Source organism: Schistocerca gregaria, chromosome 1 (assembly GCF_023897955.1).
Source record: "Schistocerca gregaria isolate iqSchGreg1 chromosome 1, iqSchGreg1.2, whole genome shotgun sequence".
In the NCBI taxonomy this organism is placed as follows: domain Eukaryota; kingdom Metazoa; phylum Arthropoda; class Insecta; order Orthoptera; family Acrididae; genus Schistocerca; species Schistocerca gregaria.
The window spans coordinates 670848131-670920219 of NC_064920.1; positions in this window are offsets into that span (position 1 = coordinate 670848131).

A 72089-nucleotide genomic window follows, 5' to 3' on the forward strand; every position below is an offset into this window, starting at 1 on the left:
AGAGTCAAACAGTAGCAATTAATGTTGCTATATCTAGTGACAGAGCAATGCCACCAGAAAAGTACACACTGGTTCGCGGCGCTCGTTCGCCTGAGGTGATGAATCATCAGAGCGCGAAGAGCGTATCAGAGAAGTACACTACTGGCCATTAAAATTGCTACACCAAGAAGAAATGCATATGATAAACGGGTATTTATTGGACAAATATATTATACTAGAACTGACATGTGATTATATTTTCATGCATTTTGCGTGCATTGATCCTGAGAAATCAGTCTCCAGAACAACGACGTATGGCCGCAATAACGGCCTTGATACGCCTGGGCATTGAGTCAAACAGAGCTTGGATGGCGTGTAAAAGTACAACTGCCCTTGCAGCTTCAATATGACACCACAGTTCATCAAGAGTAGTGTCTGGCGTACTGTGACCAGCCAGTTTCTCGTCCACCATTGACCAGACATTTTCAATTGGTGGGAGATCTGGAGAATGTGCTGGCCATGGCAGCAGTCGAACATTTTCTGTATCCAGAAAGGCCCGTACAGAACTTGCAACATGCGGTCGTGCATTATCCTACTGAAGTGTAGGACTTCGCAGGGATAGAATGAAGGGTAGAGCCACGGGTCGTAACACATCTGAAATGTAACGTCCACTGTTCAAAGTGCCGTCAATGTGAACCAGAGGTGACCGAGACGTGTAACCAATGGCACCCCGTACCATCACGCTGGGTGATACGCCAGTATCGGGATGACGAATACACGCTTCCAATGCGCGATGTTGCCTAACACGGATGCGACCATCATGATGCTGTAAACAGAACCAGGATTCATCCAAAAAAATGACGTTTTGCCATTCGTACACCCAAGTTCGTCGTTGAGTACACCATCGCAGGCGGTCCTGTCTGTGATTCAGCGTCAAGGATAACCGCAGCCATGGTCTCCGAGCTGATAGTCCGTGCTGGTGCAAACGCCGTCGGACTGTTCGTGCAGATGGTTGCTGTCATGCAAACGTCCCCATCTGTTGACACAGGAATCGAGACGTGGCTACACGATCCGTTACAGCTATGCGGATAAGATGCCTGTCATCTCGACTGCTAGTGATACGAGGCCGTTGGGATCCAGCACGGCGTTCCCTATTACTCTCCTGAACCCACCGATTCAATATTCTGCTAACAGCCATTGGATCTCTACCAACGCGAGCAGCAATGTCGCGATACGATAAACCGCAATCGGATATGCTACAATCCGACGTTTATCAAAGTCGGAAACGTGATGGCACACTTTTCTCCTCCTTACACGGGGCATCACAACAACATTTCACCAGGCAACGCCGGTCAACTGCTGTTTGTGTATGAGAAATCGGTTGGAAACTTTCCTCATGTCAGCACGTTCTCGGTGTCGCCACCGGCCCCAACCTTGGGTGAATGCTCTGAAAAGCTAATCATTTGCATATCACGGCATCTTCTTCCTGTCGGTTAAATTTCGAGTCTGTAGCACGTCATCTTCGTGGAGTAGCAATGTTTATGGTCAGTAGTGTATTTATCGAGGAATCAGGGCATTGTTGATTGCTAATTGCAGAGAGGTGAAAAACACTTTCAGAATGAAATTATATGAATAAAAAATGAATAAATGAGACAAATTTGCTTTTTAGAGCAACTTCATATTCATCCAAGGGAAACAGTATGTAAACTTGTAACCCATAACATCAGGTCACCTTAGTTCACTCAACGATAGTAGATAATGGTCAGCTGACCGCTCGTCGGCGAGAGACAGACGAAATACTACTGCTAGATGTGAGCCAAGAAGACAGCGATTATCACGACATGCTGAGGGAGCAGCTGACTGTTGGGTACGAGAACTATTGAGCTGTTAATCCAGTTTATGATGGAAAGGATCTGGAGCCCCTCAGAACTTTGAAAAATAATAAGCCACCACGTCCATATCGGATTCCTGCCAGGATGTTATTTACGCACAGCCACTGCTACCACTTCACCTAGTCAGTTCACTGAATGTTTTGCCCAATGAAAATTCCCGAATGTATTGAAATCAGTAGAGGTCATTCCGCTAATATTAATAAAGGGGGAGAATTGAGATCCTACCAAGGAAAACTCTACAGGCCCATTTGCCTATAAAATATTCTTCGTAAAATATTTGAAAAACTGCTAAATAAGAGGCTTTACATTCACAAGAGCGTAAAAGGAATTAATGACTCAATATTCCCTCAGAAAGAGAAAATCTACTGAGACGTTAATACTACTTTGCAGGGCTGGTGCAAGACTAACAGGCCCAGTACGTTGTCGCTGCTATATGTGGTGCTTTAGACAACTATTGGCGACCCTCTTTATTTTCGAGACTGAAGTAACTTACCTGTCCAGATAATTTATACAAATGTCTCCTAAAGTACTGCGCGCGCACACAGCTGTTACTCTACGGGTTCCCAACGAGAATTCGGCAGAAATAGTCACGAAAAGTTGTCCTAAGGGCTCAGCCTTTTGGCCTGCATTTTGCGACATTAATCTCGAACTACTTTTGAATAGCGCAGAAGAAAAAACAGAAACTTTGGGTGTAGTTGCATGTTAGTAACCCAATCTAATATCAGACTACAACTATAAATGACCGTGGAAGTTCTGCTGAACATGATTCAGGAATGGTGCATAGTAAATAAACTTCAAATCGCACTTCAGAAATCGATCTATAGAAAAAAACTGCAATCAGTCTTCTAATCAGAATTAAGGATGCCACACAGACGGAAGTCCAACCTCTAAGTAGCTCGAAGTACACGTGATGAGAAATGAAAGTTTCATACCCACATAAATGCAAAATGTCCGAAAGTTTTGTTAATAATGAACAAACTTGTTAACATTGCACAATGAAGATTCGATCTACCACTAAAATTGTTTTCGATTTGTCATGAGTCGATACCAGCGGCGATAGTGGTTTTAGGCGCGAGTGTGTGGGCGCATAACTGAGGATAGTCACTGAAAAATTGTTTATGCCATAGGTGTAGCGTGCAGTTCTACTGCGTTGCTTGGGTACATTTGGCATGAATCACCTGACGCCTTGTAGACTGTAGCCATCTACTGGGTGAAAGAAAACTTGTAGCATAAAGTAAATGAACTACTTGGGACTCGTGAAGATAATCATATTTCCGTCAAAGAGATTATTATAGGTTTGTGGCAGTACAGACTGGGAGGGGCACATATCTGAATGGATAAACAAAGGTCTTGCATGGTTTTAAAGAGAGTGTTATACTATTCTTCCCGCAGAACAGTGGCAAGTGCAGATAAAAATCAAGGTGGATAGTGATCACGCACTCTTCTCCCCAAACTACTCTACAAACACTCAATAACACTGAGATCTTGCGACTGTCATGGCCAGGGAAGATGTGACGATTGATTCTCGTGCTCAAAGAAAAACAGTCCTGGCTGATGCAGGCAGTCCGAACAGTGGCCACGTCGCCTTTGAACACAAAATCCCTACTCTATAACAAACATTGTACCAAGGGATGGACCTGATCAGCCAAAATGGTTAAATAATCCTTGGCAGTAATACGAGCGTGCACCACGATATGGCAGCCCATATCACGACCAAACCCCCGTCCCGTTCCACTCTTGGGCCGTAAGTCCAGCGAGAAATTGAAAACAATATGAAACAAGACATATCCGTTTACCCATTCCCCGTAGTCCATGTTCAATGTCTTCAGTACCACTCTTTTCTATTACGAGAATCTGCACCAGTAATGAATGGTTTCGAAATTCGAGCTCGCACTGAAATTTCCTGTTTACAGTTCTCCTTGCACATTATCTGGTGCTGTCAGGATTCACGAGTGCCACATTCAATTCGGCACTGACTCTTACAACTGTCGTCCTCTTATTTTTCGTCATAATCATATTCATTGATCGTCTGTCACAATCACAGTGCACACCTTTGTTCGCGTTTTGACGCAGTGGATGTTTCTTTTCGCTTTTCCCGCATGCGGTATAAATCTTTGATACGGTGCCTCTTGAAACACCAAAAAATCGGATGTCTTGGTTCAGAAATCATCCGCCATACGAGCACCAATAATTTGTACTCTGAGCTATACAGAACACTGTTCTGGCGGCGATGGACATTTGCAACGTTTTGAGGACATCGCACAGTTGGCTTATCAAGGTCAAAATGGCTCTGAGAACTATGGGACGTAACATCTGAGGTCATCAGTCCCCTAGCACTTAGAACTACTTAAACCTAACTAACCTAAGGACATCACACTCATCCATGCACGAGGCGGGATTCGAACCTGCGACCGTAGCGGTCGCTCGTTTTCAGACTGAAGCGTCCAGAACCGCTAGGTCACACCGGCCTGCTTATCGTGGTCAAATACAACAGTGAGGCCGCAGGCATCTGTATTTATTTTCAAGCACTCATTTCTCATGTTGTTTCCATATTTTTGTGCAACCCTCTACACAGAATCTAGAGAAAAGAACAACCCACCAGGAGCTGGGGAGGCATATGAACCTCACTACGTCCCACTTGAATGTCTACTTTGTGAATTCTTGATAGCAGAGGAGACAGTAGCTTTAGGACACTCAAATGTATGAAGCATGCATAGTGAGTTAAAATATGAGTGCCATTGTGGAGGGGAATGGCTCGATGCCAGAATGGAGATAAAGTGTTTAGTAGAACGTCGCTTGTTATCGTCACCAAAGCCAAGATGTCTTCGGATCTGAAGCCGAGTGTCAAGGAGAGACTAGCTCTTTCGTACGTCACCTGTGGTGTGATGGTACCATAGCTACTGATTTGCTTGAGATTACTAAAGAAGTCTGTAGTAGAAACTGTCATATCCTCCACATACTATAATAAAAATGACAAAACTCTTTCTTTAACATTTTGTTTTTTAACTTCTTTCTTCCCCCCTCTCTCATTTAGTCACTGATTAGTTGTCTTTCATTATTGTCATTAATTTTTTCGGTAGTGTTATGTGTCGGGTAGTTGTAATGGTAGCTATAAAACTTCACATGCCAAATAATTTTGTTGGCTGACCATTTTCCACAGAATTATGCTATCATAATCTTATCTGCAAGAGAATTACAGAAATTTATAGGAAAAATATTTTACAATCATGATATCATAACTCGATAAATTGTCTCGTAACACAGCCTGTGGAACTGTAAGACACGTTATGATTTAAAATGTTACAACACATTGTCCATAAGCTTTGCAAGCGTTTCATGTAGCGTATACACCTTCAACTCTCATGAATACCACTACAAACTGGCATGTGAAATACAAAATTACAACGTACAAACGTAAACATAACTGTATTACGCCTATTACAAGTGTTCATGTTCAGCACGAGCTGGTGAGTGACAGAGAAGTGGCGTAAACACGACCACCACGGACGTCCACCAGGTGGCGCTGTGACGGTTGACCGGACAGTCATCTTGTGTTCAGCATAAAACATAGATACGTAATTCTATATAAATATTAATACATTATTAAGGACAATTTTGTTTACGTTAAAAAATAGTCCAATTCAGGGAAATATAGAAATTTGGTATGTAATTAAAGCATATATCTTCGATCAATTTTGTAGGATAAAAATATTTATAACATATTTTAGGGAAATAAGAAATGATCAGTGTATGTTAGGGGGCTGTACACAACAAAAAGGAAGTTATCTTCAAGGAAGAATATCAGTATAACAGTGTAGTATTACAGTGCAATCTGTGCCATGTTTGTAATCTGCATCTGAATGCCTAAAGCTATGTTCTCATTTTCTCATCATAATGGTTAGACTAAGTAGTACGTCGAAATACAGAACGAATTTTAAGAGCAATACATGCTTAAAAAAAAGATTACACTGTCGTTTATTACAGACTTTTTATGACTGTTAAATACATTTAATACATACAAATTCACAACCAAAAACTACTATACTATATTTTTGCAAAAAATTTTAGCATCAGTACAAGTGTTACATGTCCAGCGATATAATTTAAATCAAGACAAATATAAGACTCCTATCTTCATTTACTTCTTCTATACACGATAAGTTATCATGTACAGGAATGGTACTAATGATGTATGGAGAATATTTGCGTTTATCAGGTTAAAATAAATTTGTCGTTATATATGCATACGTCGCTCAACGTCTAGGTGAACATATCGGATTACAGCTATTAAAAGCATATCCATGTATCACACGTACAACATCGAGAGAATGTATTAACCACTGCCTGGAGCATTTCATAGGTGTCAGATCTCTGGCATAAGACATACCATCCAGCCAGATATCTTCTGACCCCATACGTCAAAGCAAATCTTATGCAAACAGATACCGACGACGAGGGCCACTTAGTAACAAATTCACCACATTAATGCTAGAAGAACGAATACATACAACATCTCTGCACTGAATGTAGACAATCAGCGGACGAGAACATACGATGTGCAACACTGTACGTCGCCACGAAGAAACCGACTCGTCACCCAACGTATCAGTGAAAAAGACGGCCACCCAGCAACAAATCTCGTAGGTAAAAAATACACAGTATCTCTGCAGTGCAAATAAGAAAACAGCGGATATTACACGCAATAACTTTTTTATTTTCTTATAATTTTGGTTAAACATATCTTCCGAAAAGCAACATTACAATAAAACGAAAAACAATTATGTAACTATTGCAGACAGTGTGAAGGTGGAAATCTAGCAAAAATGGCTCCATCACAATAAAGACATATTAAACAAATATAGCAGTGATCTATATGTTATTACGTAATGCCTCTAAGAAATGTCTTCAACACTATGGCTCCATTGAATCGTAGATTTAAAACGACACTGTCGTGGAACAAATTATAGATTTCTTATACGATATTTAAGATAATAGACATTTAAAAGTGTGAAACACATAAGTTTAGATTTAAGCAATGTATGCCTACTTCTTTCAAACAAGAACTGGCGAAACCATAAGATATCCACGATTCAGGCAACCAAGATATATGTATTTTATCTGCCAGATCCTTGATCTTCAAACGTTAACGTAAATTAAACGCAGTGCAACGGTTCGAATGTGTCCCCGCTGTTTAGTACATATTTCAGCGGACGTCCAAGTTAATCTAATGGATCTACATCTACATATACATCCATACTCTGCTAGCCGCCTGACGGTGTGTGGCGGAGGGTACCCTGAGTACCTCTATCGGTTCTCCCTTCTATTCCAGTCTGGTATTGTTCGTGGAAAGGAGGATTGTCGGTATGCTTCTGTGTGGGCTCTAATCTCTCTGATTTTATCCCTGTGGTCTCTTCGCGAGATATACGTAGGAGGGAGCAATATACTGCTTGACTCCTCGGTGAAGGTATGTTCTCGAAACTTTAACAAAAGCCCGTACCGAGCTACTGAGCGTTTCTCCTGCAGAGTCTTCCACTGGGGTTTATCTATCGTCTCCGAAACGCTTTCACGATTACTAAATGATCCTGTAACGAAGCGCGCTGCTCTCCGTTGTATCTTCTCTATCTCTTGTATCAACCCACACTGCTTAGCAGTATTTAAGCAGTGGGCGAACAAGCGTAATGTAACTTACTTCCTTTGTTTTCGGATTGTATTCCCTTAGGATTCTTCCAATGAATCTCAGTCTGGCATCTGCTTTACCGACGATCAACTTCATATGATCATTCCATTTTAAATCACTCCTTATGTGTACTCCCAGATAATTTATGGAATTAACTGCTTCCAGTTTCTGACCTGCTATTTTGTAGCTAAATGATAAGGGACCTATCTTTCTATGTATTCGCATCACATTACACTTGTCTACATTGAGATTCAATTGCCATTCCATGCACCTTGCGTCAATTCGCTGCAGATCCTCCTGCATTTCAGTACAATTTTCCATTGTTACAACCTCTCGATACACCACAGCATCATCTGCAAAAAGCCTCAGTGAATTTCCGATGTCATCCTCAAGGTCATTTATGTATATTATGAATAGCAACGGTCATATGACACTCCCCTGCGGCACACCCGAAATCACTCTTACTTCGGAAGACTTCTCTCCATTGAAATGACATGCTGCTTACTGTTATCTAGGAACTCTTCAATCCAATCAAACAATTGGTCTGATAGTCCATATGCTCTTAGTTTGTTCATTAAACGACTGTGGGGAACTTTATCGAACGCCTTGCGGAAGTCAAGAAACACGGCATCTACCTGTGAACCCGTGTCTATGGCCCTCTGTCTCGTGGACGAATAGCGCGAGCTGGGTTTCACACGACCGTCTTTTTCGAAACCTATGCTGACTCCTACAGAGTAGATTTCTAGTCTCCAGAAAAGTCATTATACTTGATCATAATACGTGTTCCAAAATCCTACAACTGATCGACGCTAGAGGTCTATGGTTCTGCACATCTGTTCGACGTCCCTTCTTGAAAACGGGGATGACCTGTGCCCTTTTACAAACCTTTGGAACGCTATGCTCTTCTAGAGACCTACGGTACACCGCTGCAAGAAGGGGGCAAGTTCCTTCGCGTACTCTGTGCCAAATCGAACTGGTTTCCCATCAGGGCCAGCGGCCTTTCCTCTTTTGAGCCATTTTAATGGTTTCTCTATCTTTCTGTCGTCTATTTCGATATCTACCATATTGTCATCTGTGCGACAATTTAGAGAAGGAGCTACAGTGCAGTCTTCCTCTGTGAAATAGCTTTGGAAAAAGACATTTAGTATTTCGGCCTTTCATCTGTCATCCTCTGTTTCAGTACCATTTTGGTCACAGAGTGTCTGGACATTTTGTTTTGATCCACCTACCGCTTTGACATAAGAGCAAGATTTCTTAGGTTTTTCTGCCAAGTCAGTACATAGAACTTTACTTTCGAATTCATTGAACGCCTCTCGCATGGCCCTCCTCACACTACATTTCGCTTCGCCTAATTTTTATTTGTCTGCAAGGCTTTAGCTATGTTTATGTTTGCTGTGAAGTTCCCTTTGCTTCCGTAGCAGTTTTATAACTCGGTTGTTGTACCACGATGGCTCTTTTCCATCTCTTACGATCTTGCTTGGCACATACTCATCTAACGCATACTGTACGATGGTTTTGAACTTTGTCCACTGTTCCTCAACACTATCTCTACTTGAACAGAACTTTTATGTTGAGCTGTCAGGTACTCTGTAATTTGCTTTTTGTCACTTTTGCTAAACAGAAAAATCTTCCTACCTTTTTTACTATTTCTGTTTACGGCCGAAATCATCGATGCAATAACCGCTTTATGATCGATGATTCCTGTTCTGCGTTAACTGTTGCAAATAGTTCGGGTGTGTTTGTCACCAGGTGTAATATGTTATCGCCACAAGTCGGTTCTCTGTTTAACTGCTCAAGGTAGTTAGTTTTCAGATAAAGCACTTAAACAAATTTCACTGGATTCTTTGTCCCTGCCACCCGTTATGAACGTTTGAGTCTCCTAGTCTATATCCGGCAAATTAAAATCTCCACCCAGAGCTATAACATGGTGGGGAAATCTACTCGAAATATTTTCTAAATTATTCTTCAGGTGCTCAGCCACAACAGCTGCTGAGCCAGGGGGCCTATAGAGACATCCAATTACCATGTCTGAGCCTGCTTTAACCGTGACCTTCACCCAAGTTATTTCACATTTCGGATCTCCGTCAATTCCTTCGATACTATTGCACTTCTTATCGTTATATGACGCCTCCCCCTTCACTGTCCAGCCTGTCTCTGCGGTATACATTACAATCTGAGTTTAGAATTTCATTACTGTTTACGTTTGGTTTCAGCCAACTTTCTGTCCCTAGTACTATAAGGGCGTTGTGACCGTTTATTAATGAGAGCAGTTCTGGGACCTTTCTATAGACGCTCCTGCAGTTTACTATTAGCACATTAATATTGTAATTCCCTGTTGCATTTTCCCTACTCCTACCTTGCCGCGTCTCAGGAGGTGTCTTGTCGGGCCTAGGGAAGGAATTGTCTAACCTAAAAACCCACATGTGCACTCCACACGAACTCCGCTATCCTTGTAGCCGCTTCCGGCGTGTAGTGCACGCCTGACCTCTTCAGGGGGACCCTACATTTCTCCACCCGATAGCGGAGAAATTTGCGCCCCAGATCTCCGCAGAATCGTCTGAGCCTGGTTTAAGCCTTCCACACGGCTCCAAACCAGAAGACTGCGATCGGTTCTGGGAACGATACTACAAATAGTTAGCTATGATTCCACCCAGCGTTCGAAGCTTTCCGCCCTCATCAATTCCGCCAACCGCCTGTACGAACTGAGGTTGACCTCTGAACCCAGACGGCAGGAGTCATTGGTGCCGACGTGAGCAACAATTTGGAGTCGGGTGCACCCTCTCCATCGCCGCCGGCAGGGCCTCCTCCGCATCTCGGATGAGATCCCCGGCAAGCAGACAGAGTGAACACTGGCTTTCTTCCTCGACCTTTCCTCTATTTCCCTAAGGGGCACCAACACCCGCCTAACGTTGGATCTCCCAATAACTAATTAAACCCCTCCCCCGTCTGCCTGCTCGGACCTTGCTGAAGGAGCGGCCACATATCCACTCACAGACAGAGCGGGCGATGCCACACGGCCAGCCTCCACATTGACCCTCCGCCTCGTGCGCCGCGAACGCCGCTGAACCCGCCACTCCCCTTGGGGAGAGGGTGGCCCAACCGCGCTCGGTACCCGCGAAGATGTCTTGACAGCAGGGACAGTGGGTGAAGCATGTAACACCTGGGGCGTGCCACGCGACGCACCAGACTCCCCACTGCCGGTACCCTCTGAGGCAGCAGCCTGAAGACGGCTGACCGCGGCCATCAACACGTTCAGCTGTTCGCGAACAGTTGCCAGCTCCTCCTGCATCCGTACACAGAAGTCACACGTCCTAGCCATTCTAAGAAATCAATTTACTGTAGAGAGTTAATCAACTGTTAACTAGACTGGTAATTCTCTAAAGGCGGCTGATTATTGACTAAACTGTGGTTGCTAGCTACTTCTTGTAGAAAAGAATGAAAATTGCACTAACTGTCTTTGGACTGTATTGAAAACAAACACTAACGCTGCTGGCACTATGGCTTTCTCTTGTAGGATCTACCGAACTTTTCTAATTTTTACAACTTAGGTTATTGTATCCAGAACGAGATTTTCACCTTGCAGTGGAGTGTGCGCTGATATGAAACTTACTGTCAGATTAAAACTGTGTGCCGGACCGAGACTCGAACTCAGGACCTTTGCCTTTCACGGGCAAGAGGTCTGAAGTTTGGAAGGTAGGAGACGAGGTACTGGCGGAAGTAAAGCTGTGAGGACGGAGTATGAGTCGCGCTTGGGTTGCTCAGTTGCTAGAGCACTTGTCCGCCAAAGGCAAAGGTGCCGAGTTCGAGTCTCTGTCTGGCATACAGTTTTAATTTGCCAAAAAGTTTCAGAGGTTATTGTAGGTTGTATGCTTGCATACCTCCTCGAAATCTATTGCGCATTTCAAAGGAGCCACAAATGTAAAAGAAGCTAACCGAGTAACCCATCGATGATGGAAAAACACAGAAGATGGTTTGGCGAAACAAGATCATCGTTAATTAATGACTGTTTATTTTTGTTAGTGTGTGAAATATAACACGTTATGTTATTGGTACAAGATGGTGAATGTGAACTGACTAATGATGTGTTGTTATAGATTGAGCTTTACCATCAGATGATGGGATATCCGGGTGGTTCTTGTTTCGCTCTACCTTCTGTGGCGTGTTGCTTTCAGTTTTTACCGCAGTCACTTCGGCGTTTGTTGCAAGACCTGTGAGAAGCAGCGCCAGTGCAGCGCAGGACTGCGCGGACAGGCCGGAAACAAGCTGCGACGCGCCCTTATAAAGAGAGACTCTGTTGCCGGCCCGGAAGACTTACGGTCTCGGCGCGCCCGACTGTCCGTGGGCTACTCTGGGGTAAGACTCATGAGGTACGGGCGCCGGCGCCTGCAAGAAGTCTGGAATTCCATTATTACCGTCGTTCCTATTTCCCGAAACCTTTACAGGGGACATTTATCTGGATTTGGCCAATGGAGCGTAACGGTCTCGCTGCGCCGGCTCTATCGACTGGAAGAGGGCGACCTGCGAAGAAGTCGGCGGGCGGGGTAGTACCAGCAGGGGCAAGAGCAAGGTTAGGGGATGAGGGGGGATGGGGCGGAGTGGTGGGGAAGCTGGGTCACCACGTGATGGGGCTACGGGGAACGCCACCTAGCTGCTTGCTGGGGGGGGGGGGGGTAGGGGATGAGGGGGGATGGGGCGGAGTGGTGGGGAAGCTGGGTCACCACGTGATGGGGCTACGGGGAACGGCGAAGCCACCTAGCTGCTGACTGGTGGTGGGGCGGGGGGGGGGGGGGGGGGGACGAGGGAGTTCGCAGCCGCTACCGACTGCTAAACGTTTTCTCTCTGACGTAATTTAACATAGCGCGCGTGGCACAGTGGTAACCTGACAGAAATCTTGTGAAGGTGGATTCCGTATTCTTACATTCCCGCGAAGTATTTGACACGTCGAGGCATAAGTAATAGTCCTCAGATATGTGAGTGGCCCCGAAAACTTTTTAAGTATTAGAACTCAGTTTCTTGTCCTGAACAGATAGAGATAATCGGAGGGAAAGGTATCATCCTCAGTGTCCTAGAGAAAGGTGATAAAACCGTTCTTGTTATCTACATAGGTAAACAATGTGACGGAAGGTGTGGTGTCTGCTGACGTGATATAATTGGAAGTGTCGTCGTTGAATAAATGTAGGAGGAAGCAGGACGACTTGGACAGAATTTTTGTTTTGTGTGCTGAAAGGCGGCTTGCTCTAAATTTGGAAAAAGGAGTGCTAGTTATGCAAGGTTCGCAGGAGAGCTTCTGTAAAGTTTGGAAGGTAGCAGACGATGTACTGGCAGAACTAAGCTGTGAGAACGGGGCGTGAGTCATGCTTGGATAGCTCAGATGATAGAGCCCTTGCCCGCTAAAGGCAAAGCTCCCGAGTTCGTCTCTCGAACGGGCGCACAGTTTTAATCTGCGAGGAAGTTTTATATCAGTGCACACTCCGCTGCAGAGTGAAAATCTCATTCAAGCGGGGAACCTGTGCGCATGTGCAGGTAATGCCGCTGGTTTCGCACATGTTGCTTTGACCTTAATGTCTGGGCCAACGTTTATGCTAGGTTTTCGCAGGGTCACCTGCAAGTGGTGCAGAGTTCTAGTTATGTTTGGAGTTTAAACTGAGAACTGACATGAAAGTGTTATGCATGCTGGCCCAGCTACCTCTACGTCGAGATTGCAAGACGTGTATTCGCCGTTGAATGTGCTGTTTTATGTAAAGGTCAACAGGCGCAATAAGGGCGAATTGTGACATTTGGTGATTTGGCTCCATTTCGCCGTATTACTTGTTGACTTTCATCATAGCAAAAGAAGGAGAACGTAAACGAATAATAGTAAGCTTTGTAGTTTAGCACTGAAACATTTTTCTCAATTTTGGCGTTAATGTACGCCACCGATGAATCTTGTATTTAAGAGCACTGTGTTCGAGACTGTGTGGTCAGGCGGTTCTCCGATCTTTTAGTATTTTGGCTAAGTGCCATTAAGTTTCGTGTGCTCAGGTTGATGCATATTGGAGCATTGTTTTTAAAAACTATAGTGGATAGACACTTTTATTCTCGCTAAGTATTTTAATTATTTAAAAGCAAATATGGTTTTACAGCTCCACTCTTGGTTTGGATAAGTTATCGTGGAGGGAGAAATTGTGGTTAATTTTGATTCATGACATGCAAGGTGTTTTTGAAATCATGTTGTGAGAATATTGTTCTAATCTTTTAGTGATCTAGTACTTTGTCCAGCTTTTGGTAAAACCTTGTCCTATAAGCCATAATTAAGAGCAAAATTTTACTTAATGAGGGTCTTAACTTAAGATCTGCTTAAGCTCCGTTACTTGGTTTTTAGAGTGTGGAGAATATAGTCGGTTACTTAATTTTAAAATATGTCTTCTAATTTTGTCTTACGTTTGTTATAGATCACGGAAGAGTCTGAACCTCACGGTGTCATAATTAATTTTGAAAGCAGGACCTGAGAGTTATCTTATAAGCTGTTGTGAAGTGTAGTATTCCGCAAAGCGACTGTATTTAATTTAACGTTTAAACTGTACGTTTTAAGGAAAAATTCTTGTTTCCGTTCGTGGCTTTAGTATTTTTCCAAATTTTTAAGCTAATCGGCTTATCAGTGTCTGACATAATAAAATTAGGTAAAAACTGTATTTGTCGGTATGTGAATTTTGGTTCATTATGAACGACGTGTTCTATCTTGTAATTTTGAGATGGTTCATTTATAATCAAATACATAATTTGTAGAGTGCTGCTTGTCACAGTGAAGGTGAATATCTAGCCGTAAATCTGTAACACGACGTGGCTCGAGCGTGTAGGACTCGTTATAGGGAAGGTGAATGATGCACTTTAGTTTATTGCAAGAATTCTAGAACAGTGTATTAATCTACAAAGGAGTCCACGCGTGTGTCACGCATTCTTGAGCTTTGCTATGGTGTTTGGAATCCCCATCAGATCGGATTAAAGGTAGACATCTAAGCAATTCAAAGGATGTTGCTATATTAGCTACAGATAGTTACGATCAGAACTCGAGTACTGTGGAAATTCTATGTGTATCTATTCAGACTAAAATCGCTGGAGGGAAAGAAACCTTTTCGCGAAACTCTATTGAGAAACTTCAGAGAACCGGCATTTCCGAGGTAGTACAGGGCGATTCTGATGCCATTAAAGTGCGTATTGCGTGAGACGTTGTTGTTGTTGTGGTCTTCAGTCCTGAGACTGGTTTGATGCAGCTCTCCATGCTACTCTATCCCAGTACCTACTGCAACCTACATTCTTCTGAATCTGCTTAGTGTATTCATCTCTTGGTCTCCCTCTATGATTTTTACCCTCTACGCTGCCCTCCAATACTAAATTGGTGATCCCTTGATGCCTCAGAACATGTCCTACCAACCGATCCCTTCTTCTGGTCAAGTTGTGCCACAAACTTCTCTTCTCCCCAATCCTATTCAACACTACCTCACTAGTTATGTGATCTACCCACCTAATCATCAGCATTATTCTGTAGCACCACATTTCGAAAGCTTCTCTTCTCTTCTTGTCCAAACTATTTATCGTCCATGTTTCACTCCCATACTTGGCTACACTCCATACAAATACTTTCAGAAATGACTTCGAAACACTTAAATCTATACTCGATGTTAACAAATTTCTCTTCTTCAGAAACGCTTTCCTTGCCATTGCCAGTCTACATTTTATATTCTCTCTACTTCGACCGTCATAAGTTATTTTGCTCCCCAAATAGCAAAACTCCTTTACTACTTTAAGTGTCTCATTTTCTAATCTAATTCCCTCAGCATCACCCGACTTAATTCGACCACATTCCATTACCCTCGTTTTACTTTTGTTGATGTTCATCTTATATCCTCCTTTCAAGACACTATCCATTCCGTTCAACTGCTCTTCCAAGTCCTTTGCTGTCTCTGACAGAATAACAATGTCATCGGCGAACCTCAAAGTTTTTATTTCTTCTCAATGGATTTTAATACCTACTCTGAATTTTTCTTTTGATTCCTTTACTGCTTGCTCAATATACAGATTGAATAACATCGGGGAGAGACTACAACCCTGTCTCACTCCTTTCCCAACCGCTGCTTCCCTTTCATGTCCCTCGACTCTTATAACTGTCATCTAGTTTCTGTACAAATTAAAATAGCCTTTCGCTCCCTGTGTTTTACCCCTGACACCTTCAGAATTTGAAAGAGAGTATTCCAGTCAGCATTGTCAAAAGCTTTCTCTAAGTCTACAAATGCTAGAAACGTAGGTTTGCCTTTTCTTAATCTATTTTCTAAAATAAGTCGTAGGGTCAGTATTGCCTCACGTGTTCCAATATTTCTAGGGAATCCCAACTGATCCTCCCCGAGGTCGGCTTCTACTAGTTTTTCCATTCGTCTGTAAAGATTTTGCGTTAGTAATTTGCAACTGTGACTTATTATACTGACAGTTCGGTAATTTTCACATCTGTCAACACCTGCTTTCTATGGGATTGGAATTATACTCTTCTTGAAGTCTGAGGGTATTTCGCCTGTTTCATACATCTTGCTCACCAGATGGTAGAGTTTTGTCAGGACTGGCTCTCCCAAGGCCGTCAGTAGTTCCAATGGAATGTTGTTTACTCCGGGGGCCTTGTTTCGACTCAGGTCTTTCAGTGCTCTGTCAAACTCTTCACGCAGTATCGTATCTCCCATTTAATCTTCATCTACATCCTCTTCCATTTCCATAATATTGTCCTCAAGTGCATCGCCCTTGTATAGACCCTCTATGTACTCCTTCCACCTTTCTGCTTTCCCTTTTTTATTTAGAACTGGGTTTCCATCTGATCTCTTGATGTTTATTCAAGTGGTTCTCTTATGTCCAAAGGTCTCTTTAATTTTCCTGTAGGCAGTATCTATCTTACCCTTAGTGAGATAAGTCTCTACATCCTTACATTTGTCCTCTAGCCATGCCTGCTTAGCCATTTCGCACTTCCTGTCGATCTCATTTTTGAGATGTTTGTGTTCCTGTTTGCCTGCTTCATTTACTGAATTTTTATATTTTCTCCTTTCATCAATTAAATTCAATATTTCTTCTCTTACCCAAGGATTTCTACTAGCCCTCGTCTTTTTACCTACTTGATCCTCTGCTGCCTTCACTACTTCATCCCTCAAAGCTACCCATTCTTCTTTTACTGTATTTCTTTCGCCAATTCCTGTCAATTGTTCCCTTATGCCCTTCCTGAAACTCAGTACAATCTCTGGTTTAGTCAGTTTATGCGTAAGACAAGATGTGGCAAATAGGTGCTCGTGCGGAAGAATTTCCGTCATTCCATTTGTTGCTGGAACATTTCATACCCTCTTTAGTGGCTGGTGGAATATGTTAGTAAATACAGATGTGTATCTTTGTACGGTGGCAGTATATGTTAGACGTTTCAACAATCGGATGTGTAAATGTAATCTTACATAGCACCTAGAGACTGTAGAGGCCATAGTTACGTCCAGAGGGTCAAATTTAAAGTTATTGATTCGTATGTATATGCGAAAGATGCATTATAGCATTATGATATAATATGAACTTAACACTGTTGTTGTATCATAAGACATCTTTGAGGTTTACATTTGTAGAGTAGGGGAAACGTTTGTGTGACATCCTTTCCAAATGGTGGAACGTTAGTTGGCAGCTACGTTATCTATAAAGGCCTCTTTTTTTTTTAACCCAAACAAGTCGCGAAATTGAAACCACAGTCTATCGCGTCTCGTCACTTTTCAGTTATGGGTGAGGGCATACGTAGCCGGGGGTAAGGCGGAGGGGGGAGAACCAACCATAGCCCCCTAGCTCTCAGGGAAAGGGAAAAATATAGTGTAATGAAATGTTTTTCTTTCAAGAAAGTGATTTATAAGTCGGTATTACGCAGGTTTTTATGACTACTTTCAAGCCGTAGTTCTTTCGCCAAAATCTTAAAAATATTTCATAGCCGTAGGTGCACCCTTCACCCTCCACCTCCTCCCCCGCCACCACCACCACCAGAAGTAACTATCTTGTGGCCACCCTTAGTTATCAGCGATCAGTGAGCAATTAAAGATGCCTAGAAAATAGTGTTTCCCGCTAAGTGTTGGGGTTTCGCCTGATTTCACACAGCCCACGTCAGGTATATGTCATGCTTTTTCTTTTTAATTACAGTTCTCTGTCGCATATTGTGGGTGCAACAAAGATGGTCCTTCAGCATTTTAGATAGGAAGTGTTTTATCACCCACCATTTAGCCCAGACTTGTCTCTCTCTTTGATTTTCATCTCTTCGCATCCCAAGAACCCGATGACTATGTAGAGAAATAGCTGGAAGGTGCAGATAAATGTTCGCTGTGGTTTCCATTTCGCAACAGACTGGAGGGTGAAAAGAATGGATCTCGTATTTGATGAAGTTGCACACACGTTATATCATCGATTTCCTCCATTAAAGTTGTTTACGATGCCATAGAAATAAATATACATTTCCATGGGTAAGGAAAAGTCGACGTTATAATTCTGCAGCTACAAATTACTTAAGTACATCAGAAAATTTGTCACATTTTCTGCAGTAATTTAACGTTTTTACTGGTCCTGTATATATTCTGGCTGCACTGCCTTTACTGCCCCGCCCTGTAGACGTAAAAACGAACACGATTTTCTCCCGCAGGTGAAAATATTGTGTTTCTTCCTCTGAATTCTTGCATTATTTTACAAATTAACGAAAATTAAGAGTAACAGTTAACTGAAACTGTGTCCTGAAGTGGTTAAAAATCCTGCGAACCGAACTATGAGTCCAAACGGTTATAATTCTGCCTTAGAATTTTGGACGAATTTTGACACTATAGTTAGTCCTTTCGATCATAGTATTCACAGAGGTAAATGCAGGTGTATGTGACTGATCGAAAAGTAACCACATTTCTCTACACAAGTAAGGACACGGAAGGGGGAAAAATGTTGGTTTCTGTATAAATAATGCGAAATAGTTGCCCTACTCGTCATCTAGTAGCACACTGATGTAGATCTATCGAGTGAAGGAATGTGGCTGTTATTAAGATAGCTTCGGGAATATATACAAAGAAAACTAGACGAATATCATTTACATCACTTTGTTGTTGAACTGTGGAACATTTTATGATTTTTCTTGAGGCCAATTAAAATCTGTGTGAGAATGAACGTATAGTACAAAACCCAGTTTTGCAAAACGTAGCTCGTTCTTTCACGTGACACTCGGAAGGCCATAGACAATAGGGACAAAACTGATACTGTGCTTTTTTAGAAAACAGTTCGACTCAGATGCTTAGGAAACAATGTATATGGTATCAATATTTGAATTAAAAACAGTCTTGATTGCGACTTATTCTTTTATTAACAACGCGTTTCGCCTATGTGGTGCATCTTCAATTCATCTTCAAAATTTCCTTTCATGACCTATTAAAACTAATTAAATGGCTCTGTGCTAGACTGATGCACGTTTCTAATCAAACGTCTTCCACGGTGCCCATTTATAATTTTAGTATGTAGTAAAAGGAAAATTCTAAAATACTTTGAAGACGTCCCGCGAAGGCAAAAGACGATGTTAATAAAAGAATAAGTTATAACCAAGAGTGTTACTAATTCAAATATTCTACATACGGCGGACTGTACCAGACAGCCTAATGACGTGGAAGAAGTATTAATACCGTAGGGTTGCTTTTTTTTTGTACACACCTTGAACTAGTATCAACTCATCATTTCCACATGCTATCATCTTTATTATATAAGAGATTTTTTATGATTCATTCCTTCTTGAGGGGTCCAGATTGCTGTTACAAAATATACGGCCATAAATTCCCCTGCATGCCATTAGAAAATTTCCGTTTATTCATCTCTTACTAACGCTCTGTTATTGATACGGTAATTTTAAGATTGTTCTGACCTTAATGGCAATAATTTTATAATGTCCCCTCTCCCCACCATACACACACAATAAAGACTTTTATTTGCTAAACCACAAGTGTTTAACTATAACTATTGCATTCCTGAGCAGCTTTTTCTGGAAAGGAAAACGAGCAATCGTATTATTTCGAAAATGAGTACTAGCACAGAGCCGGGCTATGTGCTTTAAATATTTTAAAGTTAAAGCCGATTACGTCAAACTCGATGAAAAGGCTGACTATCAAAAATAAATCGCTTAACGGGATGTGTTTGCTGTTTTGTGGCGAGTGCACCATAGCCAGGGTTTGGGGTGTGGGGTGGGAAGGTGTTTGGGAGGTCACTGCTGCGATTGACACTGGTCCATTATTATTTATCGGGCCGACATAATTTGTCATACCGGGGTCGGATAATGCCGGAGCAAGCCCTATTCAGGTTTTAAGCGATTACGGCCGACCGCCGGTGATCGCCCGCCGCCAATAGCCGATAGGCCCGCAGGGCACAATGCACGGCCCGCCACCACAAAGGGCGCCCGCGAACACGGCCTGGCGCCGCGGCCGGGCCGCGTTCTTAGTTATGCGCGTCTGGCAAACGGCGCGCGTGGTTCTGTTCGTGGCACTTAGTCCACAGAGTACACACTATCACTGAGAACCACTATCTTATCAATAAGTCTTGTTTATTGCGATTTACAAATTTTGTTTGAATCCGCACACAGGTAACCAGTCTTCCCAACAGAGGACAGGTTTAGCGCTACACATGGTAGCTGTAGTTTACTAATATAATATATAAGTATACATGTGCCTTACATAATTTAGTATAATACGTAGGGTGTAATGGGCAAGGGTGCCTCCATGAGGGGAGGGCATGTGCTCCCCCGCAAGTGTGCATAAATTGTAATGCACAGCATCCTCCATGCTCACAAGCATGCGCAGTGTATGTGAAAGAACGATGGATTCAAGAGTACAAGACCTCTGATCGACTTAGGTTCACGGAGGCTAGTCGAAAGTATGAGTGGCTCCATCCCATGCCTATAATTCTACTTTAGCTTCAGTTGCATCCATTCACCCTCCTACCCCCTCCTCTTCACAGCCCCACCCCTTCGGTTCCCGCTCCCCCCCCCCCCCCCTCCCCTGCTGGAGAAGCGCTCCTCTTCTTCCGGAGCCACTGGCACTGGAGCTCCCTCCTGGGACCCCTCTTCCTACCACCACCCTAAAAGACGATCTGCAGCTCCATATTGGCCGTGCAATCCGTGGCCGTTGGGCGTCAAGATTGTCAGGTGGAATTCTGTGCCCGACTTTTCTGCAGGCTTCCCTTCTCTTCCTTCATAAGAGAAGAAGTAAAAACACAAGAACGAGGACAAGGCCCCTCCGGTAACCCCTCGGGTGCCGCCTTCCCCTCCTCCCGCCAATGAACCAACAGAGCTCTGACCCACCTATATGGACATTGCCCCATCCTTATCAGTGACGGATGGCAACTCGGTGGAGTGCCGGCTCCAGTACATTCGCTTCCCACTTGAACTCCAACTTGAAAATCCGCCAGTGAAAACGTAATCGACATTTTCATCACCTCCCAGAGTTGCAGCCCCTTCTTTCCTCCTACTGTGCTGCTTGAATTGCTCTCCAGGAGACCCATTTTGTCAATTCTTACCCACCCAGCCTTCATGAGTTCCACGCTTCGTCAGAACCGAATTCGCCCCTTTTGGACTTCTGGTGGTGTTTGCACTTTCGTCCGCAAGGACATTGTTAGTAAATGGGTTCCCCTCCATACCGCTCTGGAAGCAATTGCTGTTAGGGTCCATCGGGCCACTCCGATCACAATCTGTAATATCTAACTCCCGCATGACAGGCCGCCCACATGTCTTGCCAATGGTGACTGAGGACGGTGAGTTGAACAACATTACATCTTAAACGAGGATAATGGAATGTAGTCGAGTTAACTCGGGTGATGCTGAGGGAATTAGATTAGGAAATGAGACACTTAAAGTAGTAAAGGAATTTTGCTATTTGGGGAGCAAAATAACTAATGATCATCGGACTGGATATAAAATATAAACTGGCAATGGCAAGGAAAGCGTTTCTGAAGAAGATATATTTGTTAACATCGATTATAGATTTAAGCGTCAGGAAGTCATTTCTGAAAGTATTTGTATGGAGTGTAGCCATGTATGGAAGTGAAACATGGACGATAAATAGTTTGGACAAGAAGAGAATAGCAGCTTTCGACATGTGGTGCTACAGAAGAATGCTGAAGATTAGGTGGGTAGATCACATAACTAATGAGGAGGCATTGAACAGAATTGGGGAGAAGAGAAATTTGTGGCACAACTTGACTAGAAGAAGGGATCGGTTGGTTGGGCATGTTCTGAGGCATCAAGGGATCACCAATCTAGTATTGGAGGGCAGCGTGGAGGGTAAAAATCGTAGACGGAGACCGAAAGACGAATACACTAAGCAGATTGAGAAGGATGTAGGTTGCAGTAGGTACTGGGAGATGAAGAAGCTTGCACAGGATAGAGTAGCATGGAGAGCTGCATCAAACCAGTCTCTGGATGGAAGACCACAACAACAACAACGGGAATAAGTGCGGACATTTCTTATGGTGACTGAGCACGGTGGATTGAACAACATTACATCGTTATCTGCGTCATTAGCAGACAAGTAATCTTAGTCATTACAAGTCACATGTATTTACGTTGGTTAGTACCTCCAAGTACCTGTGGTACTTACTTTCCCCAGGGCAGTAGGTCAAGTGTTGAAGTGTGGACGCGTGGAAGCGAAACAGTAAGTCTATATTCACAGGAGTAGTCCACTTAGTGGTGCGGTATAATCGGGCAGAAAACTTCAGGTCGTAAAGTTTGTGACGTGTTTGTGGGAAGACTCAGAAAAAAAGAAACCAACACACTTATACCAGTGCATATTAAGGTAACGCTTCAGGAAAACGTCCCCCTACACCCGTTACACCCTGTATAATACAGCACATTACGTCTTCGTAAACGAATTTTGCAGTAAAAGCTGTAGTTCGCTATGCAATTGAAATGTAATGGAACCACTAAGCTGATTTCACAGATGCACACAAAAGTGCTAATGTGCATCACTGCCATGGACGACTCACAATAAATGATTTTCTTGTCACTGTAAAAAGGATTATAAAGTACAGCTCACCAACCGCAGAATTGCCGCGCAATAGTCTCCTGTGCCATCTGTATAAGCTGTACGAACGAATGATTTTAAATCGCATAGCAAATATTGCAGACAAAAAGCTCATTCCTCAGCAAGCTGCGTTCAGACCCGGAAAATCGTGCTCTAGTCAAATCCTGTACTTACAGAATATATGGAAGAAGAGTTTAAACAAACAACAGGTCTCGTAGACTCAAATTCTGGATGTGACACCGTCAACCGTAGAAAGCACAGGCAAAAACTCAACAAGAAAGGATTATCAGTTCAAAAAAGTTATTGGACCTCTGTTACAAAACAGATAGTTTTATGTAACACTGGAAGGTAGGAAAAATTGATGGTGACGACCAGAGAATTATCTCAATTTTCTTTCCTATTGCAGTGTTCTGGCTCCACTTTTATTGATTCCATCCATAAAACATTAACCAACACCAGACCATACTATCCATTTCTTGTGTGCCGATGATGTGGCTATTACCGCTATTACCGCTATTACCGCTTTGACGAACTAGAAGGAAATCTAGAAAATTCGTTAAATATCATGTCTGGGTATTACAAAGACACCCCCTTTGAGCCAAACCCTTGAAGGGAAAAAAAGTTAGCACTTTCTTCCTTCACTCAAAACAGGCAAGCAGAAAGCTGAACGTGATCTGGAATGGCAGCAACCTGGAAGACACAAGGAAACCAACATATCTGGGTGTCGTGCTGGACAGATCACAGGCATTCTAAAATCACTGCGAGAAGACCCGCTAAATGATTGCCGCTGGGAACAACGTTTTATGGAAACTGGTGAATAGTAAATGGGTAGCCAGACCTATTGTATTAAGAACAACTGCCCTAGAACTGTGCTTTTCCACGGTGGAATATGCGTGCCTTGCCTGGTCCAGATCCGCGTAAGCCTAAATGACACAAAGGATAACGACAGAATGCATGAAACTCTCACCACTTGGGAAACTACAAAAAGCCACCGGATTAACAGATCGCGAATCCTGAAGACCTGCACATGAGCAAACATAAAAATTTAAACAGACTTTCGTTGAACACCGCTCCACACGGTGCTTCATGCGGACGTGACAGATTTAAATTCCTTATGGGATTCCTTAGTACTGAGCTAAATGAGTCGTCGAAGAGCTACGCTGACTGGTCGCAATACTTCTAGCTGGAAGGTTTGGAGAAAACCGAATCGCATCAGAATTAATGTAGCTGTCTAAATGGGTCCTTGAAGACGAATCAGGTACTGAAGCCCAGGACGTGAAAATCATATAGAAAGTCACGACTACCCCGCGATAAGTACCCTTGACGACGTACGTCTTTACAAGAGAGAAGTACTGAACATGGCACTATAGTGGGCTGAAAAAGTTCAAAAGATATTTTCTAGTCACAAAACAGCAAAAGCAGTACAGCAAAGACTCATCATACTTAACTGATTACATTCTTATCTAATGTGACAGACACTGGGAGTGCAATGCAAATTTGCTTATTCTCAGCTTATGAGAAAAATGTTCGAGCTGCAATAGCCACAAAAGTTCATAGTAACAAATCAACTGTCCAGTTGAAAGATGAGTCTCAAACCCGATTCTAAAGTTGATAAAAGTTGTTAATGCACAATTTTGTTGATCCAAATGACAAGAAAACAAATAAGGAAGTGCTTTAGAGGCACTAAATAAATGGAAGACACATATAAACAATTGGTCTGTATCGTTGAACAGACATCATAACTAAAATTTCTAGAAACATTTTAAAATTACTGTTAACTATGAAGAGAATTAAAAGAACTTCTCGATCAAAGAATAATTGAATGTTGCGTTTCAGCAATGCTGTAGTACTGAAATAGCGCTAGTTGCTTATTATTCAAATTTACACAGTTTGTTAGTACGGTATATGCAATTGTGCGAATATATTTTAGCAAAAATATGTAAACCTAGGAAATCAAATCCAAATGTCTCACGTATTTGTTTAAATTCGTTCTAGTATCGCGCTGCAACTATTTCAAGTACTTCCACTGCAGTTCTGTCTTCTCCATATGAAACATTATATTAAAGACCTATTTTCCGTATGTGGGTGGAATTAGCTATTTAAAACAACTCTTTATTGTTTTTATAAATTTTAGAACTCTTTCAGAGGTCTGCTCAGTATTGGTAATTGTTTGACAGGTGTCCAAATTACATTTTAGAACAAAGAATCTGCAAATGGTACGCTGTATATATGCTATAAAACTTTCCGAATTACTATTTTCATCTCATTAATAGTTGTGTCTGTGGATATTCTTTTGAATCATTTCATTATCCCTTTTATCCCTTTAAATATCACTACCACTGCACTAAATGATAAATTTACAATATAGCATCTTGTGGTATGAAACAATGCAATGAAGTACATTTAGTTGGTGTACAAGTGTATTTTTCATTACAAATACATTTCATAAATTTGTCTGGCGATATATGTTTTGATCAGGAGAAGAACTCAAATGACTGAGATAAAGATAAACATATATCTTAAAGTAGCAAAGAGTCATTCATGAAGTGGAAGGTATATACAGTTGATGCAACATAAGCACATTCATCGGATGTGGTAAGCACTCACTCTACATTTATTAACAGTTAACACTTTTATTCCTCGTCCGATGCCTTTGTAGACTCCTCATCTGTAGCCATATCAAGTAATCGTGTCTAGATGCAGCAATATACCGAACACCTTAATCTCTATTACATTGTTATTAAATTTTATTATTCTCTGTAATGCACTGATAATGTGCCATATTTTCTTATTCTAGCTTCTATTAGTACCCAGAAGAAAGTATTCGCTTCCTGGTTGCCTCTAACTTACTTTATTTCAAAGTTTTTTCAGTTACTTCTTCTGATTTTGTTTGAGTTCTGCCTCATATTAATATACTCACCTTTTTGTATGTGATGTTATGTCAGTTGTACTTTCGATTTTAGTTCTTCCAAACTCTCGGTAGTGATTTATTTCAGTTGATTTCCGATCGTTACAGAGATCGTTTCAGTATCGTATACTTTCTCCTCTTCTGATTTTGAACCGCGGTTGCTTGTAGCAAGAGGTCGTAATTTGTCACTGAACTTGTAATTTGTCACTGAACTTGCGTTCATTTGCGAAATCAATAGTATCTACATGTTCTTCCTTGTTTTAGTGTCCCAGGTTGTTCAGCAGATGTGATCAATTTCTCAGAGTCTTCGTAAATGTTATTAGTCATCGACCTGTATCTCAGACATGTACATTTCTACAAGTGACCTCCTTCTCTCATACATCTTCTCCGTTTTGGACTTAACATCTTAGGTCATCAGTTCCCTAGAACTTAGAACTACTTAAACCTAACTAACCTAAGAACCAGAAGCTGGATTCGAACCTGCGACCGTAGCAGTCGCGCAGTTCCAAACTGAAGCGCCTAGAACCGGTCGGCTACCGCAGACGGCGACCATTTACAATTTGATTCAATGTTCCTGTAGTTGCTAAGGACAGATGCTTATGTATTTCCTCGCATCAAACAAATAAACAAAGACTGCCAGTACCGTAACTGCAATCAGACTTAGATTGGCAGATGAGGGGACGCACCTCATAATACTTTCAAAATGTGTTAGAGTTTATTTCCAAATGAAATGAAACTAATGACATACTTTCTTATTCCAGAATGAGGTTATCACTCTGATATGAAACTTCCTGGCAGATTAAAACTGTGAGCCGGACCGAGACTTTATTAACAACTAGACACACTAATACTATCACCTTATAACAGGTACCTACAAAACACAACGTACTGAACTCAGAGAATATAGCTTTTACGAGATTCGTACATATTACTTTGTTGTTCCGATAGATTCCAGTATCTTCTATCTTCATGTTTTTAGTAGTTTTTGATATTGGTTCTTAACAGAAGAAAACATTGGGAATATTCTCGTCACACAAATGAATCTCCTTTTTTTTTATTTGCAAAGAGAACAGCAATCAACTGTGAATTCGTTTTGAGATTTCTCAATACAGTTGCTGCCTGTCGATACAATTTAAAATGTTTCAAATGGCTCTGAGCACTATGGGACTTAATATCTGTGGTCATCAGTCCCCTAGAACTTACAACTACTTAAACCTAACTAACCTAAGGACATCACACACATCCGTGCCCGAGGCAGGATTCGAACCTGCGACCGTAGCAGTCGTGCGGTTCCGGACTGAGCGCATAGAACCGCTAGACAACCGCGGCCGGCGACAATTTAAATTTTGTGGCTTTGTTCAAAGTGACACTGAACTGGTGTGTGTGTGTGTGTGCGGCAGACAGGATGCAAGTGCATATTGAGAATATCTATTTTTTTCTGCGGGGTGGGAATGAGGGAATCTCTCTCCTTCTCCTCACTACGTAGCCCCTTGCAACGTTCGGAATTTCATGTTTAGACTTCCAGATTATCTTACAAAATGGAAAAGCTAAATTTTCAGACAACAATTTGTAGAAATGTAGCATTATTAGTTCTCTAACTACATACCTTTAGGTGGAAACCGCCACATTGATAGTCAAATGAAAGAGTAACTTACTTTGGAATTTTCTGTCTGTAGAAATTATCGTGATTTGATATTTTAAGGATGCTTGATTATTCACTTTTTTGCTTTAAGCTAAATCGTTATTATATCCTGCCAAAATCTCATTGTCGCCTTCAACAGGTATTTGACAGAATTAGTTTATTCGTCTTACAACAATTTTTGGAGAAAGACTGTAACTGAATTCTCCACTTATCGTTATATTTACATTCCCTCATCTGCCACATTCAACTGATATGGACATCGAGAACTTGATAGCTTTAGAGCAGCACATGTAGCCAGTCATGGCTTTATGTGTCCTCTGATGAAATGGAGAATGGCCCAAACGTATTATATTAAATATATAAATTCAAAGTTTCTGAGAATGCCTCTGGGCTGCAAGTTCCAGGAACTCACAGTGCGTGGGACTTTTGCTGCACCAATAATATGCATGTCATGGAGTCCCTTATGGATATGACTGCCAAGAATCGAAAGAAATGCAGTGTCCACTATTTATGCATTCTCAGAAGAGTCAACCCAGATATGGAACGGATTCCACCAGATACCACTCAGATACCATCAAGACCACAGTGTGAAGCCATCTTCAGTTGGGGGCTCACGCCGTTTCAAATGAGATGTGTGACATCTGATCAAAAGAGATTCTTTCTGATTTCCGTTGGCTATCTGAGGTGTTAACGGCAGCCATTCCTGCTTCCAAGATGAAAGTGGAGGTCACCATAGCTGACAGGACCGCTTGTGGTCATTTGGCAGATTCGAATTGAGTGGATGTAATAAATCAGAGACTAGGAGGAATGTGTGACATTGTAAGCTGCAGACTCCGTGACTTGCGTCGTAGAGGGGGAAGGTTTCAGGATCTGGTTAGTAGACCATGGGTCTGTAACAAACAGAAGGCGGCTACACACGTGACCCGGGCTGTCGGAAGTGGACTGGGCACTTTATTTAGATTAGAGGGTATCGAAAATGTTCAGATAGTCCTTCATTCTCAAAGGAAGCAGGCCAAACAAAAGATGAGGGTAGACGTAGAAAACGTGTGTGTATGCATTATAGTTGCAAATGGTCGCAGCTGTGTTGGGAAAGGACTAGGGCTTCTAGAACTCAGAGAAAGCACTCAAGCAGTACTTACAGCTGACTGGAGCTGGAGATAAGTTCATCCGAAATTTTTAACAAGGACCTAATGATGTACATAGAGGACAGGAAGAATGCAGTTTGTGGTAGTGTGTTTTTTGCTGTTTGTAGTCTATGTTGTAGTGGCACTGAAGTGATTTCTGAGGTTTGGTTAAGCTGCAGGTTATACTCGATAACCGGAGTAAATTACCAATTGGTTCCTTTTACCGACACCTTTATTGGTATAGCAGCTGAAATGTTCAAGGAAAATTTCAGTCTCATTTGTGTTTGGAAACTGACTCATTAAATTATTGTTGGTTGACAGTTCAATCTGCTCTCGACAATTAGCCAAAATATGTTTTCAGAGTCAGTACCAGACAAAGAACAATTTCTGGAACGACACTAAATGCTTTCTTCGAAAACTGCATTGAGAGGCTAGTTCAGATGCCCACTGTAACCAGGCAAAAATACTGAGCAAATAGCATTATGATGGGGACAGAAATTTGTGACTTCTAGGTAACTATGATGAGATTGGATAACGTTATATGATATTCACCAAAAGCAAATGTAAAGTATATCTATTTAAAAATAGAGATAAAAGTTTTCTTGACTATGTAAGCGTCGACCAAAAGTGATAAAAATTCAGTGAAACAGTGTTGCCGGCAACTCTTTTATAGGAAGTAAATTACTAAGAGTTGGAACAGATCCATCATGGCACACGAAACAAGTCAGGACACTGTCGCAGAAGCGATGAAACAAGCATACTATAGTAAAAAGGAAACAAAGTCTCCGGGATTACGGTGGTTTACAGACGCTCAACACTTGGTATTCAATGCAAGCTGCTGCTAATGCTTTATACAACGAAAGTGTCTCAATCCAAAGAGGTTGTGGTCGTATGCAGAGTACATCACAAGTTGTGAACGATAGTGCCTCTAAAGTAGAGCTACTAGACATAGTTGTCTGCATCAGGTGGGAGGAGAGGAAGGGGGGGGGGGGGGGAGAGTGTCTTCATGACATGAATAGATATTTGCACGACGGAATAACTGAATGATGATTAGATCTCACAATTTAATTAAAAATTGAGCTGCGACGGGGCAAATGTGATAAATATAGACGTGGTTTTATAGTACTACTAGTGACTTGGATTGAGAGGCAGACCGCTAGTAAGACACTCCTAACTTTTATTCATTTTAGGGACGGGCCTTTGATCGCCGTTGGAGCGGAGGCTGTTGGCCGCGGGATGAGGTGGTGAGCTGCAGAAGCTCGGGGAGCTGCCATAGGCAGGGATGCCTGGGCGGTGCCTCACATAGGCAGCATCATCTGATGTTGTCAGCAGGACGGCAGTAGCCGATAGAGACCGGACACCACGGTCGATTAATGGCAGCCACGTCCAGGCAGCCCGCCAATATCTGTTGGTACTCTCAAAACGTAGCCTCCAGCATGATCGACGTCGTCTGTGTCCTGTCCTGAGCAGTGGTCAGAGGCACTACCAGTCGAGACTCAGACATCTGTCCCACCAGAGATGGTTCAAATGGCTCTGAGCACTATGGGACTTAACAGCTGAGGTCATAAGTGCCCTAGAACTTAGAACTTACTTAAACCTAACTAACCTAAGGACAGTACACACACCCATGCCCGAGGCAGGATTCGAACCTGCGACCGTTGCGGTCGCGCGCTGCCAGACTGAAGCGCCTAGAACTGCGCGGTCACTCTGGCCGGCCCCCCCAGAGAGGTCGATACCTCAGGATACCGGCAGATGGCTCGCAGGTATGAAGAAGCCGAGTAAGCCACATACAATCGTCTGCTCAGGCATACGCCTGTAGATTCGTCGGAATAATCTTTCATCAGTTAAGATCGAAAATGATTTATTATCATTGGCATTGATTTTAACTAACCACTTCAGATCCAACAAGGGAACAATGCTATGTCTAATTACCAGACAAGATGGGGTCACATTTCTATCTATAAAATACATACATGTACATGACAATATGGCTCCTACCGGCCTCGTCATTAGACACACCAGTGATTGTCTTATTTGTATGCTTTAACCAAAACTACTTGTCACTCATTATAGAAATCTTTTACGATCTTGACGAATAAAGGATTAGTGATTAGATTCCAAATACTTTTAACATTCATAGACTGTTTATGTCCAACCGAAAAACAACAGAATGGCTGTAGCTTTTGGAGTCTAAGGCCACAGTAGGTCACTGGGTACGTCACCGTGTACTGTGAGCGGTCTTCGTCTTAAAGTTGAAGAATCCCGCTTACAGTGTATCTCAGCATTACGTTATGTCTGTGCAAGAAAAGTGAGTGATAATACGGCGGGCATTCGGTTTCACCATAGTTAAACTAATGGCACTAAGAGCTATGGGACTTAACAGCTGAGGTCATCAGTCCCTTGGACTTAGAACTACTTAAATCTAACTAACCTAAGGACATCACACACATCCATGCCCGTGGCAAGATTCGAACGTGCGACCGTAGCATCAGCTCGGTTCCGGACTGAAGCGCCTAGAGTCACTCGGCCACAGCGGCCGGCAAAAAATGGTTCAAATGGCTCTGAGCACTATGGGACTTAACATCTTAGGTCATCAGTCCCATAGAACTTAGAACTACTTAAACCTAACTAACCTAACGACATCACACAACACCCAGCCATCACGGGGCAGAGAAAATCCCTGACCCTGCCGGGAATCGAACCCGGGAACCCGGGCGTGGGAAGCGAGAACGCTGCCGCACGACCACAAGAGGCCGGCGATTAAACTAAGAACCGACTATGACGGATGCAATCAATGTCCAGTGCAACACACTCCCTGATCATTAATTATTTCTTTTCCTCCTGTGTGCAACCCCAGGTGATGTGTAATGGTTCCCATTTGTACTGGAAATGCCCGACATTTAATGTATGTATGTGTGTTCTCAGCATCAAGGTAAAACTTTGAGATTCTGTAATGAATCGACAATGTGATGTCTCTAATGATGTCCTTGTCCCATCGCAGATATAGCATTCAGATTACGTATCTTTTGTTTCTTTAGGTGGGGCTGTAAGAAGCCAGATTACTAACTGTCAGGTTCCAATTTCAGGATGCTACAGCTTTTTTTTAAAAATAAATCCGTAACACATGGGATACATATAGCTTTAAATTGCTACTAAGACGTTTTTTACGTACATGCGCCTGCAAAGTCACAATATCACAGTGTAAGTAGCCTATTTAGGTTTTTTTTATTGGCAACGCCGCCGCCACGTAGTGCTCTGTATGAAAAATCACTGGCTGTGCCGTGTGCAGTCTGTGGCTGGTTTGCATTGTTGTCTGCCATTGCAGTGTTGGGCAGCGGCAGCTGGATTCTAACAGCGCGTAGCGTTGCGCAGTTGGAGGTGAGCCGCCAGAAGTGGTGATGTGGGGAGAGAGATGGCAGAGTTTTGAAATTTGTAAGAATGGATGTCATGAACTGCTATATATATTATGCCTATTAAGGTAAATACATTGTTTGTTCTCTATTAAAATCTTTCATTTGCTAACTATACCTATCAGTAGTTAGTGACTTCCGTAGTTTGAATCTTTTAGTTAGCTGGCAGTAGTGGCGCTCGCTGTATTGCAGTAGTTCGAGTAACGAAGATTTTTGTGAGGTAAATGATTTGTGAAACATATAGGTTAATGTTAGTCAGCGCCATTCTCTTGTAGGGATTATTGAAAGTCTGATTGCGTTGCGCTAAAAACTATTGTGTGTCAGTTTAACCACAGTCGTGTATAATTTTTCTAAGGGGACGTTTCATATGTCGACCCTTAGCTGAGGATACCTCACTGGAATCTTCTAATTTTTTTCTTGTAGTTTGTGTAATTAATGTAGCTTTTGTTTATTGCTAGCGCGTAATCATAGAGAGAATTTCCTTTGTAGTTGCAGTCTTTCATTGTTGTACAGTAAAACAGTTGTGGCATGCATGTAGATTTGCACCAAGTATTTCGCAGCTGCGCTTGCAATTAACTAGATATTATTTTCAGTGCTACGTTAATGTGTTCTCTTATTTTTGCTCTTCAAATTGTGTTTTTCTGAATTGTCGTGTGAAATATTGTGACAATAATGGCGTGTGAAAAACGTAATACTAGGCTCCAAAGTAAACTGAGAAATGACAGTGAAGACAAAAGCAGTATGTTAGCGCCACCATGTAATGAATTAACTAATGTTCAAAGTAGTAATTTGGTAATAGTGCATAGGGAAATGGAGCGGGCTGCAAATAATGGTGTAGACAGTGAAACAATTAGTGAACAGGGAAGCATTATCGATCGATTGTTCGGCAACAGCTCGCGTTAGGAATCCGAAACGACAGGACACAATCTAGGAAATACTGTACATTCAGGTTTTGCGTCCTCGCCGTTTCGCAAATAAGTCATGACACATTTTCTGCTTGTCAAAATGTGAATGTTTCCGGTGCAAATGCACTACCGAAAAGCATAGCGGAACAGATTCCAGACACTAATACATTATTATTGCAATTAATGCAGCAAATGAAACAAAATCAGAGACAATTACAGCAACACTTAGACACAATGGAACAAAATCTTCAAAAGTTAGACACAATGGAACAAAATCTTCAAAAGTTAGACACAATGGAACAAAATCTTCAAAAGTTCGACACAATGGAATAAAAGCTTCAAAAGTTAGACACCACACATGAACAAACACGTGAAGATTTAACTAATGAGTTACATAACATCGAATTGAAATGTCAAAAAGTCTGTAATGACGTAAAAACACAAATTTGTGAGCATATACAACCTATTTTTTCGCGGCATGAAAAAGCATTACAGAATCACGAAGCAGCCATAAAACAACTGCAAACTATTGTTCATGAAAATCATGAGACCTTGCAAGCTAAAATTGACTCAGTTGCATCTACCGATTCGGTTACGCAACTTGCAAAAACTCAAGTGAACTTGAAGGACACAGTAGATACTCTGAAAATTGGTTCAGAAAGACACACAGAGGAAATAATTTCACTATCGGATAAAGTAGCCGAACTTTCAGATCAGTTCACTAACTTATCTATAAAGGTAGATGATGATCTGAATGACACAAAACCTGTAGCCTTCACTGACACTGAAGAGTATGAACAAATTATAAAATTCAAACAGAATCAAAATCAAATCAACACACAGTACAAAAGAGAAATGCGGGAAGTACAAGATCAGTTGGCTCAAGTAATACAAGAATTACATATATCAGAGGACACTCGCGCCCCAGTACGGGAAGAGGGACATAGCAATACAGAACAACCACAAAATAATAACACAGGGCATTTCGGAAATCATGAAAGAAATTGGCAAGGTACACTGAATTTTGAGATGGAACCGCCGAAACGATGTAACAATGACCGACATACGACTCGCCGACATGATGATTTTGACTATAAGCTGTTCATTACTAAACGTAAATTCAAAACATTTAAGAATTCTGGCAACGACATTCATCCACAAGCGTGGCTTCATCAATTCTCTCATTGTTTTCCTCCCAACTGGTCATTAGAACACAGATTAGAATTTATGTGTGGCTACTTGGAGGATGAACCAGCTGTAAGAATGCGATCGGTCATTCACGATTCCCACAGTGAAGGAGAATTTTATCATGCTTTCCTTTCAGCATATTGGTCTCAAGCTACACAAGACCGAGTAAAACATGGCGTCATTATGATGAAATATTTCGAACAATCTGAATTTTCCAGTCTTGTGAAATATTTTGAAGAAATGTTACATAAGAATCAATATCTTTCAAACCCATACAGCCCCACAGAACTCATCCACATTTGCTTAATGAAATTGCCTGAACATTTACGACATACTATTTTGGCAGGATGTTGCAAAGACAACATTGAAGCTTTTCAGGGACCACTACAAGAATTAAAAATTGACACAGACAGTCTCGGGACGCGAAAACAGGAAAACAATCACTACAGGTCACATCCGTCGCAATTCTGCGATGAAAGAAACAATAACTGGACACGACAAGGCCATTCTCACAACACAAATCGTGACCAAAACAGACACCACCCATATGACAACCACTGGCAGAGTAATAGTTACAGAGAAAGATCGCATTTCCGTAGTAATGAATATCACAGAGACAATCAGAGAAACAGACAATACGGGAACCAAAATAATTATTATCAAGGGAGACGGAATAACTTCAGACGCAACGGTCGAGCGCGCAGTTACGATTCAGGGAGAAATTCTCCACCATGTGACCGACAAGAAATTAATTACAGAAATTACCGACATGACGACAGACGATATGATCGTAACGACAGACCTGAATTGCATCAGAACTGGCGGGATTCAAACAGAGCAGTGCCCTCTCGGCAAGGTGAATTTGTAGAAGTTAGGTCTCCTAATTCCAATAACGACGCGCACCAACAAAGAAACAGACAATGACTCGCACAGCAGGCAGTCGCGTGCGCCGGCTGGCTCAGAGAAAAATAACATAGACGCTAACCTTGAGAAAAATTTTAGCAGTCCTAACCGTTGTATACAACATGATAATTACTTTGAAGTTGAAACTCTGCGCCCTAGAAAGGGTGAATGATTGCACCACATTTCACATGTAAAACCGTTTATTTAGAGATAATCTGTTTTTTTTTTTTTAATTTAGTCCTTGCCATAAAACATTTCACTTCACATTTCTAGTATGCTTTGTCACACTGAGAAACTGTTAACATGCAACAATGTTTTGAAGTTAACTATCCAGTGTAGAACCTAGGGAACATTTTTAAACAGAAATTACGAATGCATTGTTATAGTGAACAGACGACACAGTGTTGTTATTTGTACATTCTTGCTTGTTAGTTGCACGATTACGTAACGACTATAAGTCTTACATGCTTAGAACATATACTGTTAATGAGGTTTTAATGCAACACTTTGGTTTAGTTGAAAAGACATTCTTTATTTGATGTAGTTTCCGTGAGATTAAAGCTGACTTAGCATTTGGTTTCTTTGATAGCTACACAATTATATCACGACGCTACTAATGTGTGACACAATTTACATTGTGCTTTTGCGGTGTATCTTTTTTGTATCTGCACAGTTTTTCTGAATTCTTCTGGAAAGGAAAACATGTTTTAGTAGTAACTTTGTGGTATAGCTACAATGAGACAGCCTTTTCTGTAGCACAACAATACGTTACAGTACAGTACTTACTTCATCACAGCAATAAGCGTAGTAACTACGATATCTATACGCAAACCATTTCACTTTTGTTTATCATGAGGTAGGTACATTGACTTCTACAGAACTTAGCTTTCGGAGGACGATAACTACGACACTTTCACAGAGATTATATTACAACAAGACGCACAGTTTAGCGCTACAGTGCACGTATTTGAGTGACTAATTTTGTACTTAAAACATTTATTTTTAAAGATATTTGAAGTACAATGATACAAAGGTTTTCCGTGATACGTTTCATTCCATTGCTGTAATCTGTAACACCTGAGGATATAATTACATTAATCCTCAGGGGGTTCACGCTTTCTTTGTGTACCATATGTATGGCAAGCACAAGGGGCCCTAGCTAATATGGTATTTGCTTATACAGCTTTAAACATCGGTACCATATTTCTCTAACACATTAATTACACAGCTGATCATTTAACTGGGACAGACAAACATTTATTTTACTACATCAGTGACAGATGTTTACGTAATGACACAGTTGGATAACTTCACACTTACGAAATTGTATTTTGTCTGTTCTTTGTGAATTGTTCATATTTTTTCAGAACCATTGTGATACTATGAGAGCTTTGAATGACATTTGATATGGGATCATGATTTTTAAAGTACGTTTGAGGTAGATGACTCTATTGAAATGAGCAGAGAATATTTTTTTAAGGTTTTGAAATTATTGCAGAAAGCTATGAAGTTTTTGAGATTTGCCTCAGGTGTTATGATGTTATTATTACGACGACGATGTGAATTATGCTGCTGAGGTATGTTTAAGCTGATGCTATATGAGTTATTTGGTTATGCTACACATCTGTTATGATGAAATATTGAAGAAGTGTCGACGAATAAGTATATGTGTAATAAGGTAAGGAATAATGAGTAGTGGTTAGGGACTCTGGTTTGTGAAAAAGGATGTTGGAAACCGAGAATCGTACTTCAAGAGTTACGAAATTTGTGTCTATGCGTGAATGTATCACTATGCTGGCGAAAATTTTTTGGACACTTTTATATTTAAAGGATTTTGTTTCTACAGATTTGTAACGCAAATTCTCGACCTGTGAAATTTTTATATGAGACTGTCACTGTAGCGCAAACTGCTGTCGTAAATATTTCGGTAAGAGAGTTAAGTGACCTTCATGTAATGCGTAGTGGGCACCCAGCTGCGCGACAGCCACCTGGAAACAAGCCATTAGTGTGTACCTTTCAGCGGCACAAGGAAAAAAAAAGAGGTCATTATCCTCGCTATAGACATTCCTTTGTAGAAAGCATCGTAAAAACGACGCGCTCATTACTTGGAAAGATACTTATTTACATCTGCACACCTGATAATGACAAGCGTCTTTCTACTAGAGTTGAGAGAATTTGTACTAACTTATGAATTGTCACATGACTATTGAATGATATTTTTATGCTTTGCCTTTCATAGTTGCTTATTTCATTTGACATCTGGTTTCCAGCTGTGTTGCAGCATTGGTTTTATAAAATAAAATAAAATGCATTTGCTAATGTGAACAGTTTCTGTCAACAGATCTATTAAAAATGATCCACATTCTTCGAGAAAGGAGCTCGTGGAATGGAAAGAGGAATAAGAAGCGACTAATAACAGTAACTGTATATATAATTTTCTTTTCAAGTACTTGATAATTTGTTGTAGCATTAGTTTTTTTGGTGCACCACTTTAATTACATAGACATTAAGATGTGATTATAACTTTCCCTTATCTGCATTGTTGTCTTTAGTATACTACTTTTTCTGCTTGTGGGTTTGTCATGTTTAGATATAAGTTATTACATTTACTGCTCCTTGCTTTGCAAATCTGCATTTTTTGAGTCATTGCTGTTTGTGTTAATTTGTTTTGTGCTGCTGCATTGTGTCGTCCCTTAGTTTAGCATCTGAGCTCAGTAGGTGTAAGTTAGCTTAAGAGAGGGTAGACTATATAAGAAACTAACTATGATGAATTGGAAGAAAAGCATTGAGAAGCTATAAGAAAATGGTTTGGCCAAAAAAAGTAGTGTACAGTGGAGAAAAACTATTTTCGAAAGAGGATGTGAACAGAATACAGAAAGCATGCTTGGATAGGATTTTTTTTGGTGGAAACAAATGTTGAAATAAGATGTAAGATCTACAGAATGAAGTTTTGGGTGGACTGCAGTACCAAATGTTACACTGAAAACAAACCTTGTCCTTTCCTTCTGTTATCCCACTATGTGTTTGTGTACCCTTGTGTATTTATGTTCTACCGATCTTTATGTGTTTATCTGATAAGACTTATGTTGCAGAATTTTTCTAATACTAAGCTACATTCACTATGATGAGGAATACTGTTATTCTCAAATATAATTTGCATTAATAATATGTTATTTACTTCGTAAAGATGTTGACACATTATTTATTCTGTTTTGTTCTAATGCTCATGTGTGAAGTTAATGTTTCAAAAGTTATTCTGATCTTTTATGTATGTACTTATGTCATAATTTTTGTAACACTGATGTATTTGTTATTTCGATTCTTTTGTAAAGCTTGTATTACTGCAAATGTTATCTGTACTGTTATGTTCTTTAATGATATATTTTCTACCATTGGTATTGTATTCTCATGTTATAAAATTGTAATTGACACCAGTTCATCAAATTAAGTAACTTGTAAATTACATTTCACTGCACACGTTTCTGTTGGTCATAGCATATGGACAATATGTGAGAGGTAGGGACTGATAGTGTTTGCACGTGTGTTAATAATTCAACAAGGGACTGGATAACAGCATTGCTGGTTCTAAGGACATTTCAAACAAATTCTTTGTGATCGAACAAGTGATGGTTTATGGACTTGCTATATTCTCCACAAGACTCTTAGAGGGTGATTGTGGACCTGCACATTCGCAACAGATGGCTGTAGGCCATCTCTACAAGGACTGAAGTGGGTCTGCACCTTCGATGGCCCACCAATACCATTATTTGTACATGGACTGCAGTGGGTCTGTATCTCTGGTGGCCCACCAATACCCTAATCTCTACCAGGACTACATGGGTCTGCTCTGTGCTGACCTACCTACCAATAGTCTTCAACTTCGACTGACTCTGCTGTGGGTTTGCTCATTTGTGGCCAATTACCTGTCTGCATGTCAAGAGTAGGCACTGTCTTTCCGTTGGAAGGATAACACTACTTCTTCAAGACTGCTTAGAAATCCACTACTTCCAAGTGCAATTTCATTTACTGCTCAGACTTTGAGAAAAACACTGCAATTTTACTGTGATGAACGATCAGGACTGTATTTATCGACTGTGAGAAAATTTTGGCTTTTGACCAACATTGTATCAATAAGTGTGTGCATTTGATATTTTTGTTATCGTAATGATGAAAAATTTTATCAAATCATTATTGGCCAGTGCCCAAAACAATTACTAAAATTTTTTGTGGGGAGCATGGGGGCTATGTAAGTAGGCTGTTTAGTTTTTTTTTTTTTTATTGGTAACGCCGCCGCCACGTAGCGCTCTGTATGAAAAATCACTGACTGTGACGTGTGCAGTCTGTGGATGGTTTGCATTGTTGTCTGCCATTGTAGTGTTGGGCAGCGGCAGATGGATTCTAACAGCGCGTAGCATTGTGCAGTTGGAGGTGAGCCGCCAGCAGTGGTGGACGTGGCGAGAGAGATGGCGGAGTTTTGAAATTTGTATGAATTGGTGTCATGAACTGATATATATATATATATATATATATATATATATATATATATATATATATATATATATATATTATGACTATAAAGGTAAATACATTGTTCTCTATTAAAATCTTTCATTTGCTAACTGTGCCTATCAGTAGTTAGTGACTTCCGTAGTTTGAATCTTTTAGTTAGCTGGCAGTAGTGGCGCTCGCTGTATTGCAGTAGTTCGAGTAACGAAGATTTTTGTGAGGTAAATGATTTGTGAAACATATAGGTTAATGTTAGTCAGGGCCATTCTCTTGTAGGGATTATTGAAAGTCAGATTGCGTTGCCCTAAAAACTATTGTGTGTCAGTTTAAGCACAGTCGTGTATAATTATTCTAAGGGGACGTTTCAATAGTTCATGTGAGAAACACTAATAACCCTTACACATTCTTGGAGATTTATATTCATAATTATATTGATAAAAACCAGTTACATCCCTACACTGCCCTTTTTCGTATCGCTTGCAATGTCGCGTTTATTTAATATAATTTCATATGGGGCACAACTCAAATCATAATCAGGTGAACCTTAACACGAACTGTACAGTAAAGCCCCTCCTAACAGATTGCAGTAGTCACCCCGAATCACTTCACTGAGTGCGACATTTTTGCTGGAGCTGAAGATCCAATAAGTGCTTGGTATTTGATTTGTCTTGTGCTGATGGAAGCGCAACGAATACACTGCTCAGGTAAACAATCTATGGTAGTTTTTTCAGTATTAAAATTCACGTCTCCTTCATGGAAAGTTAATTTAGATACAAGTAAAATTTCGTTTCGAACTTTAAGTCACAACAAGAAAAACAGATAGTGATTAAACACCGAAGGCCATAATTAACAGATTCAAGTCTAGAGTCACTGATTATACCAGCTGAGTAAATTCAGTGCGTATAATCCCTTGGAATATTCAGGAGTTACTCCAAGATCCGTCCTTAGTTGGCTTAAGGCAAAAGTCTGAGGAATAAAGTCACTGCTCAAAGCTCGGTAGGGATTAGAAGAGAAGCACTGCTCGTCTCAGTAGAGATTAGATTACATTAGATTAGATTAATACTTGTTCCATAGATCATGAATACGACACTTCGTAATGATGTGGAAATTGTCAGGTTAATGAAAGATGTCTGTACACGATGTTACATTACACAAAATATTGCATGACACTAATGTTTATGTTAGTTTTTCTTCCCTCCCTTAATTTATATCTAAAAATTCATCCAATGAGTAGAAGGAGTTGTTATCTAGAAATTGTTTTAATTTATTTTTAAATGTTGGTTGACTATCTGTTAGGCTTTTGATGCTGTTTGGTAGTTGACCAAAGACTTTTGTTGCAGCATAATTTACCCCTTTCTGTGCCAAAGACAGATTTAACCCTGCATAGTGAATATTATCCTTTCTCCTGGTGTTATAGCTATGCACACTGCTATTACTTTTGAACTGGTGTGGATTATTAACAACAAATTTCATAAATGAATATATATACTGTGAGGTTACTGTGAGGATCCCTAGAACCTTAAATAGATATCTGCAGGATGACCATGGGTGGGCTCCAGCAATTATTCTGATTACACGTTTTTCAGCAATGAATACTTTTCTACTCAACAATGAATTACCCCAGAATATGATGCCATACGAAAGCAGTGAATGAAAGTAGGCATAGTAAGCTAATTTACTGAGATTCTTATCACCAAAATTTGCAATAACCCTAATAGCAAACGTAGCTGAACTCAGACGTTTCAGCAGACCATCAATGTGTTGCTTCCAGTTTAACCTCTCATCAATGGACACAATTAAAATTTTGAAAATTCTACCTTACCTATAGACTCCTGTTCAAAGTCTATATTTATTACTGGAGTTGCGCCATTTACTGTACGGAACTGTATATACTGTGTTTTATTAAAATTTAAAGATTGTCCATTTGCTGAGAACCACTTAATAATTTTGTGAAAAACATCATTTACAATTACATCACTTAGTTCTTGGTTTTTGGATGTTATTACTATACTTGTACCATCAGCAAAAAGAACTAACTTTGCATCTTCATCAATATGGAATGGTAAGTCATTAATGTATATCAAGAACATTAAAGGACCTAAGACCGAACCCTGTGGGACCCCGACATGATAGCCCCCAGTTTGAGGAATCAGCTGTTGTTTTAACATTACATGAACCACTTATTTCAACTTTCTGCATTCTTCCAGTTAAGTATGAATTAAACCATTTGTGCACTGCCCCCCTAAAACCATAATGATTTAGCTTATCTAAAAGAATTCCATGATTTCCACAATCAAAGGCCTTTGAGAGAACACAAAAAATACCAATGGGTGATGTCCGGTTACTTAGAGCATTTAATATTTGATCAGTGAAAGCGTATATGGCATTTTCTGTTGAAAAGCCTTTCTGAAAACCAAACTGACATTTTGTTACTACTTCATTTTTACAAATATGGGAGGCTACTCTTGAATACATTACTTTCTCAAAAATGTTTGATAGAGCTGTCAGAAGAGAGATTGGGCGATAGTTGTTGACTTCCGACGTGTCTCCCTTTTTATGCAATGGTTTTACAATGGCATATTTCATTCTATTGGGGAAAACACCCTGCTCCACTGAGCTATTACATACGTGGCTGTGAATCCTACTTATCTGTGGGGAACAAGCTTTAAGTATCTTGCTGGAAATGCCATCAATTCCGTAAGAGCTTTTACTTTTCAGTGAGTTTATTATTTTACTGATTTCAGGGGGAGAGGTTGGTGGAAATAGAGTTGTTTCAGACTGCACAGGTATGGCCTCTTCTATTAGAAGCCTTGCCTCTTATAGTGAAGATCTAGATCCTATTTTCTCCACAACATTTAAAAAATGATTATTGAAAATATTTCCAATTTCTGATTGTTTGTTAGTACACTTGTCATTCAGTTTTATGGCACTAAAGTCTTCCTGTGCTCTTGGTTGCCCTGTTTCCCTTTCAATAATATTCCAAATTCACAGATAAATATTGCACAACGATGCCCGATGTTGATTACTTAATGAGACACTGATTGATTGAGTGCAGGGGCAGCAGGTGTTTCTTCGACGGAATAAATGATTCGGTAGCTGAAGCTGCACTGCCAATCCGCATTGAGCGCCATCCTAAATATTGGCGTGACGCACGGATACTGCGTGAGCGTTGGCACGAACTTGACTTGTCGTCGGAACCGCTGACACAATATTAATGCACTGATTCTGATTATTTGAGTCAAATATTTCAACCATCTCGCTTGGTGTGTCAACAGTGTGACTGACCTTATAATCGAACTGATCAATGTTAGTTTGAACTACAGTTGTTGCATTTATTCTATCTTTACGTTTACTTAGATTTTTAAACCATTCTTTCCTTTCCGCAGGTATTTCTTTGATAATTTTATCAGATTTAAAATTTCATAACTTTTGATGTAATGCCTTAAAGTTATTATTGAGACCACTTTGACCAGTATCTATGTTTGTTACTTTTTGATGAAATTTACTTTGCCCTGCGTTAAGGAGAACGACAGAGTGTCGGTAGAAAGAACTCGAGGTTTTTTTTTTTTTTATAACGGAGTTTGAATGTATATACATTGAACAATTGTTCACCAAAATATTATGCGCGAACTCCAAAAATCAACGATTCTGTGAGCGTTTGTAGCCGAGCGTGCATGGCACGCCTCCGCGTTATAGAACCGGTTCCCCTCTCACGCCCCTTTCTTTGCGTCGTGATATGTTCAGGGATAATTGTAACGGCGCAAATGTTTACCAACGTCTCGAATACATAATAGACTTTCACTTTTGTCATGGGTGACGCTCAGTCAGCTGCTCACGGGTGAGTTAGCGTCAGTTGGCGTCATTCTAAGGCGAGAGTTTTTGTTGTTCGCAGTAAAGTAAAAATCAGTTTTATTTGGTATTTTTTTATATTTAAATCGTCAAAAATGGATCGGAAAGGCTATTGAAGTACAGTGAAATCTAGAAGAAGTGATGGTTTTAAACGAAGAAAAGTAATGAGTCGTTATCGATGCCGTTACCTCTATTTATACTGATTTGAGAAAACACGATTTGCAGGAGCGTTGTTTGGGCGGTTTTACTCAAGATGTGAACTAAAGTTTCTATAGTCTCACTTGGAGATACGTTCCAGATATAAATGATTCAAATGGCTCTGAGCACTACGGGACTTAATATCTGCCTCATCAGTCCCCTAGAACACAGAACTACTTAAACCTAACTAACCTAAGGACATCACACACATCCATGCGCGAGGCAGGATTCGAACCTGCGACCATAGCGGTCGCGCGGTTCCAGACTGAAGCGCCTAGAACCGCTCGGCCACACCGGCTGCCTCCAAATATAACATCCAGCCGAAGTGAAATTGTCAACACCTCTTCAAATTTGGCCGTATGTCTATTCAACGTAGGCCATACTGCGGTAATGCACGTGGAAAATGCCCTTCAAATCAAAATCGGCTTTGAAATACGCCTATTGTGTGAAAACAGAGACGCCAGCGGTGATGCGCTTAGCGACGTAAAGGGCTTTGAGGACGAAAATGAGGGCTTATCAGGTCAAAGTAGCAGAAAGCGGCCATAAAGTAGTCGGGGCGATAGAGAGATTAATAACTTGTACGTTTTAAGCTTTATCCATTATTTATATGATAAATTGTTGTCAAAGTTTAAACTCGTTTTTTTTTAAACTGTGTTTTTCGGCATGATTGTCGTCGCCCACGCTCCAATTTTCATCCGATTTTAATGATTTTTTGGTCTCCCTTGAAGCAAATTGAATTCTCTGCAGTTGGTCGTACATGATTTTTTAATGTTGATATTTAGTATTTTTTCGGTCAAAAAACAGGTGTCCAAAAATGGTAAATTTTTCAAATCATAATTTCACCAATTTTTTTTAAATTCCTACGATGAATTAAAATTACATCTGTAAGGATCAGGTTGTTACGTTAATTTCATATTTCATATAATCACAACCGGAGTTACAGCGACAACCGTCGATCTATCTCCTTTCAGAGCTGCCTCGGGAAAATCCCAATTACACGGTAAAGATGTCAACATTTTGCAATAAATAAATAACAATAAAAACTACACTGTACGATTTATTCATTCCAGCAAACCCCATTTCTCTACTAAATTGCAGTATTGGGAAAAAGATCCTAAACTTGGACAATATTTTCGTCCTTCTTTTTTATTTCAGCTTTAGTTTGTGTCCTGGTTATAACTTTTTATTGTCTTTGTTTAGTGGCTCAGCACTACTGCTGGTGTCAGATCTTGGCTTCGTTCTACCGCAACAGTGTTTTCTTCACTAATATTTTCATTTGTCGAAGTATCAGCTGACGCAGTGCTACTACTTAATCTATACATATCTTCTGTCGGCAGATTTGAAATATTAGCATTAGATTTCCTGTCTCTGGCATCTTCATTCAAAGCTCCCACGTTAATGTGGACAGGGAGGACAAAATCTTTATCCTCAGTGCAATCCTTCAGAAGGAAATCTACATTTTCGTACACATTATCTGTGACTTGTATTCGATCTGAGGTATCTACACCATTATCAATTTTCAATTGTTGTAGCTGAGTGAAAGATCATCGCCGCCACAGTTAACTTAAGAACTTTTCGAACTTCTAGGTGAATACCTTCTCTCCTGCGCACAAGCAATCTTACAATTATAAAAATATAAACATCAAGAATTTCAGAAAAAAATGGAGGATCTCTTCAAGAGAAAGAGTTCCACAAATAGAGTGAGTGACTACCGCGCTGGTCGACCTTTGGCCCCTATGCAAGCAGTTATACAGTTGGCGTTGATTTATAGAGTTTTTGGATGTTCACCTGAAGAAAATCGTGCAACCGTCTGCACAGTTGATGCCTTAGATCATCAAAGACATGAACTGGTTGGAGAACTCCGCCCAATTTGGAAGAGATCCGGTCACCTTGCTGGCTGAGCTAGGCTTGGCAAGCATAAAGCAAGCAGTAGAAACACTCACTGTGTGCCGGCGGGCATTATCGTGCTAAAATGCAAGCCCAGCATGAAAGACAACTAAACGGGGCGTAGAATACCGTCAATATAAAGCTGTTCTGTAAGGTGCTGTAGATAACAATAAAAGGGGTTCTGCTATGAAAAGAAATGGTACACTAGATTATCACTCTTGGTTACTAATCCGTATGATTGGCGACAGTCAGGAGAGTCAACATTCTCTGGGGCGTCCCCTAACACGTCTTCACTGATGCAGATTCGTCTTGAGTGATCAGTCCCGCTTTGAACAGAGTCCTGATGTCCAGTGACACTAGTTTCGGGAAAGCTGATGCAACCTGTTCAATGTCATCAATGATGTGATTCAATCACCGCTCCCAGCCACTTGGCATTGGTCGCATCTCGTGTAGTCCCAGTGTGATGCTTTCTGCACTGCTTATTCTCTGGGCATGGTGAATTCTTCATAGCACCAGCACTCATGCACCTAAGGACAAGGTGCAAAAATATGGTTTTTAACATAGTATTGCATGTTGTGGTACAGACTGAGAAATTAGCCTCTTTTCATAAATTTTCCAGCTTATGGAATAATAAACAGTTCGTAATACAAGTTCCCACAGTTCAAGCGCAGTTCAGATACAATATAGTCACATTTCAGATACGTTATAACAGAGTGCTACACAGTTTTGGAACAGTTATCTTTTTCCCTTATGTTATCCACTGTTATCATCAATAATTTTTTAGCCTTGAGTACTCAAAGAATCTCTCTTCTTAGAAGATAATTTTCAGAGGTATCCCCATCAAGAATGCCATGTATGCCAGTACAAGAAAAGTAAATGATAGTCTAGTGGATATTCAGGCTCCTGCATATCAACCATGTATGGTCAAAAAAACGTGCCAGAGCGGAAGTGAGTTTCAGCAGAGGCAGCTGGCATTCGAGTGACACCACATTTGGCCCCTTTCTTTAGCTATTACTAATTCTGGACGTCCATTGTTTTACATAAGAGACAACTGGACGCCTCCACCAAGCTGCTTTGATGTAATACAGACGAGGGCTGTGTAAAGAAGTTAATTAAAAAGATCTATTGTCGTCCTGACATCTCATTACACTCTCCAAGGGTGACAATCAGTTGGTCATCAAACACTGGTGCCAGTCACTGATGTCACCTTCTAAACCTAAAGCCTACATGATTGTGGGTCCAAAAATTTTGTTTGTATTTTGGTCATGGAGAAAATGTTTGACAATCATGCATTTTATAAAGTAGATTTCATTGTCTAGTTTTAGATATAATAGAAGTAACGATTGGTTAGTACTTGTTACTTGCAGGTGTGCACAGTGTAATCTTAATGGCCACTCAGCGCCATGTACATGATCAGTTCCAATATAATGTTATACATGTAATCGTGGATGCCATATGGCTAGACAATATTGGGAATCGCGATGGCTCAGGATCAGATGGAAGTTAATTTTATTTTGTGTCCTTGTAATGCGTGTGTTATTTCTCAAAGTAAATGTTGTAAAAGACAAAGCTTCGGCAGAACCAGAAACGCGAGAGTGTCAGAGCCGAAAGCAGCATGCGTATTTTTAGAATAATAGTAGCGGATAATACAGAACAGTACAGGCTGGTAGAATCGCGATCGTCACAATGAGGTGTAGAACTGTCAGTCACAAGTTTAATTGCTCCTTTTTCTGGTAAGCCAACCAAGGACATGCGGGCCTTTGTGGAAGACCTTGGAAATCTGGCCACGATGGAGGGTTGGTCCGATAAGGAATTACTGAATGCTTGAATATTAAGACCAGCAGGGGAAGCTAAACCTGATATAGCGTATACAGAAGCTCTTAAAGGAGCCATAACATTCGAAGAATTTAAGAAAAGAGTTAATTGACAGATATATTAATTGAAATAGTGACGAAAACTATAGGGTTCAAAAAGTGGTTCAAATGGCTCTGAGCCCTATGGGACTTAACATCTGTGGTCTTCAGTCCCCTAGAACTTAGAACTACTTAAACCTAACTAACCTAAGTACATCACACACATCCATGCCTGAGGCAGGATTCGAACCTGCGACTGTAGCAGTCGCGCGGTTCCGGACTGAGCGCCTAGAACCGCTAGACCACCACGGCCGGCAACTATAGGGAATGAATAGAAGTGAGAACTATGAAAAATACGGTGTATGTGGAACAATTTGCGGATGAGATAAGAAAAATTTGTGGATGTTCCTATGAATTAGGACAGGATGCTGCAGTCAACGAAATTCTTTTGCAATAAGCTGAGAAGGGGGCGCTCGTTGCTTTTTTAAGCGGGTCGTACGCAGAGGGATCCAACGGATTTGTGCTCAGAAATGCGGTTAGCTATAAAGCATGCGGAGATCGATTTGTTGACTGTAATGCAGGGTAAGCACTGAACGTTTGCAGTTAACATAAAATGTTTCAGGTTTGGCTGCGTGGGGTAAGTATGGAGACAGTGTCGCAAGCTTCAGAATGATGTGAATAAGGTAAAAGGAAGAAACAGTCTCAGAAGTAGAGGATAGGGGTAGAGGTCTTGGATAGGGAAATAGCAGTGTCAAAATTTTTGCAGTCTGTAGAAGATGGTGTTTTGGAAGCATGAGAGAACGTAACAGAACTACAACAGGCTATGCAGCATGCTGTAAGAGGTCTGCTTGGGGAAAACCCATTGTCACCAGAGTAGTGCTTGGAGTTTCTAAGAAAAGTACAGATGTAACTATTACCGGAGTTTGGGTTGGCTTTAGAACCAGAGCAAGGTAGTCACAGTATCATGAGAAGTGTGGAGTAAAAGTTTACGCTTCGCTTTCTATACTCCATCACGTTACATGTGCTACTTAGGCTTTTGCCTTTATACGGTTCAATTTAAACAATCCGTAGAGATTGAGCTAAACGTGAGTAAGGGCTACGGCATAATTCTAGGATTACGCTTCTTATATTAGTATTGTGCCATAATCGATCTTCGGCAACGAAGGGTGGAACTTTACGGAAAAAATGTTTCAGGTAGTTTGAGCCATCGCTAGTATAGCGATGTTGCTATGGAACTGCCGCAAAAGACGAGCTGATTAAACCGCGCACGACCACAGTAAAACTGGATTCCCACGTTCGTGTACCTAAGAGAACAGGGAAACAACTTTGTGTCAGAATTGAGTCCATCCTACTGGTAGGAATATTGTGTGTGTTGGAATCGTTACAAGAGAATGAACTACTAGATGAGGCAGACTGCTTAGTTAAAAGAGGTCATACTATTAACAAATGGGTTGTTAATCGCTAATATGGATTTCCTAGAGGGAGAAGATTGTGACAGGACAGCCACGGACAATCACCGGACGAAACTGAAATTTCATTACAAGGAAAAGTCAAGCTCCGAGGGAAGCAATAGGGGTCCGATGGAAAAATTACTTTTGGAATTTAAGGATTTACTTTTTTCAAAGGGTCATTACCAGCTAGGCATATTATATAGCACCACATGCCAACGGAAAATGAATCACTAGTCTACCACGGAAAATGAATCAGCAGTCTACCACAAACCATACTGAATACATAGGCACTTGCAGCCAATTCTGGATTAATTTGTCAAACAATAGCAGAAAGATGGAACAATTAAAGGAATAATAGTGCAAATGGGGCAGGAATAGTCGTTGTGTCCAAAAAATTAACGGATGGAACACGAAAGTATAGGTTTTGCTGCGACTACAGGCATCTAAATGCGAAAACCACAACGGATGTCTATCCTTCGCCAAACATCATAGAAATCTTGAACCATTTAGGGCAATACAAATGTTTTTAAGCAAAATCTTTTGAAGAGTGGTTATAATGAGATAGAGGTTGCATCGCAGGATCGGCACAAAACTGTATTTTAGGCACCCTGGGGTACAACTAAATTAGAAGAATCCCATTCCGATTAAAAACTGCACCTGCAACTTTTCAGAACTTTTCAGAGATTGTTGGACGGAGTATTCAGAAATTTAAAAATCGGCAATGCTTAGTATATGTCGATAATATGATCGTCTATGGGAGTGATATGGAACAAAATATGAGCAATTAAGGGAGTATTCCAAAACGTTTAAAGCAGCGAAATTAACATTGAGTACAGAAAGTGTAATTTAATGGTGGAAGAGGTAATATACCTGGGTCACATCATGAATAAAGATGTGGTTAAGACAGTCGAAAGATTAATTAGAGCTGTACAGAATTTTTTGTACCAAAATCTGTCAAGGAGTTAATCACTCTTCTGAGCAGTGAACTAACGCCGATTCGTAAAAGGATTTTCTGATGTTGCCAAAACTGTTAAAAAAGAGTACTAAATTTGTGTGGTCAGAAGAGTGCGAGCATGCTTTCCAGGAGCTAAAAGAGGATATAACATTTAGTGTGATATTAATATTTCCGGATTTTAATAAAGAATTTATTTTATTATGTGATGCATCATACCATGCACTTGGCTGTTTATTGTCACAAGAGGTAGAAGGTATAGAACATCCAGTAGCTTACGCATCAAGACAACTAAATTCTGCAGAAAGAAATTATTTCACAGAGGAGAAAGACATGTTAAGCCTTATTTATGGAATCATATATTTCAATTGTTATCCGTACGGTAAAAATTTAGAGTAATAACAGATCATGAGGTATATCGTTAGGGGTAAAAGATGCTTCTAGTAGGTTGACGCGATGGACTATAAGACTAAGTGAATTTGATTTGGAAGTCACGCATAAACCTGTGAAGAAGCACGGAAATGGGAGTGGTTTAAATAAAAAAGTAGCAGTATTACATATTGCGGGTAATGACCATAAGAAATGTCAAACGGCACAGGCGGAACATGACGAATGTAAGCAGTACTTTAAGCAGTCACAGTTTTGTATGCAGGATGGGTTGCTGTGCAGAGCAAGTAAATTGGGAGAGCGGGTAGTGGTGCCAAGGAAGCTAAAGAATGGAATGCTACACGAAGCTCATGATCACATATTAGTGGGTCATGGAGATTGCAGAACTACCAGCGTTACAGTAGCAGAAAGGTATTCGTGGAGGAATAGCCAGACGGACGAAAAATAGTACGTGCGGAATTGCATATAGCGCGCACACACAGCGGATTTGTCCCGAACAAGAGTACCATTGCAAAGGTTACCTGAAGCATTAGCACCATTCAAATTTCTGGGGACTATGGTTTTAGGTCCATTCAATAAAACGCCTGTAGGTAATAACAACGTACTCACAATCATACTCGTGTATAAATTTCTCGATATCTAAAAGTGGTCGCAATGCCAAACCAGCAGGCAGCAACAGTGGCACAAGCGCTTGTGAGTAGCTGGATACTGAAGCTGGGAGTGCCTGAAACAAAGACCAGGGAACAATTGTGTAAGTTAGTGAATGTGAAGACGTTAGGGTCAAGTCCTCTTCATGGACAAGCCAATGCAAGAACTACAAGAGTCCGAAGGACAATCGGGAAGATGCTTGGATACTGTTGATTCACAGCAAGCCAACTGGAATGTCTATGTGAAGCACTTCGTCACAGCCTACAACTCAAAACAATGCGTGAATAAAGGATTATCTAATCAACTGGTTCAAATGGCTCTGAGAACTATGGGACTTAACAGCTGAGGTCATCAGTCCCCTAGAACTTAGAACTACTTAAACCTAACTAACCTAAGGACATCACACACATCCATGCCCGAGTGAGGATTCGAGCATGCAACCGTAGAAAAGGATTATCACCATATGAAATAGTATATCTTTATTTGTCTATCATAAGTGCTCATGTATATTCATATTGTCAGTCAAATGGGAATTAACATTCTCCATTAACAGGAATCTCCTTACAACCGCCTTTCTATATCTGTTATTTTCATCTTCGCCACTACCACTACTACTACTATTATCTTTTTCGTAACCACTACTGCCACTTTCCATCTTTCTTTTCGCTCCCTTCTCCTATACTTCCAGCGTGTTTTTCACCTTTAGTTCACAGACGCTTGAGTCAGTCACGACTTTGGACACCTGTAAACCTGTCTTCCACCGCGAAATCCAGCTTTTGTCCCTCTTCCGGCCAGCAGGTAAACGGAGCGCATTCGGTCCTACAGGCGGCCACAATGGGACGGACCGGTTCCGGCGGCGGGCTCTTTGTGGCCCACGCGAACGCGCAGTCGCTAACGGCTCACTTCGACGAGTTCTGTGACCTGTTCTGCCAATCGCTGTTTCACATTATCCTCGTCTCTGAAACTTGGTTGAAACCAAACATTTCTTCCGACGCTATCCGAATCGCTGGTTACTCTCTCCTAAGGGCAGATCGTGAAACACGACGCGGGGGTGGTGTGGGTGCCTATGTTCGCTCTGATCTGACACCTACTGTACTATGCACATAGGATGCAAAGGGCGAAGGAGAAGCAGAGTTCTTGTTTTTCGAAATAAATACATCAAATCAGAAACTGCTAATTGGAGTAATCTATAAACCTCCAAACGTCGGTGCCATGTCCTCCTTTCAGTCTGCCCTGTCCTCACTCGTGACACAGTATGAACACATAATCATTATGGGCGACACAAACATCGACTTACAGTTAAAATCTCCCTCTGCCGAAAAACTAAGGCGACTGTTCCACTCCAATGATATGAGTTTAACACCGCTGGACCCAACTCATCACACGCCACACAGCCACACACCCATAGATATAATAGCAACAAAGCGACCAGATAAAATAATCCGCGCCAATCAGACATCCGCTCCGGGACTCTCTGCTCATGACGTGATATTCTTAAATTACTCAGTGCATACTACCAAAGAAAAATCTCACCTGGTAAGCTACAGAAATTTAAAAAATGTTAACCATGACGCTCTTCAAAAGGATTGCTCAAACATCCCTTGGCATGATATAAGCAATGAACCGACTTTAGACGGAAAAATTCGGCAATTATGTAGCAAAATTATTGCACTGTATGATAAACATGCTCCTCAACGCACTGTCAAGGTCAAGAGAGCTCCTGCTCCGTGGCTCACCACTGCATTACGCCAGTTAATGAATAAACGTGATGCTGCACACAGGGCCTTCAAGAGTAACCCAACTCCCGAGGCGTACGAAGCTTATAGGAAACTCCGAAACAGAACGAAGCAAAGCGTGAGGAATGCCAAAATCAGACATGCCCGCTCTGTCGTATGCGGCATATCAAAACCTGCTGCACTTTGGAAAAAGCTGCGCAGTTTCGGTATAGGGAAGCGAAGATATGACGCTGTTTATCAAGCGTCTGCAGAAGAATTAAACGATTTCTTCTCAACAGCTGTAATCTGCCACGCAGCGACAAATTACCAGCCCCAAGATATCAATCTCTCGAGAGACAAGTTTTTCCTAAAACATGTCACAACCGGCACAGTACACAAGGCAATTATGAGAATCTCTTCCGAGGCAGTAGGAAATGATGGAGTGAGCATTGGCATGATTAAAAACGTCGTAGACACTGTTATTCCAGTTATCACAGACATCTTCAACCTGTCTCTCGTCAGTAGTATATATCCTACCGAGTGGAAGCAAAGTTTAATCCAGCCTATACCCAAGACTGACAACCCTAAGTCGCCAGGTGACTACAGGCCGATCAGCATACTACCTGCAATATCTAAAGCCCTCGAATACATCGTCCATGAGCAGCTGACGGATTACCTCGAAACTCATAACATCCATGACGAATATCAGTCAGGCTTTCGAAAGCACCATAGTACAGCAACTGCATTAATCAAAGTAACTGATGACATTAAACATGCTATGGACAGACGTGAAGCTACTATCCTAACACTGCTTGACTTTAGCAAGGGTTTTGACACAGTTGACTTCGATATATTACTAATTAAAATGAAACAGCTGAATTTCTCAATCAGCGCAATACACTGGTTCGACAGCTACCTCAAAAACAGAAGTCAACAAGTCGTTTGTGGGTCGGAAAAGTCATCATGGAAAAGCGTGCACTCTGGAATTCCCCAAGGCTCCGTCCTTGGTCCACTACACTTCTCACTCTACATTAATGATATTTCTTCAGTGATTCACTCCTGTAGCTACCATCTATATGCTGACGACATCCAACTGTACATAAGTGCAAGCCCCAAAACATTGCTGGCGCAGTACCGAGTATGAACGAAGATCTTTGCTCTGTTTCTCGATGGGCACAGAACCTAGGTCTGAAACTAAACCCCAAGAAATCCCAAGTCACACTTATATCTCATCCAAAGTTAATCAGCCGGTACTTTCGCGAAATGGTCCTTAAAATACTCCTCAATGGTACCCAACTACCATACCAAAAAACAGTACAAGACCTTGGAATAATCTTGGATGAACACCTAAACTGGGAAGAACAATCAGTCACAGCTTGCCGGAAATCGCTCTCCTCCCTACATGCAACTCAAAAATTTAGAAAAATATTTCCAACCCATGTTAAACCAAAATTAGTCCAAACACTAGTCTTGTCTAATCTTTACTACTGCGATGTAGTTCAACACGGCACAAATAGTGAAAATTCTAGATGCCTCGAGCTAGTGATGAATGCTTGCGTTAGATACGTGTGCAATATTCGGTTGTATGACCATATCAGTCCTTCATACTCCCAGCTAGGTTGGATACGCCCACATAAGGCACGCGATCTCCACACGATGTGCTTACGTCATCGATTTCTTAGCCACTGGTGCCCCCAATACTTATCTTCTCACATTAAACACCTATCATCATTCCACAATCGCAATACCAGATCGGATACGTCTATCATCTTGGCTTTACCTTTACATAACACAAAATCTTTCTCCGTGTCATTCTCCATCTCAGCCATACGACTATGGAACGCACTCCCCTGTGATCTGCGCCTTATCCAGAACTACTCAACATTCAAGAGGGAACTCAAAACTTACATATTAGGGACGGTATAGCCACCATTGTTGTGCCCCTCCCATCTCTTTCTTTCTCCTCTCCATCACAGCTTCGAATTTTACCATTCTTTTTCTCTTCCTCTAACCTGTCTACCTCTTATATATCTCTTTCACCCCATTCTATCGTCTTATGTCTCTGCTCGATGAGAATAACTCACAAGCTGCAAGAATATAACGAGAAAATTCCCAACTAACAATGGGACTGACATTCACAAAAGAAAAGTATGTTTACTTTCATATACATAGTCACTATCATTATTATTATTATTATTATCATTATTATTCTTGATTGTTATAATTATTTTTATTGTTATAATTATCATTGTACTACTGTTATAATCTCAATTTTTTGTTTAACATCAATAATGCATAATACGTTAAATGCCCTTAATGTTATTTAGAAACTGTAACTCGTTCAATCTGAGTATGCCTGGTTAGGTGTAAGAGAGGGCCTGAAGGCCCTAATCTTGCCAGGTAAAATAAATGCATAGATAAAAATAAATATATGGTCGTAAAGTGGTATCAACATTCGATGTATTCAAAACGAGAGAAGGGAAGACTGGAGAATTTGGTAATGAAGTTGCCAGAGTGTCTAAGAAAATTTGGAATAGATAACGGAAGGCAAATACACAGCCACTGGAGAAACAGCAAGAAGCAGTGGGCCATACGGCAAGAATTCCACAGTATATGTTTGGTCAGTGTGTGATGCTGTCAAATCCATATACGCTGAAGGGAAAGACAAAGTAGATTATTGTGATGTATCAGGGGCTGCACCAAGTGGTAGAGACTACATCGCCAGTAAATGTCAAGATTCATTACCGACGAGAGCGACAACTGTCAATGTAGGCCGGTTGCAACATTTTCAAGGGAGTCTGGAAGTTATTTCAGGGATAGGAGATGTGGACCAGAAAGGGAAAGAGAGGAGAAAGATGCCGGGAGATAAACAAGATATTACAGCTTCTGCACCACTTGTTAGCACTAGACACATTGGAATGGCTGCGCGAAAAACTGAGACGGCGTGGAGTTTTACAATTATTTATTGAACTTTCTTTACAATTTCTCCCTCGTCGTCGCTGCCCAGCGCTGCGGATCCCACCGCCTGGCTGCTGCTGTGTAGATTCTCCGACAATCGCACTCAGGAGCCTCAGGTCACCAGTGCTCTGCTCAAGCCAGGGTGCGCTGGGGTTAAGATGAACTCGTCGATGTGAGGTCAGCTGCCGACGCCTGCTGCACCGGCGGCTGGGAAGCCGTCAGTCGCGATGTCAGCGAGGTTCCGTCATGGACGGACCACTCGCCGTGGGGCCGGGTTTGCCGTGAAGTCCATGCGTCAGTCCCCGGCGGCGCCTGTACCCAAGACGATGCTCCGGCCGGTCCTGCTGAAAGTTCTCACTGTAGTTAGTCAGCCATGGTGCTAACCGAACTAGGGCCGACCTCCAGAGCTGAAGTTGACTTCTGGTGGCGAATGGATGACCCCTGCGAGCTGGAACAGACTTCCGGAATTGCCACCTACAAAAATTCAACATTCGGTCACAGACCACGTCCATCCTCAGATCCAAACTGCTTCATAATGGCTTCCGTCTGTTGCTGCGTGCGCTCCGCTATTTATATGCGGCAGGAGGACGTTTTTTACTGTCGGTGGTAGCTTTTTGTTATTACTCCCGCAGTATATTGTAGCGTAACTTTGCTTGCTGGCCTCACTCCCCCTTACTCAACACTCTCCAGGCTTCGCTCGGCGCTCGGTCTGTGTATGTCCTTGCTTCAGTCTGTTGGTAGACTGCTGCTGTCAGTAAAACTATCTGTGCTTGCCTACTTAGCAACACCTCAGCCGCTGGTGTGCCTCTGTTTTGCCATTCTCCACTGCACGAAGCAATGCTTACTACATGTGGTCGCAACACTGCCTCCTCCTAAAAATTAAATTCGTCCCCGAATTTACCCTATACGTTAACGCTAGTTTTATCCTATATTCTACTTCTCCCCTATATACATCGAGGTTGCCCTGATTCAGTGGTCTTGCATTAACATGCTGGATCCTCCATTTTAATAAGACATATACCACACCGATAAATACAATCAGCATGGTAATAGTACTGGTTGAAATACAGGGTGTTTCAAAAATGACCGGTAAATTTGAAACGGCAATAAAAACTAAACGAGCAGCGATAGAAATACACCGTTTGTTGCAATATGCTTGGGACAACAGTACATTTTCAGGCGGACAAACTTTCGAAATTACAGTAGTTACAATTTTCAACAACAGATGGCGCTGCAAGTGATGTGAAAGATATAGAAGCCAACGCAGTCTGTGGGTGCGCCATTCTGTACGTCGTCTTTCTGCTGTAAGCCTGTGCTGTTCACAACGTGCAAGTGTGCTGTGGACAACATGGTTTATTCCTTAGAACAGAGGATTTTTCTGGTGTTGGAATTCCACCGCCTAGAACACAGTGTTGTTGCAACAAGACGAAGTTTTCAACGAAGGTTTAATGTAACCAAAGGACCGAAAAGCGATACAATAAAGGATCTGTTTGAAAAATTTCAACGGACTGGGAACGTGACGGATGAACGTGCTGGAAAGGTAGGGCGACCGCGTACAGCAACCACAGAGGGCACCGCGCAGCTAGTGCAGCAGGTGATCCAACAGCGGCCTCGGGTTTCCGTTCGCCGTGTTACAGCTGCGGTCCAAATGACGCCAACGTCCAAGTATCGTATCATGCGCCAGAGTTTACACCTCTATCCATACAAAATTCAAACGAGGCAACCCCTCAGCGCCGCTACCATTGCTGCACGAGAGACATTCGCTAACGATATAGTGCACAGGATTGATGACGGCGAGATGCATGTGGGCAGCATTTGGTTTACTGACGAAGCTTATTTTTACCTGGACGGCTTCGTCAATAACAGACCTGGCGCATATGGGGAACCGAAAAGCCCCATGTTGCAGTCCTATCGTACCTGCATCCTCAAAAAGTACTGGTCTGGACCGCCATTTCTTCCAAAGGAATCATTGGCCCATTTTTCAGATCCGAAACGATTACTGCATCACGCTATCTGGACATTCTTCGTGAATTTGTGGCGGTACAAACTACCTTAGACAACACTGCGAACACCTCGTGGTTTATGCAAGATGGTGCTCGGCCACATCACACGGCCGACGTCTTTAATTTCCTGAATGAATATTTCGATGATCGTGTGATTGCTTTGGGCTATCCGAAACATACAGGAGGGGCGTGGATTGGCCTCCCTATTCGCCAGACATGAACCCCTGTGACTTCTTTCTGTGGGGACACTTGAAAGACCAGGTGTACCGCCAGAATCCAGAAACAATTGAACAGCTGAAGCAGTACATCTCATCTGCATGTGAAGCCATTCCGCCAGACACGTTGTCAAAGGTTTCAGGTAATTTCATTCAGAGACTACGCCATATTATTGCTACGCATGGTGGATATGTGGAAAATATCGTACTATAGAGTTTCCCAGACCGCAGCGCCATCTGTTGTTGTCAGTTGTAACTACTGTAATTTCGAAAGTTTGCCTGCCTGAAAATGTACTGTTGTCCCATGCATATTGCAACAAACGGTGTATTTCTATCGTTGCTCTTTTAGTTTGTATTGCCGTTTCAAATATACCGGTCATTTTTGAAACACCCTGTATCAATGGTCACTATGCTACGTTTCTGCCTGGTATCATACTCCTCCACATGCTGCAATAATTGCTGTATTGAAATTTGACCTTTCTCCGAATCTACTAGTTTTTCTATCGTTTGCAATAGTGTAGCATGCAAGGTGTTGTTAATATACAACACATTTTCTCCTGGAGCGATGCTGAATGACGCATCTGGCCAGTACAACGTCAGATGAGTATCTGTAACCTTGGTGACTCCCGTGACTGTCGCTGGTATGTTGAAACGATCCCCTACTATTTCACAATTTGTCCCATTGATTAGCAAACCACTGTTCTGTAATTCCATCTCCATGGTTGCTGTTCCAGTCCCATTGTCATAACACTTGGCTGATATCCTCTCCGTAGCTAATACTGAATACAACCAATGCCTCCCAACTTGCTGAAAATGTGGCGTAGGCTTCACTATTATTCTCTGACGCTCCGAAGCTTCTTCCTCTACCCTAAATAACTGGATCTCACACAACTCCTTGCCCGTGAAAACAACCCGTGTTGGACAAATGGAAACTGACTTCTTTAGACATGTCAACTCTAAACGCGTCATAGTGGCCCGAGTTTCCCCTCCTTAGAAATTTATAAAACCTCCTGTGTCCTGAACTGTATTCCCTTCCCCGTGCGCTCCCACCTGACCAGATAAGGATGCACTGTGTAACAGTGATACTGTCTTCCCACACTAGTTACTGGAAATCTAATCTCTATATGCATCTTAACTAGATCCGTTTTTAACTTAATCCTAGACATATGATAAAAAGTGACACACTCGCTTCAATAATCGGCACTATGTGCTCTACCCCCTCTGGAAACTCTCCCTCTACCTGCTTCAGACTCCGCCTGAATTTTTCTGATGACATCAACGTCACGCTCACCTGCCCGTACAATGTGTGATGTACTGCTTCCTGCAATTCATCCATCCTCACTCGTGTACCACCAAAGCTGTTAACCAGTTCCCACAGCAATTTAGCCATTTCCAACTTCCTTTCCACTATATCCAATCGCGCTTGTACCTGTTCCAGCTCCGTATTCAATAATTTCTGTGTTTGTTCTATATATGCCCGTAACCCTTTAGCCAACCCACGCACCACGCGTGTCACATTCAACAACTCTGTACCTAATCCCCGTATCTCTGTTATGTGTATATCCACTAACTTCCCTATACTTCCCTCCCTGTCACGAATAACTGTTAAAGAATTGTTCAAACCCTCGATATCGTCTCTATCCGCTGTTCCAAAAATTGTTTTCAGCAACCTCCCACCTGCATTCAAACAATCCCTCTTTACTCTCTTTCTCCTCCCTGGAATCATGCTCACGATTTGGTGCAGTTGTTCCCTTATTTCCGTACATGACCTATCCAAAGCCTCGTACTCTTCTTGCACGCCCCGTAATATTCCGTTCTTAGATGCAACCGTTTCCATATTCGATACCACCTCCTGTAGCTGCCGCGTCTCGTTCCTTACCTGCAGGATGTTGAGTGCCAGCCGAAGCGTCCACTCGTGATTCTTGAGGACCACATCCAATTGTTTCCCGAACAACACCCCACTTCGAACGGCGTATCCTGTACCTGGTCAGCTTGTGTCAGCTGCCAGAGGACTACGCCCCATACTATCCACTTGCACCCCATCCTGCGTCACGCACAGAATGGAGAGAGAGAAGGAAAAAAACTCCCATCACTACCCCTTAATACCAATAAAATAACCCTAGTCCGTGCACAAAAGTAATACACATATGATAATTACTGCTAACTACACATCCCTCGAACCCAACTTAGACTTAATACCCGGTTTACTGTCTGCTTCTGGCGCTTCTTTTCGCTTTCTACCAGAAGGAGAAGTACACATACACGGATCTACTACCTCCTGGAACGGATTAACTCTACTAACGTGAGCCACCGTTGTCTTGGTAGGCAATTGTAATTTTACATTGACAGATGATGTCATTTCCACTACCTGGTACGGTCCCTGGAACTAGTTTGTGAACTTCTTGGTTCTCCCTTTTGGAACATACGGATTAGCTACTCTGTACTGTGGCAAGTTCGTCGTTATACCTCCCATCCGTTCTTGTCGTTCCAACGCTTTCATGTTAGCTCGTCTAACTCTCCGCCGTACTTCCTTAATTGTTTTGCAAATTGCCTCACATGCTCGCCCTCCGCTCCCAGCCTTGGACGAAGCATGTCAAAAGGTGATGGCATCTTCCGCCCAGACACCACTTCGTACGGCGACAATCCTGTCGACGTATGTACCTTACTATTATATGCACTGGTTACGAATTGCAAGTACACATCCCTGTCGGTTTGTTGACTATTTACATAGTGACTCAACATCTTAGCGATCGTGCGATGCACTCTCTCTGTTCGTCCTTTTGCTTGCGGATGGAATGAACTAGTCCGTAGTTTCCCTACCTTCAGTAGCTTACAAAGGTGCTTCATCAGATCAGACGTGAAATTAGTACCTTGATCCGAGTTTAAGGACTGAGGTATTCCATGCCTGAGTCACCAATTATTAACTGAAGCTTGTGCAACCGAACTTGCTTTCTGATCTGGTAATGCGACCATGACTAACTACCTAGAAAAGTGGTCAATGACTGTTAACACATACTTATTCCCTGCTGCACTCCTATTACATGGGCCAAATACATCAATTCCGATTTGTTGGAAAGGTCTGTCTGCCTCTGGTAATCTTTGAAGCTGAATCATTTGATGGCTCAAGTCCGCACGCTGTGCGCATGGCACACAATTCCTGACGTACTCGTCCACGTCTTGACGTCGTGTCCTCCACCAAAACTTCTCCGCTATCCACCTATCCGTAACTCTTCTCCTGCCATGTCCTGAAAGAAAATGGTCATGCGCCTGTTGCAAAACTTCAGATCTTAACGCTGCTGCTGGTACGACGACGCGCGGGCAGCATTTCGTCGACCTGCAAAGTAACCCGTCCTGTACTAGGAACTGCGGTTGCTTTCTGAACAATTGGCAATCACTATCCAAGGCTTGTGAACTTTTCCACTCATCTTCAGTCACCCCTGTTACTTGTTACACTGCTACTTTCCTGCTCAATGAGTCAGCATTGTCATGTTTCACACCTGGCTTTTGTGTATTACCTCATAATCGAACTCACTGAGTTTCAGCGCCCATCTCACTAGCCCACAGGCTGGGTCTCTCAGACCGAATAACCATTTCAGCGCTGAATGATCCGTCACAATCTTAAACCTCCTACCGCACAGATAACATCGAAAGTACGAAATCCCGTATATTACCGCTAACAATTCCTTCTCCGTTGTGGAGTAATTTTGTTCCGCCTTGTTAAGTTGAGGAGACGCCAACGCAATCGAATGTTCTTTGCCATCAATTTCTTGCCCAGGTACAACCCCAAGAGCGTGATTAGACGCGTCACATTGTAGTATAAACTCCTTCGAAAAGCCTGGAAACTTCAAAACTGGATCTGATGTCAGTATCCGTTTCAGCTCTTGAAATGCTTTCTCGCACTCTGACGTGCACTGGAAGGTAACACCTTTCCTTAGCAACTTAGTAAGTGGCCTCGCTATTTCTGCGAACCCCTGTACGAATTTTCTATAATAGTTCGTAAGACCAATATACGATTGCAGTTGTTTAACCGTTTGCAGAACCGGAAAATCTCGTACTGCAGAAGTGAGACGAGGATCTGTCTGTACCCCGTCCTGACTGATAACATGCTCGAGATAATTTTACTTGTGCTTGCGCAAAATGGCATTTGTCCATACTTAATGTTAGCTCTAATCTTTTAAACACCTCCTCTAACCGTTCCGCATGCTGCTCTATATCTCTTGAAAAAACTATAATGTCATCCAGATACACCATACACTTCTTCGGTATCAACCCGCGAAGGACTCCATGCAACAACCTCTGAAATGTTGCTGGAGCGTTTTTTAGTCCAAACGGCATTCTTTTATACTTCAAATGACCACAATGCGTCGCAAATGCTGTTTTTGGTCTGTCCTCTGGAAATACTTCAATCTGCTGATAACCGCTTCGGAAATCCATAGTGGAGAAAAATTTACACTGCCCTAGGGTGTCTACCGTTTCTGTGATATTCGGAATCGGATATACGTCCACCACTGTCCGTTCATTCAAATGTCTGTAATAGCAACAAAAGCGAAAATTTTTCGACCCGTCCGGTGTCGCCTTCGGAACTAGGACCACGCTACTAGACCAAGGACTATTACTGTGCTGGATTATCCCATCTTCCAGTTGTTGCTCTATTAATTGTTCTACTACTGGTTGTAATTGTTTCAGTAGTCTGTATGGCTTACGATACACTAGAGCGTGATTCCCTGTCAGAATACGATGCTGTGTTACCGGTATAGCAGGTAACGTACCCTGTGCTTCAAACAACGCTTTATACTTTAGTAATGACTCTTCCATACCCGAACGGTCATTTCCTGTCAAATGATTTACCTTGTCACGAAGTGCAGACGTGCTGGCGGTTTGCTTTACATCATAGTCTAGCCTCGAACTATCGATGTCCTCTTCATCCATTAACTCTACTGTGGCTATTACTAATGCCTTCGGCAGATCGACATCATCCCTCCTGAGGTTATCTAAACTCACCGGAACCATAAACTGCCCGTTTATGTCCGTTACCCGTGATACACTCCTACGAATAAAGCAATGCTTTTCGTCTAAAACCTCATTACTCGGTAGTGGCTCTACCAAGAATAACACTTGCTGTGACTCATCGACATCCACCGGTACCCAGATCAACTTCCCTGTACCTGTTCGTACTTTGTCACACGAAATCACCTGTAATGCACTTATACGCAGTTTAGTTGGTATCACCTTAGCTATCGGTGCACCTTGCGACTCTGAAACATTTGCAACGGCTGTACCCATTGAGAACAAGTTCCCATCGAGTTCCAGCGTATGTTGCGAAAGGTCAATTTTGGCGTGATGTTTAATCAGAAAGTCCAAACCCAAATATCGCTGAAAATCCCTATCCCACAGTTGACAACACCTCCATTTGCTCCCGGAACCACACGTTCCCTATCTTAAACTTGAGCTGTGCTGTCACTAGTTTATCTAATTTTTGATCACCTACTGCGCGCAATCTGTATCTCGGAGCTACCAATCCATTCTTGCCCACGAGGTCCACACTGACAACTGATACATGTGCTCCAGTATCGTCTAAAACTATTCGCCGCTTATCTTTTATCCAAACCATCAAACTACAATCCGCCTCTTCATGCACTCTCTGAGTACCTCTTTTTACTGGGAATACCTCCCGACGGCAGGAACACTCCCTTTTTCGTTTAACAGTTTTTCACCTGCTGTATCATTAACACGTTTTTGGCTTTACACTGGTGTGCCTTATGCCCTATTTTTTGACAATTGAACACTGCTTCTCCCAACATTGTCCCTTAAAATGACCTTTCTTCCCACAACGGTAACACTCTTTGGAAGACGAAAAAACTTTGTTGTCATTGTGACTTCTAGTAGCGCTATCCACTTCCTGCAAATGTGTAGCTATGCGCAATGCAGGTGCTAAGTCACTTGGATTTCCCATCCGTATCTGGCGTGAAAAATCCGGCGAGACCCCTTGCAAAAATGCGTCTGAAGCTCTATTCTCTGCTTCTTTCAATAGAACTGCATTTGCACTCGCATCTTGCATTAATTCATATGTGTGCGCGTTTGTTCTCCTAATTCTGTCTGAAAATGCTTCTACCGTTTCACCCGTTTCTTTGCATCATCCACTCAATTTTTCTCTAAACGTTCTGGCACTGTTTTGTTTCCTAAACCTTTTCAATAATCCCTCAGCCAAGTCTGTGAGCCGGCCGCGGTGGTCTCGAGGTTCTAGGCGCGCAGTCCGGAACCGCGCGACTGCTACTGTCGCAGGTTCGAATCCTGCCTCAGGCATGGATGTGTGTGATGTCCTTAGGTTAGTTAGGTTTAAGTAGTTCTAAGCTCTAGGATACTGATGACCACAGTAGTTTGAACCATTTGAACTCTGTGAACGTTGTAGCATCCTTTAACCCTTCGTGGTATGCCACATAAGTCTTTGCGTCACCTACTAACCATAATCTCACCATTTGCAAACACATTTTATCCGACCAGCCACACAATCTAACCATACTATGTACGTCACCAATGAAAACATTCACATCCTCTGATGTTTTACCCGAGAAGGAAGGTATCAAATTAGCTGCTGATCAATATGCCACACCGGAAAAGACAGTACCCTTGCATTCTACACTATCACTTCCCGAGCCTGATTGAGTATTTTGCAACAATTGTTGCTCCATCCTCTGCATGTGCTGCTTTTGCAACTTATTTTCTTCAGTCAGTTACTTAACTTGCTCTGTCAATGCGACTATGGCGTCACTTGTCCCGGTTGCATGTGTCTCTGGCATTTTCCGTGTGGTATACCACACCTCACAAAAATGAAATTGTATTTCCAGAAGCAAGTCAATTCATAGCACGTCTAATGGCAATCCTTCTAGACTTACCACATTGCCCCGTTACATGACCATCGAAGCCACACACATCACAAGTGCTTGGTACAAACTTATCACAAGCAACGACGTGACCTGTTAATCCACACACTACACATTTAGATGGTACTAAGAAACGTGACTATCATTCCGACGAAATTACGATAAGTCTACAGGGCAGCTAGGCATTTCAAATGACACTCTCACATCCATTAACTTTACCCTCGACATGTCTAGCTACACAGAAAACATAGAGAGAAGGCAGGTGCTGGACTTAGCCTATTCGGTGTTTCTCGGTTGTTCCGCACGGTGCTAGTCAAAGTCGTGGCGTGGGTGTATCTGACACCACTTGTTACGGCTTCTACACTACTTGTTAGCAGCAGAGACTGTGGCTGCGCCAATGACTGAGACAGCGTGGAGTTCTACAATAATTTATTGAACTTTCTTTACAATTTCTACCTCGTCGTCACTGCCCAGCCCTGCGGATCCCTCCGCCTGGCTGCTGCTGTGTAGATTCTCCAGAAACATGCGCAACGCGCGCCGCTGATCACACTCGGGAGCCTCAGGCCACCAGTGCTCCGCTGAAACCAGGATGCCCTGTGGTTGAGATGAACTCGTCGTCGTGAGGTCAGCTGCCGACGCCTGCCGCACCGGCGCTGGGAAGGCATCAGTCGCGATGTCCGCTAGGTCCCGTCATGCACGGACCACGCATCGTGGGGCCGGGTTGTCGTGAAGTCCGGGCTTCAGTCCCCGGCGGCCCCTGTAACCAAGACCGCGCTGCGGCCGGTCCTGCTGGAAGTTCTCACTGTAGTTTGTCAGCCATGGTGCCGACCAAACTAGGGCTGACCTCCAGAGCTGAAGTTGACATCTGGCGGCGAACGGGTGACTGCTTCCTAATGGCTTCTGTCTATTGCTGCCTGCAATCCACTACCTATATCTGGCAGGAGGACGTTTTTTTTACCCTCAGTGGTAGCTTTTTGTTATTACTTCTGCAGTATATTGCAGTGTAACTTAGCGTGCTGGCCTCTGTTCCCCCTTACTCAGAACTTTCCAGGCTTTTCTCGGCGTTCGGTCTGTGTGTGTCCTTGCGTCAGCCTGTTGGTAGACTGCTGCTGGCAGAAAAGCTACCTGAGCTTGCCTACTTCGCAACGCCTCGGTCGCAGGTGTGCTTCTGTTTTGCCATTATCCATTGCGTGTAGCAACGCTTATCACATGTGGCCGCAACAAAGAGTTTGTGAAGGAAACGGTAACGAGAAAGCCGTATGGACTAAGGCCTATGAGATTGTCATTTAATACTTCTTTTAGTTTAGATATTGATTTAGTGTAATTATTATAAGCAGCTGCAGAAATGAAATGAATTTATTGGGGAGGAAATTAGTAGGTATTCCAGTCTGTAGGCGAGACGCAGAGAAGTCAAGATGCTGCTGTTCATAGTAGAACCAATATTCTTCGATTGAGTGGAAGCATTAAGGAAGCTAATAACTTTCCATTTATTCAACATGTAAAATAAGGAAAGTCATAAACTGTCAATCAGATGATTTTACATACACGCACCGGCAGAGTTACACATACGACAGTTCATTTTGAAAACGCTCATATGTTTTGTGTATTAAGTCTCCTGGGGAAATTACTTTCATAGAAGACAGTCACATCTCTACTCTGTTCTTCTTTACATTGCTCGCAGAGTTGCATTTACTTAATGTAATTTCATACAGCGTGTAACTCAGATCTCAGTCATGTGGCCCGTACTGCAAACTATACCATACGATCCCTCCAAACAAACTGAACTAGTCAGCTGCACCACTTCACTCGGTGCCCAATTTTGGCGGGAAATGAAGATCCATGAAGCGCTTCACCTGAATATCGATACTCTAATGTTAATGAAAATTGTTAAAAAATCAGACCTGAAATGAGTAGTTCATAGCTCATTATTGAGAGGTAAGTTGGCGAAACTGATAGTTTCATCTGCAGAATATTTCACAACACATTAATAAATGAGTTTTACAGATCTGACGCGCTGGCTCCTTTGGTGGTAGCCAATCAGATTATCCTCATGCTAAGTTGACAAAACTTCTCACGGAAATGGTACTCAATTTGCCATCTGTTGTCCGTCTCTCACACCATTTCTGTCATCATACATCAACTACAGCAGTATGAAATCTAAATCGGAGTAAGTGGGCGAATTTGGAAACTTAGCACCTCTGAGATAGGGTGCAATGATTAGATTAGATTCGATTTACTTTCACTGCAATTGATCCGTAGTGAGCAGGTCCTCCAGGATGTGGAACATGTCAGAAAAACAACAATACATAACAAATATTTGCAACTAAAACAAATAAGCTAATGTACTATTCCACAGGTCGCAAGTGGAATGAGCGTCATTTTTTAATAAACAGTATATGAAAGAGTCATTTTTCAAATACTAATGCACTGAATTTAAAATAAAAAGTTTTTTATTAATTTATAAGGTAATAAACATGTAATACAACTACTATAATACTTATTTACAACGAACGCATTACCGCACTGTAATGGTGCAGAAGCTAGATTCTACTTACACACACACACACACACACACACACACACACACACATTTAGAATGAACACATAACTGCACTGAAAATGTGCAGAAGTTATAGTGTACTTTTTTTATACAAATCAGTTGGTTTTGCTGAGAAATTCATCAGTAGAGTAGAAGGAAATGCCACCAAAATATCCTTTAGGCTTCTGTTAAACTGAATTTCATTGGTTGTTAAGCTTGCTATGGCTGCTGGCAAGTTATTCAAAATGTGTGTTCCTGAATAATGCACACCTTTTTGTACAAGACTAAGTGACTTTAAATCCTTGTGAAGATTATTCTTATTTCTAGTATTGATTCCATGAATTGAGCTGTTGGTTTGAAAAAGTGATATATTTTTAATGACAAATTTCATTAAGGAATAGATATATTGGCAAGCAGTAGTTAGTATCCCTAGTTCCCTAAACAGGCTTGGCGAGGACGCTGCAGGAAATAACTGCCCTCCCCGTAAAGTACATATAACTCTTACTGCACGTTTTTGTGCCCAGAAAACTTTAGCTTGGCTTGATGAATTACCACCAAAAAATAATCCCATATGACATTATGGAATGAAAGTAAGCATACTATGCCAGCTTTTTCATTTTTATATCCCCTATGTCTGACACAATTCGCATTGCAAACAGAGATTTGTTAAGACGCTTCAGCAGTTCTGTGGTGTGCTCCTCCCAGTTGAATTTATTATCAAGCTGTAATCCCAAGAATTTAACACTGTCCACTTCTTCTATCTTCTTGTCATCGTATGTTAGACATACACTCGCGGGACACTCCTTACAAGTTCTGAACTCCATGTAGTGTGTTTTTTTCAAAGTCTGCACCACCGCGCCGCCTCACTTTTTTGGAGAAGAGGGAGAAGAAAACACTCCGTTCTTAGCACATCGGTACATTTACAGTGCTCAAAAACTATAAGGAAAGTTCCTAACAACGGATAATGCTGTTAGACTTGATTGAGAAAGCGGCCGTGTAATGTGGAAACAGATTTTTCTTCAACCACCGAAGATCTTGCTCAGCAGTAACTCAAGAAAATGAAAAGGAAATGGTGACAGCGTCCTCGCTAGCGTTGTCCCGGAAGACTAGGGTGCTCCGTCAAGGAGGCGGCGCGAGATCAATAAACAACAATGGCTGGCCGGCGGTCAGCAAACAGGCCGCCATCCATCACGTGTAGCGCTGGCCGCGGCGCCCCCGCGGGCGCTGGCGCCACCGGCGCTCGTCACGTGACACCGACTAATGACGTCATCAGTCAGGGCGGCACGGGATTACGCACGTGGATTATGAGGGCGCCTGCCCGGAGCCACAGCGTAGCGGCGCCGCTGCTCCTTGGCGGGGACGCTGCCGGAAATTACTGCCCTCCCCGTAAACACGACCCATAACCTGCTTAAGCACCCCACTCTGCGGCCCGACGCTGCTGGAAGCACACTTCTCACCCGTCCGGTTTGGGGGATTCGCACAGAGCACTTGCATTTCGCCATCAGATGCGCTAATGTCTGTGGAAATTACGCCAAGAAAATGTAATTATCGTGTAGCACTACTGTCTGGGAAATTTTTCCTGGCGTATTAAGCTCTCGATGATGATGAGAGGAAATGGCGAGGACAAAACAAATTCGCAGTCCCCGAATGGAGGAAATCTCCACGCCATCGGGGAATTGTACCCAAACCTCTAGGATTTATGTGCACCACTGGTGGCCACTAGGCCACGTTTTGCAGACAACACTAAGAATAATTCATGTTACTTAAGTCACCAATGTTCCTTACATTAGATTACGACCAGATGGAACTACAACCACCCAGCCATAACTGTGGATTGTTTGGGTAGGTGGTTCTGCAGGAATACAACTCAAGAAAATTAGTTCATTTGCTAATGGGGATGATAAAAATATTTCCTCACCATGGTATAATCTTTTCCCACATGAGTATCTGATAATTTACTCCTGTAATTGCCTATTAAAACATCATTTGATGCACTAATTAACAAACTCTCCTCTTGAAGTGCAATCTCCAACATTTACAAAACTGTATTTCCATCCGTGACTTGAATAACTCTTCGATGATGTTGACTGCTTCAGCTGGGGTCATGAACTGGGGCACATCACTTCCATGCTCAGTTCTACAGGGAGTAAATTTTAAGTTGGCAAACCAAAATAACTCGAAAAATAAGCTTCACACGAAAACATGTGTTTAACCCAAAGTTGATTATTTTCGAGGGGGAAATTGCTGCTGCTAAAATTAGCCCGCCATCCCAGGTGGTGGGCGGGAGGCAACTTCAAAATTTAATATCGGAACCCCCTTTTTTATTGCAGAATCAGATTCTACATAAAAAACTACTTACATCTGGCTTAAACAATTGTTTTAATTCTTGGTAGTTGGCGCTGTAATTCAACATAATCCATGTTCTGATTTTGCGCGGAAAATATTTGGGTCAATATCTGTAAAATTCTAATTCCTCTCTCTCAAACCCCACCCTGTGGGGAGAGAGGGAGAGTTTTAGTTTTAGCGAATCAAAATTTACGAAGTAAATAAGTATTTTTTATTCATCCGTAACAAATTTCCACGCAAAAATGAGAACATGGATTTTCTTGAATTTCAGCGCCAACTACCACGAATCAAAACAAATGTTTAAGACAAAATGTACGTAGTTTTTTATGTAGAATCTGATTCTGCAATAAAGAAATGGGGATTCACATTTGAAATTTTAAAGTTGCCTCCAGCCCCATCCTAAGGGGCTAATTTTAGCACCAGCAGATATCAACCTCGAAAATAATCAACTTTGGATTCTACACTTTTTTTTCTCGTGAAGCTTATTTTTCGAGTTATTCTGGTTTGTCAACTTAAAATTTACGTTCTGTATATTGAACTTTATGGGAGGGCACTGCTGCCCCTAGAGAGAGGGATCACCTTCTAAATCCTCTGCCATTTTTCTTTAGGTTTTTGTGGCAATACATCACTAATTTCTGTGATATCAGTGCATGCAGCCAACTGTCGTGTGAAACCGCTCTTCTACAATACTATCATTAGGATCACAGAAAACGATTAGGATACTAAATGATTATGATCATTGACTGTAAGGCCCACAGAACTTGCTATCAAGGATTCCAAACGTCTAGGCAGTGCATCAAAGTGATTGGAAATGTTCCAGTGGTATCTCCCTCCAAATGCTCGGCATGTGAGCCAGTAAAGCACCATTAGTTATTGCTAGTTGATGTAGATGAACAATTTGCTGACTGGCAGTGTGTTTGATAGATCTGGTGGTAAACGCATCTCACAGAAATTTGTGACAGGGATCCAGTTATTCCTGTCCTTCACTGCAGAAGGTTTTACAGTCGTCTTACAAAATGCATGTGGCCAGAAATGAGAATCAGTTGGAATGTATTCGACTGGAAAATGCAATTTGTCACTCAACACATCAACGATGCGATTCACGATCCCATTTCTGCTTGTGTAACATGTGGGTTTTGGACAATGTAAACCGACACAATGGCATCATGTAGTCAGTCAGTCAAGCCCATAGTTAGTGTAATCCAAATGTTGATATAGAAAAGTAAACAACCACCCCAGTTCTGCAGTACTGGGCCAAAGGTGTGGGAAAAGCTGATTACATGGCCGTCATTCCGTGCTGTGGTTACTCATAATAAAATCTTAGTGGTTTTTTTATGTGCACAACAGTAAGGTCATTAACACCTTTATTTTACCCTAGGATGTGTGTGGTACGAATAGGTTAAATAAATTTGGTGGAAGTGTTTTGATATGTACTAAGGCACCCCACAGATTCCAAAGCACGAATTAGTTGAAAATTTTCAGTGAGGGCAACCGGTTGTGAAGATTACAGCAGTTTCTTAACAACAGGCTGAGGTCGTGATTTACATAAATCTTAAAGATGTTTCCTATAGTGCACAACTCAACTTAAATTAGTTTAATTCACAGCATGATATTTTTTAAAAACTCTAACAGCTCATACAGGCAAAACTTTAGGATTATACTTGAGATAATGTTAATGGTTGATCACTGACTACAAAAGAATGAACCAGTCACTCTGAAAGGCTATAAACTACTCATCAGATCGAAGTTCACACATCCCACAACACATAAGATCTTTCCCATTTTGTGGGTTTTCTCCTATCGAGAGGTGTGCAGATATCTTTAAAACTGTCTGTTCATACACTCCCATTTATGAGCGCTCAAGGAATTATTAAACTCTTTAACCTCAGATGAAACTACCCATGACAGGAACCTAAAATTTAAATCCCCAAAACATCCGCAAAATTTTATCAAACTGGAATCGTAAATTATATGACATGTGCACTCTGTTCTAAAACCACTTCTTCCCTAAGCAGCTCTAAAATTCAACTTCCTCAGAATATTTACAACTTTCAAAGAATAAATATATCTTTTAACTTCTCATATATGTTTCTGAAATAGAATTATGTGTTACATTCACTAATAATCATCAGATTTACGGTTCTTACTTACAAAGAATTGTCTTCAAATTACTAATGAGAACAAATATATTACTGTAACACATGTTAAACATATTCTCGAAAAACATTACACACAATATGACTTTTCACTTTCTTATCCATCATTTAATTGTTTCAATTCAATTCAAGATTCAATGCAATAAAAAGCCTGGCCTGGCTCAACATAGACCAGTACGCAAGTACAGCATTTTTTTTCTTCGCTTAATCATTTAATATATTGATAGTGACAGTGGCGTCCTAATACTTCATGGCAGCTGGAGTGCTGTCGCCATGCTGTCATCACACACAAAGTCCTAGGCACTTGCTCCACTTCCTAGCACTGCGTGGTGTCATCACAATTCATTTCTAAAACATTTTTCAAAACAAATTAGCCCGTGGTTAATGCCGTAATTGTCGCTCAGAATTTTTTTCATTACATTCTCATATCTTTGCTATTAATTTTATCAGACGAACGGAGCTAACATCCTAATGGTCGAGATAGGCCAACTGTTACATACGTACCCTTTAAGAAGAATCAATATTGTTTAGACGCTAAGTCAGTGAAGTAATCCGCAAGTTGAATCAGCTGTAAATTGGCCTTCCGTAACATAAGATTTTAGTTTGAAATAAATTGACTTCTTTCGGTATTTTAATCATATATTCAGACCTCTGTGGCTTCCTGACTTGAACTATATAGGTAGAATACATTCTCAGTGTTATTAATTGTTCATTCCAACAAATCATCCCTAAATTTATAAGTGGGTATATCCATTCAACCACTGAGTACGTACTTATGTTTCTGTTGTTGTTGTTGTGGTCTTCAGTCCTGAGACTGGTTTGATGCAGCTCTCCATGCTACTCTATCCTGTGCAAGCT